The 72,089-nt window shown below is 31.7% G+C and overlaps 6 protein-coding genes, 1 long non-coding RNA gene and 1 other non-coding gene across 9 annotated transcripts in view; 7 read left to right on the top strand and 1 right to left on the bottom strand.

Moving 5' to 3' along the window:
- Positions 1-26,183: 26,183 nt before the first annotated feature.
- Positions 26,184-33,010, top strand: LOC100805560 (beta-amylase 7). The gene is made up of 11 exons (XM_003552344.5): positions 26,184-26,586; positions 27,089-27,685; positions 28,079-28,363; positions 29,019-29,096; positions 29,296-29,499; positions 29,590-29,784; positions 29,964-30,128; positions 30,828-31,088; positions 31,705-31,923; positions 31,996-32,215; positions 32,694-33,010. Exons 2-11 carry the CDS (start codon positions 27,227-27,229, stop codon positions 32,720-32,722), a joined length of 2,115 nt encoding a protein of 704 aa, XP_003552392.1. The 5' UTR covers positions 26,184-26,586; positions 27,089-27,226; the 3' UTR covers positions 32,723-33,010.
- A 741-nt stretch (positions 33,011-33,751) lies between these two features.
- LOC100781122 (acyl-CoA thioesterase 2) lies at positions 33,752-40,948 on the top strand. The gene is made up of 17 exons (XM_003551612.5): positions 33,752-34,356; positions 34,897-34,989; positions 35,202-35,269; positions 35,432-35,513; positions 36,023-36,069; positions 36,173-36,298; positions 36,558-36,635; positions 36,733-36,820; positions 37,046-37,158; positions 37,856-37,918; positions 37,997-38,052; positions 38,174-38,278; positions 38,501-38,557; positions 39,234-39,335; positions 39,481-39,529; positions 39,825-39,893; positions 40,342-40,948. Exons 1-17 carry the CDS (start codon positions 34,341-34,343, stop codon positions 40,417-40,419), a joined length of 1,290 nt encoding a protein of 429 aa, XP_003551660.1. The 5' UTR covers positions 33,752-34,340; the 3' UTR covers positions 40,420-40,948.
- Positions 40,949-43,036: 2,088 nt separating this feature from the next.
- LOC100805018 (acyl-CoA thioesterase 2) lies at positions 43,037-50,492 on the top strand. 2 transcript variants are annotated; one of them, XM_003552343.5, is made up of 17 exons: positions 43,037-43,230; positions 43,485-43,577; positions 44,027-44,094; positions 44,261-44,342; positions 45,572-45,618; positions 46,162-46,287; positions 46,415-46,492; positions 46,593-46,680; positions 47,263-47,375; positions 48,228-48,290; positions 48,361-48,416; positions 48,548-48,652; positions 48,874-48,930; positions 49,341-49,442; positions 49,580-49,628; positions 49,968-50,036; positions 50,228-50,492. In XM_003552343.5, the coding sequence occupies exons 1-17, from the start codon at positions 43,215-43,217 to the stop codon at positions 50,303-50,305; spliced, it is 1,290 nt and encodes a 429-aa protein (XP_003552391.1). In that variant the 5' UTR covers positions 43,037-43,214; the 3' UTR covers positions 50,306-50,492. The 2 variants fall into 2 exon arrangements, with proteins under 2 accessions (XP_003552391.1, XP_006602793.1); XM_006602730.4 differs by having other exon boundaries at positions 43,166-43,290.
- A 1,198-nt stretch (positions 50,493-51,690) lies between these two features.
- TRNAV-CAC (transfer RNA valine (anticodon CAC)) lies at positions 51,691-51,764 on the top strand. Its single transcript has one exon. It is a non-coding gene; the product is annotated as a tRNA-Val (tRNA).
- Positions 51,765-55,200: 3,436 nt separating this feature from the next.
- LOC100306306 (uncharacterized) lies at positions 55,201-58,101 on the bottom strand. Its single transcript, NM_001249847.2, has 3 exons — positions 57,875-58,101; positions 56,104-56,158; positions 55,201-55,771 (listed from the first exon to the last, which is right to left on the bottom strand). Exons 1-3 carry the CDS (start codon positions 58,019-58,021, stop codon positions 55,401-55,403), a joined length of 573 nt encoding a protein of 190 aa, NP_001236776.1. The 5' UTR covers positions 58,022-58,101; the 3' UTR covers positions 55,201-55,400.
- A 907-nt stretch (positions 58,102-59,008) lies between these two features.
- LOC100804482 (uncharacterized) lies at positions 59,009-60,707 on the top strand. The gene is made up of 2 exons (XM_003552342.5): positions 59,009-59,239; positions 60,399-60,707. The coding sequence occupies exons 1-2, from the start codon at positions 59,132-59,134 to the stop codon at positions 60,513-60,515; spliced, it is 225 nt and encodes a 74-aa protein (XP_003552390.1). The 5' UTR covers positions 59,009-59,131; the 3' UTR covers positions 60,516-60,707.
- Positions 60,708-61,314: 607 nt separating this feature from the next.
- Positions 61,315-62,776, top strand: LOC106796821 (uncharacterized). Its single transcript, XR_001386037.2, has 2 exons — positions 61,315-61,469; positions 61,736-62,776. It is a non-coding gene; the product is annotated as an uncharacterized lncRNA (long non-coding RNA).
- Positions 62,777-70,398: 7,622 nt separating this feature from the next.
- LOC106797037 (Bowman-Birk type proteinase inhibitor) overlaps positions 70,399-72,089 on the top strand; it is a 3,218-nt gene continuing 1,527 nt past the window's right edge. The window contains exon 1 of the mRNA XM_014770716.2: positions 70,399-70,576. Coding sequence (XP_014626202.2) covers positions 70,399-70,576 — 178 coding nt within the window. The remainder of the gene's footprint in view (positions 70,577-72,089) is intronic.

The raw sequence follows: 72,089 nt of genomic DNA, 5'->3' as shown, positions 1-72,089 counted from the left end.
GATTCATTATACTGTCCCAATTGCATAATTTTCTTTTCTGCAAATTAAAAGTATGATAGAGACAAAAAAGACTTTTAAATTATAATTTTAATAAAGTAGAGAGCTGATTTCAAAACCATATATAGGTGGGAATGAAAGAGAGATAGATGGTATGTGGTGTGGTGTTTTATATATGGTGTTTTGGAAGGGAAGAAATGAGTGTATTTTAAAAATAAGGTAATGGATGCATGTTTCAGAGGTGGTACAACAAGTGGAATTTCTGGCATGGATGACATGGATGAAAAACAAAAATCAAATCTTTTAATTATTCTTTTTCTTCATGGTCACTAAACCATTCAGTGTGGCTGAAGGATATTTGTGCCTGTGATATGATATTGGGGCAATGTGTGCAGATCAGTAAATGTTTTTCTCCATATAATAGATTTTGGTATGTACTGCGTAAGGGAGACCAAAATGAGCAGCAAGTGGTGATTATATAATATAACATTTTTTAGCAACTACCATATTAAGGTCTTTTTGGCTGTTCAAGACACAAGGATTTTGACCATCAATTTTCAGGGTCTCTTATATATGTACAGTAAAATCATTAACTCGAGAGCTTTTAAAATAAGTATGCATCAACAGATCAACTTCTTCAAAGAATGAAGATTGAGCGTCTTTTGAGTAGAAAAAATTGTCCTTTTTTATTCTTTCTTTAACATGTTATTTATCACATGGCTAGGACCTTTTCCCCCCTCTTCTTTCAAGAGTGTATAAACTCCATTAGAGTGTAACAACATTAATTATATTTTTTAATGCAATCGTTTCTATCGAATTCACCTGAGCTGCTTAACTTTTCTCTGTGGCAAATGATATACTTCAATATGGCATATTTCAAAGATTGACCTATATGATGAAGAAAGGTTGACTATGAACATTTATGGCATATTTCAAACAATGCAAGGCAGAATCTTGACACTGAACTGCAGTGGGATACATTATGGTTGCAATATTTCATCAATTACGTCCAGAAAAGGTTGCTTACAAATTTGTTCTTAGCACTAAAGTGCCTGTTTTGATAAGTCACGTTAGGCACTTGTCAAATCTTGCAATAACCCCATTTTCATTCATGCATAATCAAATGCATTCCGACCGAACCCATTTAGGATAATCTCAAATTATATATATAAAGGGAAAGTAGGAATCTTGCACTGGTGTGGAATATACCATCGAACTATTTTCTGGTTCTATACTATGAGAAAGATAACAAATTACTTCAATTGCAGTGCCCAACAAAGGTTGGGAAGATTGTAGTAAAAAAAAATAAAAAAATGGTTTACATGGCATTTGTTATTTCAAATTTTAGGAAATAGAGTTCATATTTCCATAAAGCTATTTGTTATCGTCACATTTTCAGTCATTTCAGATTGAAGCATCAATTTAATTCCTAAACTTGTGATAAAAATATAAGAATTTATCTATTTTTTTATTAATATAATATTTCTGGCTTTTAAAATGTAACAAGTGTCAATTATACCAGCATCTACCTGTCAACATATCTCTTTCTTTCTTTCTTTTTCATTTTCCCCCTGGAACCGCTCACCCCCATGACCCTGTCTACTAATTAAGCTCAAAAATCACAACCTTTGTATTTCAAGGGCAATTGTTTTCATTTACCGACATTTATTTAGATACAAAAACTATAGATACTTAAACCTTTTAAGTTTTATAAAAATACATATTTGAATCTTTTATTTTTTTACATTAATTTTACTAATAAAATAAATTCAAGAGATGAATTCAGTAATAAATTTAATAGATACTAAAAGTTCAGATAAATTTAGAAAAAAAATAATTTATGAAACCATTTTATTTGTAGTATAAAAAAATACAGCATGTATTTTATATTTTCATTTTTAAAAGAATTATAATAAAGTAATAGAAACTACTTTAATGATGATGTGTCTCCAGTTAGTTTTTTTTATATTTTTAAAATAATTAATTTTGGTTCTTAAATCCCATTAATGTGTCATGGTGTCAGACATAAGTTTCAAGAGATGAAAGATAAATGCACATTTTAAATTTCGGTAATATATTTATGATATTCTTTTCTTTGTATTAATTTTGAATTATCCTCTATGGAAGTAGTTTGTAAGCATGTTTCTGATGCTTTCTTTTGCAAAAATCCAAATCTTTCAGAATTTGGTATCACTTTGTCTGAAAATGTTGTTACATTCCAGATCATTGAAAACTCTACGATGAATTTAGTCCGGAGACAAGCTAATAAAGTCGAGATTTTATGTTATTCATCATATTCATAAGTTTTCCTAACTATGTTGATACTATTATTATGAATGAAATAATATGGGTTTGTTCTTTTCAGGAAAAAAGTTTAGGAATTACAAGAACTGAGAATATTAAATTCATGCATTTAATGGATATAAATTATATTGATATCACTTGTTTATGCAACTACAAAATCAATATGTAAACTTTAGAAAAAAATTAATTAAAGAAATAGCTCTCTGTTATTTTATAATAGTCGTTTAAGGATTTTGCACTCCAATCAACAAAATCAATTACTCCATTAAATTTGTTTTTTATTTTATTTTAAGGTAAACATTGAACAAGTTTTGTTTTCTCATATCACATTGTATTTATATATTTTAATAACTTTGAAGACCCCTCACAAATATATGTATATAGAAGATTCTTCATAAAAAAAAGGGGGGGGGTTTGATACAAGAGGTGCAACAATGTCTTTGTTTGCTAAAAGTGTTTCCATACTGTGGGTGTTTGTGCTTTTTTCGTCGTCATCAAACAATGCTATTGAGGTCACAAATTATTTTGCAGGAAATTTGGACTTAAAACGTTTCTTGTCCCAATATTGATCCAGCCCGGTACTCACCATCCATGGAATTATTCTGGTGATATTCCATCTACAAGGTTTAAATGGCAAGGACGAAGTGCCTTTCATTCTTTTAATATGTACGTTCCAACTCGGGATTCTAACTGCAAAGAGTGGGCAAATCCATCAATAAGGGTGTCATTTTTTTTCTATTAAAATCGTAAAAAAGATTATGATTTTTTTAATAGGATTTTGAAGTTATAAGCATTTGAAAAAAAATATTGTTTTAGAAGTTATAAATTATTTGCGAGTTCAAAATCATAAACACATTTTTTATTATTAATTATTAATAAATTTAGTTTGTTTTTATTTTTAATTTTATTTAATATTTTGACTTGCACAAATGTCTTGACATCCTGTGCCATCATCCATCACGTGATAATGCATTGGCACGCCCCAAAGTGTAAAGGATTTCATATTCATACCCCAAAAGCTTCTCTGGGTCAGCTGCAACGCCAGACTGAGATATGATATGCCCCAAGTATGCTACTGTGTAAATACCAAAGTCACATTTGGCATATTTGAGATAAAAATGGGTGTGCCAATGAAGGCTATATCAGAATATTATCACAGAATACAAGGATTAATTTGCACAAGAATGGCCTCAAAATATCATTCATGGTTGCCTGAAAAGATGTTTTGGTGAACAACTGAGCAAACTGATGAAGGAGTGTCCTCGGTCAATGGAAGTGGGTCAGCATCGGTGGCATCATTCGCAGACAGTAAAGTGACAGAGTGAAAGGATTCAATAGCATTCATAAACATATAGCGACAAAATTGAGAATAAAAAGCATGAGATGAATTGGTAGAAGCCTTACCTACCAGAGTCACTGGTTTGTTGTTGTGAGAAAATTGATTTAATTATCTTAACAAATTTGTCTATTATATTAAAATATGTCATGAGAATATTATGGAGTATTAAGAACATAAATATTTATTGATTTAATTACATATATTGAAGAAACAATTTTGAATTATTTTATAAGATCTTATTAAAAAAGTCAAAATAACAATTAATTTTTCAAAATATATCATGAAATATCTTTGAACGGCATTAATTTTTCTTTATTTTTAAATCTGCTGTAAAGGTAATGAGTTGTTTTTAAAAGAATACATTAACTTTTTTCTATATTGTAACAAATGTAAACGTTGAATAGTTTTTTTTTTGTTTTCTTTCGAATCTCATCATGTATTTTAACTATAAAAACCTCTCACAGACACATTTATCTTAATATCTTCAAGAAAAAGGATTATGTCTTTCTTTACCAGAAGCGTTTCCATACTATCATTACTATGGGTGTTTATCCTTTTTTTGTCACCAACAAGCAATGCTGTGGTGGTGTACCAGATAATTGTTGTAGCTACAAATACTTTGGATAATGGAAGTTTGAATTTAACCATTTCTTGTCCCTATTTTGATCCTACAAAGCCACCGTATATTCATCTTCGCCCTGGTTATCAATATGAATGGATTTATTCTGGTGATATTACACCTACACACAGACCATTGCTTTGCTTCTTTGCATGGGAAGGTGCTGCTCACACCTTTAATATGTACGATCCAACTCGAGATTCTGATTGCGAAGAGTGCAATTGGCATATAGGAGAAAAGGGACCATGTAGATTTCGTTTTCCCAACAGAGAATTTGCTTGCTATAATTGGTTTTAAAATATGTTTTTATCTTAACATATGTTCTTAAATCCTACATGCATGTAGGGTTGAGAACTTAGTTGTAGCCAAATATTTTCCTCTTATGTCTTCTAAATAAAAGAGTGATTGCTGTTTGGCTTAACATTATTCATCATTGCTTTGAAAATTGAGTTCAAGCTTTCTGTATGCTAGAGAATTGCTCTTGATTTCATTATAAAATTGAGTATGTTTCGTGATATTAGGGAAGAATGAAAATTTCATGATAAATAAAGGTTTGCGTAGCTAGCTAGTTGAATGACTTTTTTTTTCTTTTTTTTTCCTATGGATATAGAATTATTATTTTTTAATATGGTTCAACCTTCTAACAGATAAAATTACGCACATTCATAAAAGATTATGAGAACACAATAAAAATCATACCGTAAAAAATAATAATAAATACAAGAAAATGTGATTCAACATCTCTTGACTACGTTTACATAATCGTCTCAAAAAGTTTCACTATCACAAAAATAATTATAAGAATGTAACTCACCCCAAAATAGAACTCGAGTATCCCACTTTATGATTACAAGAAATGATAACATTCTCACGTAAATGCATTTTTCTTTCAACATAATATTTTATTTCCGAATCTTTCTTCTCACACTTTCTTTACATGTGTTGTTTCTTCACTAAATTTCTTTTCTATTTATAGTAAAGATTGTCACCAATTATATTAAATAAATTTTTTTGGAATTTGAAATAAAAATAATTTTCAATGCATTCATTTAACTAAGTTTATCTAGAAAAATTTAATCTTTCACTTTACATTTAAGTCACCTAAACCTTAATGATAAAAATTAATTTCTTATATATATACGCACCTTATCTTTTGATTTAATTAAAACTCTACAATTATTTTAAACATAAATAGCATGTTGTTAGTTAACATTAGTACTTGATAATAAAGACTAAAATTATTTTAACAAGTAAGATTAGTATAATGATGTAAAATTATGTTAAGAATGATTTATTTAAAAGTGCTAGACATGATTAATTTTTGATTTGGTGAATTAAAAGACATTCATGGTTTATGACCTAAAAAATACTAAAATTGCTTTTAACGAGAAGAACAAAGCATCAGAATGCAAAAATGGATTTTGATCTTTATCGTTAAAATATATAAATATGATGTGAGATGAAAAATAAAACTCATTCAACCTTCATTTATTAAAATAAAGAAAAATATTAATTACATTCAACGATATTTTGAAAAACAGCTCATATTCAACCTTTACAACAATTTTTAAAAATAATGAAAAAATTAATGTCATTCAAAGATATTTTTTGGAGGGAAAATGTCATTCAAAGGTATTTATAACTAAATTAATAAGGAAGAATGTTAGTAAATATCTTTGAAAAAACTGATTAAAAAATAAAAATAATATTTTTATAAAAGAATATCTATCATTTTTTTAAATATAATTCGAACATATTTTTAATAAAACTTACTAGCTAGTGATTCATTTCCCATTAATACTTTTAAAACCTTTTAAAAATATTGTAAGATTTGTAGCCTTTTAAAAAAATATTGTAAGATTTGTACTGCTCTAACCGATTTTGAGATTATAATCAACATGATCACCGAAATTATAGTGATATTTGGGATAGGTATTCCTAATTAAGGATATTTTGGAAATGGTGAATGATATGTAAACTTGTAGGAGTTATTTGGAAAATTACTGCGAAGTATATATATATATATATATATATATATATATATATATATATATATATATATATATATAATAACAGTAAATGATCCTTAATTGATATTTTTTTACAATAATTGATTTTTTTTCAAAAAAAACCCTGATAAATTAACTAAGGGATAAAAAAGTAATTCAACCGAAAATTAATATATTTATATATTTTTAATTAAAAACCTCTTTGAATATTATACATTTCTCCTTCAATATTTTTACTCGTAGTGTATATATATATATATAAAGTAATGAAAAGATTCACAGTAAAAGAAAAAGGAAAAGCAATAGCAGATCGAAGATAACAATGTCTTTATTATTTTTTAATGTGGTTCAACCTTCTAACAGACAAAATTACGTACATTCATACAAAATCCTGAGAACACAACAAAGAATACATCGTAAAAAAATAATAATAAATACAATAATTTAACATGATTCAACATCTCTTGAATATGTCTACATAATCGTCTCAAAAAGTTTCACTATCACAAAAATAATTACAAGAATTTAACCCATCCCAAAATAGAATTCGAGTATCCCACTTTATAGTTACAAGAAATGATAATACTCTCACATAAGATCATTTTTCTTTCAACAGAATACTTTATTTCACACTCTTTCTTCTCACATTCTCTTTAAATGTGTTGTTTCTTCAATAAATTTCTTCTCTATTTATAGTGAAGATTGTCACCAATTATATTAAATAAGTTTTTTTAGAAGTTAAAATAAAAATAATTTCCAATACATTCATTTAATTGAGTTCATCTAATAAAATTTAATCTTTCACTTTGCATTTAAGCCACCTAAATCTTAATAATAAAAATTAATTTCTTATATATATGTACCTTATCTTTTGACTTAAAACTCTACAATTATTTTAAACATAAATATCATGTTGTTAGTTAATACTAGTACTTGATAATAAAGACAAAAATTATTTTAACAAGTAAGATTAGTATAGTGATGTAAAATTATGTTAAGAATGATTTATTTAAAAGTGCTAGACATGATTAATTTTTTATTTGGAGAATTAAAAGACATTCATGGTTTATGACCTAAAAAATACTAAAGTTGCTTTTAACGAGAAGAACAAAACATCAGAATGCAAAAATGGATTTTGATCTTTATCGTTAAAATATATAAATATGATGTGAAATGAAAAATAAAACTCATTCAACCTTCATTTGTTGAAAGAAAGAAAAATATTAATTACATTCAACGATATTTTGAAAAACAGCTCATATTCAACCTTTACAACAATTTTAAAAATAATGAAAAAATTAATGTCATTCAAAGATATTTTTTGGAGGGAAAATGTCATTCAAAGGTATTTATAACTAAATTAATAAGGAAGAATGTTAGTAAATATCTTTGAAAAAACTGATTAAAAAATAAAAATAATATTTTTATAAAAGAATATCTATCATTTTTTTAAATATAATTCGAACATATTTTTAATAAAACTTACTAGCTAGTGATTCATTTCCCATTAATACTTTTAAAACCTTTTAAAAATATTGTAAGATTTGTAGCCTTTTAAAAAAATATTGTAAGATTTGTACTGCTCTAACCGATTTTGAGATTATAATCAACATGATCACCGAAATTATAGTGATATTTGGGATAGGTATTCCTAATTAAGGATATTTTGGAAATGGTGAATGATATGTAAACTTGCAGGAGTTATTTGGAAAATTACTGGGAAGTATGTATATATATATATATATATATATATATATATATATATATATATATATATATATATATATATATATATATATATATATATATATATATATATATAATAACAGTAAATGATCCTTAATTGATATTTTTTACAATAATTGATATTTTTTTCAAAAAAAACCCTGATAAATTAATTAAGGGATAAAAAAGTAATTCAACCGAAAATTAATATATTTATATATTTTTAATTAAAAACCTCTTTGAATATTATACATTTCTCCTTCAATATTTTTACTCGTAGTGTATATATATATATAAAGTAATGAAAAGATTCACAGTAAAAGAAAAAGGAAAAGCAATAGCAGATCGAAGATAACAATGTCTTTATTTGCTAGAAGTGTTTCCACACTACGGGTGCTTATATTGTTATTATCAACGTTGAACAATACTATGGCAGTGAAAGCACTTATTAGGGTTACAAATGATCTGGGAGTTCTAGACATAACTGTTTCCTGCAAGGTTGATGATAATCATCCACACGTTCTCAGCCCCGGTACTTACTATGAGTGGAACTTTTCTCCTGATAACGAATTTGGAACGGAACCATTATTCAGTAATTGTTCCTTTCAATGGGAACGTGGCCATTATCACACATTTGATCTGTACGTAGAAGTTCGTGATGGTGATTGCAGCAAGTGCTTATGGCTTATTAAACCAGATTCTCCATGTAGGTATACGGGTAATTCAAGGTTTGCTTGCTATCAATGGAAAACTTAATGTACGATGCTTCAGAACCAAAAATCAAGTTGTAGCTGGATATTTATCCTCTCTTATATCATTTAAATAAAGACTGATTATTGTTTTGATTTTTTTTTTTTTAGAGATATGCTCCATCAATATCATCCATACATGCCTTTGAATGCTATAATTTCTAGCTTTTTTTTTTCTCTCTCTTATGAATGAATTGCTCTTGATATCTATTTTTTTTTTCACCGTAAAGCATTGGTGCGAAATACACTTTATTCATTTTCGTTGAAAAATTTAATCATTTTTAATGAGATTTTTCTTCCAATTACTTTTTTCATCCACAAGAGAATGGAACTAAGGATCATTTGCCCTAACAACTTACTAATTTTTTATTTCTATTTAAAATTAAAGAACTAGGGCCATTAAAAAATTTAATTAATTAAATCACTTGCAAAATTTTATATTTTCCTATAAATCCTTGCTTTTAGTAAATATAGAAGAAATAGAAAAGAATGCTTAATTGTACAAAAAATATGGTACATAAAAAACATGAATAATTTATTTTTGTGAAGGGGACACATGAATAGTTTTCGGTAGTATTAACCGCTTGACTTGTGATAAATACAATTAATTACTAATTGCTATCTTTAAAAAATTACACGTTCATTCATACTATTCGTGCAAAACATTTTTTTTTTGGTAATAATAGCGATTATCATAATATAACAATTATATAAAATCAGAATATATTATCATATCTTTTAACATTGATATAAAAATGTTAAAAATTACAATTATGCATTTAAATGTTGTTAATGTCACTAGTCATCAAAGTAATGTCATGCAACCATAAAGTCAACATGTAAAGGATGGTAATCAAATATTAATTATATTTGAATTATTTTGTAAGGTTTTGTGAATTTGAGTCTCGAAATAATTAATTAAAAACTAAAATTATAGATAAAATGAGTTAATGATATTTTTAAAATAATTTAATTTAACTTATATACATATAAAATATTTTTATACATTCTTCATATGATTTAATAATTTTTCCTTGTCTTCTTATTTATTATTAATATGTAATAACCATAATAAAAATCCTTATAACCCAAAAGACCGGTTTAAAATATTTTATATTAATCATGTATGTAGATTTTTCAATTGATTAAACAGAAAATATTTTTTACTTTTTATTTATAAAATTCCTGCCTTTAACAACGACTATAGATCTCCATTTGTCTTTACTATTGTCTTGATATTATGGAAGAAATTAAAGAAGCGTTACAATGGAAACATTAAATATATTCATTTAATGGGTATAAATGATGCTGATGCTACTTATTTCCAAGAAATTAAAGAAGTGTTATAATGGAAACATTAAAGTTATGCATTTAATGGATATAAATGATATTGATGTCACTTATTGCCCAAATTAAATGACATTATGGAATTATTCTCTCTTTCATTTTGTATGACATTTAATTTAAATTTTTGGTACAAATAAGAAAAAAATTTATTATTTTTAATTTCATAAAATATATTACTTTCACAATAATTATTGTGTAAAAAAAGATAAACTCTAAAATTAATAATTGCTATCTTAGTTTATCAATGTAACATTAGTTATTTTTTTCATTTATATTTTTTATAATATTTTATTTGTTTCATATTATATAACATTTTAATTAAAAAATATTTTAAAATAAATGTCATTTTACAAAATCAATATTTCATTAATATTTTTTTAAGACTATCCTTAATCAATATTTAGTGGGAGTAGTGTATTTGAAGAGTAAATGAGTGATTAATTAGATAAGTAAAGGATATATTAGGAAGTTATTTAATATTTTCTTTAAAATTCAATAAATTAATTACATTACTTAATACTTGTGTCAAAACTTAAAACATTATATAACCTGGAATGAAGAAAGTATTAATTATCAACAACAAAAATTAAAAAACAAATTAATGATGATAAAATTAATATTTTAAAAATGATACTTCCTCCATAATATTTGTCATTTTAGTCTTTTCATGTAAGATTAATTATTTTTTAATTATATCTCTTATAATGATGGAGATATAAGGTTACTTCAGCTGTTGAGGGAAGGGAGGAGGGGAAAAGAGGTCACATATTCAAATCTTCCAACTATCATTTTTAACAAAATTAATAAGTTAAAATTTGTCTAAAAAAAAGTCCTATATAATGATGAATAACAAAAACTAAAATGAATGGATGGTTTTTATCAATTTGTGTAAAATTGATAAGATTAATTTTATAAAATTTGTATTCTCTTTCATTCATTTATTGATTTTTCTAGGTTCAATTCATGTAAAACAACTTTTGACCACATTGTAATGGGACAAAAGGAGTATTTTCTTTTTTTGTTAATTTGAGAAATATTAGCGACACTCTTTTAATATTTTTGTCTACTTAAAATTTATTGAAAATTACTAATTTTTGATGGATCTCATATCTTATTTAACGATTTTTTCTCTCGATTTAAATGTTAAATCCACCAAAATTTATTATTTTTAATAAATTTTAACCAATAATCATAGAGAGAGTATTACTAACATTTTTCAATAACCTAGCTAACATAACAATTATAATGAAACAAAAGGAATATATAACTTCTTTATATATCTTATTAATTATATTTTTTTCTTGTTTGCTACAAAATAACACCTACTTACACCAAGATATTTTATATAAATAATATTTAATATCTCATTTGATTTTATAAAATAATAACTAATTTTATATACTTTGAAGTAAAAGATTTTATACTACCATTCAATAGAAAAATCCTTTGATGCACAAAAAAGTTTATTAACTTATATAACAATTATCTTTAAAGTTATTCATCAATTCATAACTTCTTATTAGTTTATAGTGTGAAAATTTGCACATTTACTATACAGAAATAATTAAACTGATATTTTTTTAGAATGTTATTTTATTTTCTCATAAGTATTTTTACAAATCTTGTTCATATTTTTTTCATCCCTAATTATATAAGATCATTTTTAGATATTTATTTACTCCTTTTTACAAGATCATTTTCAAGTTTTTAGATGTATTAATTATTTTTTTTCTACATATTCTTACTTAATTATTTTCTCTTCAAACATCAATGAGAAACAATTAAGTGGATAGAAAAATGAAAAAAAATATAATTTAGAAATGATAGTATAAGTAATTGACATATGTAATGTGATTAACTGAATTAATTATTTTTTAAGAAAGATTAATTAGTTAAAAGAGTCTTATAAAGGTAAATTCTCTTCTTCTCTTATCTTTAGTTGTTTTAGCTTTTTACTTTTTTTACTCAAAACAATTGTTGTTATAATGTTTAATTAATTATTGTTTTTCTTCTTCTTAAATATACCCTTGTTTACTACCAATTAGCAAAAAATGTTTCCTACAGCGTAGTGGCATTGGACGTAAATGATGACAACTTGAGGACATCGGTTTAGTTAATAACCGATCTTGAAATGTACAACTTATAATGTTCTTTTGAAAAATATGGACAATTCCTAAAACGTTTTTTTAAAACTTTCTCACGCCCTCAATCTTTTCCACTCTCGCACTTCTCTCTCTTGAGAGCCCTTTCTCTGTATCTTCCTCCAAAGTTCCAACGACACTACACACAAGCTCACTCGTGTCGCAGCTTCGCATTGCAGCGCAGTTCCGTTCTCGTCGCACCCTGAATCCGTGACCCAACACTCGCGCATAACACCTTGGTCCTTCATTCTTGCGCGCTGAACCCTAAATCCGTGACTCTGTCAGTGTCGTCCTTGCTTGCACTAAGTCAAATTCATGTGCTACTGACCTTGCACTTCACTTTCGCATCCCTTCCTCTCTCGTGCACCAAGTCTAATTTATGGGTTAGCAAGTCATCAATCATTACATGTTTAGTTTTAATCTAGTTTTTAAATTTGTTTTAGTTAACTTTGTGAGTATGATAGCCAACCCAAAGCTTATAAACTAACAAGTTTCAAAGATATCACAAAGTAAATCATTGTTACTTGGTTACATTCTTTTGAATTTAATTAATTAAAAAAACCTGGTTTATACAGTGATTTCAATAGTGCTTAGTGTTGGTCATCCATTTTGTTATTCAGTATTAGCGAGGAAGATTTCTTTGTTTTTCTTGTCTGAGCATTAATATTAATTAAGAGATAGCTAATTGAAACAAAAAGAAAAAAAGAAAGATTTTGAAAGTTATATTCATTTGCTCTGTTAGTCCCTAAATCTGATCCCACTTGATGCAAGCTCCATTGGAGCTTGTAGGCCTAGGATCTTCTTCATCAATGGATTCCTTTGCTTCTTGGAAGATAAATGGCAGCGGAATGGAGAAGGAAGAGAGAGAGGAGACGCCACTTCAAGGAGAAGATGAGTCTAGAAGAAGCTCACCACCATAGGAGGCCATGGATAAGAGCTTGGAGGAAGAAGGAGATGAATGAAGGGAGAGAGAGAGAAGAGCACGAAATTTTGTGCTCAAAAGGAGCTCTGAAATCTGAAGTTAATATTCAAATGATCAAAGTTCAAAAAAATACACACACATGACCTCTATTTATAGCCTAAGTGTCACACAAAATTGGAGGGAAATTCAAATTTCACTTGAATTTGAAATTGAATTTGTGGAGCCAAACTTTGGAGCCAAAATTTCACTAATTATGATTAGTGAATTTTAGTTATGGTTCAGCCCACTAATCCAAGATCAATTCCAAGATTCTCCACTAAGTGTGCTTAGGTGTCATGAGGCATGAAAAGCATGAAGGACATGCACAAAGTGTGACTATATGATGTGGCAATGGGGTGTAGTAAGCAAATGCTCACCTCCCCCTCTAAAATTTAATTGGATTGGGCTTCTACCAATTCAATTAAATTTATTTCCAGCCACACACATCAAATATCCACTTAGTGCATGTGAAATTACAAAACTACCCCTAATACAAAAACTAGTCTAGGTGCCCAAAAATACAAGGGCTGAAAAATCCTATATTTCTAGGGTACCCTACCTACAATATGGAGCCCTATATACAAGGACCAAATATAATGACATCCTAGTCTAATATGTACAAAGATAATTGGACCCAACCTTGGCCCATGGGCTCAGAAATCTACCCTAAGGTTCATGAGAACCCTAGGGCCTTCTTCAGCAGCTCTAGCCCAATCTTCTTGGAGCCTCTTGCTCATGGTTCTAGTGATTGGTCCCTTCCTAGGGAGGATTGCATCATCCCCTTCCCCTTGAAGAGGATTTGACCTCAAATCTGTTAGTTCCTCCTCCTCAATATCAGCTCCACCTGCAAAAGGAGTTAAATCAGAAATGTTAAAAGTGGTGCTGACTCCATACTCTTCTGGGAGGTCCAACCTATAGGCATTGTTATTGATCCTCTCCAAAACCTGAAAAGGTCCATCCCCTCTAGGGCTAAGCTTGGATTTCCTTTTAGTAGGGAATCTATCCCATGAGGCATCACCCTAGACTTGGCTTGTAAACAAGCCACACACCTAGTGCAATGCTTATGGACATCTTTCTTCATATGGGGCCAATAAAACTTTTCTTTGAGGAAGACAAGGGTCTTGTCTATCCCAAAGTGGCCCATGAGCCCACCCTCATGGCTCTCTTTCACAAGTAATTTCCTAATGGATCCTTGGGGTATGCAAAGCTTTCCCTCTTTGAACAAATACCCTTCAGCCAAATAGAATCCATCTTGGGCCTTTTTCCCACAACTCTCACAAATGGGAGAGAAATGTTCATCTAAAGCATACAAGTCCCTAATATTATCAAATCCTAAAATTTGAGCTCCTAGGGAGCAAAACAATGTGTGTCTCCTAGAGAGGGCATCAGCTACCACATTTGTTTTTCCCTTTTTGTATTTGATAACATATGGAAATTGCTCTAGGTACTCTACCCATTTTGCATGCCTCTTGTTTAACTTGCTTTGCCCTCTAATGTACTTAAGTGATTGATGATCACTATGAATGACAAATTCCTTGGAAACAAGGTAATGTTCCCAAGTTTGGAGGGCTCTTATTAAGGCATAAAGCTCTTTATCATAGGTGGGGTAGTTGAGGGTGGCACTATGAAGTTTTTCACTAAAATAAGCAATAGGGTGCCCACCTTGTAACAATACAGCTCCAACTCCCACTCCAGAGGCATCACATTCTAGCTCAAAAGTTTTAGAAAAGTCAGGAAGAGCTAGAACAGGTGCCTTAGTAAGCTTTTCTTTGAGCAAAGCAAAGGCTTGCTCTTGTTTTTCACCCCAGGTAAATGCCACATTCTTCTTCACCAGCTCATTGAGAGGTGATGCAATTGTAGAGAAATTAGGAACGAACCTTCTATAGAAGCTTGCTAACCCATGGAAGCTCCTAATATCTCCCACACTTTTTGGGGTGGGCCATTCTTGGATGGCCTTGATTTTCTCAGGGTCCACTTGGACCCCATTTCTACCAACTACAAAACCTAAGAAAACTATATTATCTACACAAAAGGTACACTTCTCTATATTTGCATAGAGGGTGTTTTTCCTAAGGACTGAAAGAACTTGTCTGAGATGTCCTAAGTGAAAATCTAGGCTCCTACTATACACTAAAATATCATCAAAATAAACAACTACAAATCTACCTATGAAATCCCTTAAGACATGATGCATAAGCCTCATAAAGGTGCTTGGTGCATTAGTGAGCCCAAAAGGCATCACTAGCCATTCATACAAACCAAACTTGGTCTTGAAAGCAGTTTTCCACTCATCACCCTTTTTCATCCTGATTTGGTGATAACCACTTTTAAGATCAATTTTTGAAAAGATATTGGCACCATGCAACTCATCAAGCAGATCATCAAGTCTAGGAATGGGGTGCCTATACTTTACAGTGATGTTGTTGATGGCCCTGCAATCTGTACACATTCTCCACGTACCATCCTTTTTGGGCACCAACAACACTGGCACAGCACATGGGCTTAGGCTCTCTTGGACCCAGCCCTTCTCCAACAATTCTTTAACCTGAGACTCTATCTCCTTAGTCTCCTGAGGGTTAGTCCTATAGGCTGGCCTATTAGGAAGGCTTGCTCCTGGGACTAAATCTATTTGGTGTTCTATTCCCCTTAAAGGAGGTAGCCCAGGGGGTATCTCTTTGGGAAATATATCACCAAATTCATGTAAGAGTTCTTGGACCTTTGGGGGTAAGGTCTCAAATGTAGGAATTGTGGCAGTGCTAAGGGATGTTTCCCTTGATAGGAGAAGGTAGAAAGATTGTTTAAGAAGGAGTGCTCTTTTAATATCACCTTTTGTTGCAAAATGATTTTCCTTCTTAACAATCTTCTTGGAGGAATCCTTTCCCTCTTTTTCCTTCCCCCTGGCCTTTGAAGACAAGACCTTACTATCCTTCTTTTTCTTTTGTTTTTCTAATTTTTCTTCCTCATCCCTCTTATCTTTCATAGTTAGTTGATCTTTGGCCACCTGTGAAGGTGTTTGAGGATGCAACACAAATTTAGTGCCAAGATGGGTGAGGCTAATCTCATTAGTTAGGCCATTATAAATGATCTTCCTATCAAATTGCCACGGCCTTCCTAAAAGAATATGTCCTGCCTCCATGGGAACTATATCACAATTAACTTCATCCTTATATGTCCCAATGGAGAAAGGTACCTTCACTTGTTGGTTAACTATCATTTCCCCTTGCTCATTGAGCCATTGAAGTTTATAAGGTTTTGGGTGGGGAATGATAGTGAGGTTCAACTTGGAAACTAATCTTGTGCTACAACAATTGCAACAAGATCCACTATCCACAATGAGAGAACAAGTTTTATCTAAAATTTTGCATCTTGTATGAAAGATGTTCTCTCTTTGGGATTGAGATAGATCATAAGATTGACCTCCAAGGAGCCTTCTAACCATTAAGAGGTCACCTTCTTCATGAGGGTAGACTTCCTCACTAGACTCTTCACCCCTTACTTCATCTTCACTTCCACTAGAGGAAGGGCAAGAAGTAGTCTCCTCTTGACTACTATAAATGTCTTGACCCCTCATGATCATGGTTTTCTTTGTGGGGCATTGAGAGGCAATGTGACCTCTCCCAAGACATTTGAAGCATTTAATGTTGCTAGTCCTTTCTTGGGAACTAGTCTTAGGGGTGTATTTCTCTATGGTCTTACCCTTATCTTCCTTGGGTTTTGAAGGTGCAGCCCCTAAAATTCCATGGGCTTGGTCCTTCCTTGGATAAGAGTGAGAGCCATAAGATTTTGAAGAAGACTTTCTTTTAAGTTGTTGCTCCACTCTTATACAAAGTTGGACTAGCTCATCTAGGTCCCTATATGGAAGGAGTTCAACCTTGTCCCTCACTTCCATATTGAGCCCACTAAGGAACCTAGCTATGCTTGTTCTTTCCTCCTCCCTAAGTCCAGCTCTTAAAAGGAGTAGTTCCATTTGTTGTCTATATTCTTCAACACTCATACTCCCTTGTCTAAGCCTTTGGAGCTTGTCCATAAGCTCCCTTTCATAGTAGGAGGGAATGTGCCTCTTCCTAAGGGCACTCTTAAGATCATTCCAATACTCTACTGGAGGATCCTCATGAATCCTTCGTTCTTTAACAAGGGAAGTCCACCAATAGAGGGCATACCCTTGAAAGCTAAGGGTAGCCAATGGAACTTTTCTCTCTTCGCTAATATGATGGCAAGCAAAGAGTTGTTCAACCTTCATTTCCCAATCTAAGTAGGCCTCAACATTATCTTTTCCGTGGAAATATGGGAGGCTAATGTTAACCTCTTGAGGCCTTCTATCCTTTTCTCTTCTTTGGGAGTGATGTTTAGTATGTGAACTATGACGCCCTCTATAATAGTCGCTAAGTTCTTCACTTAAACTCTTGCAAGAGTCATGACTACTATAGGAGGCATGTTTTTCTCTTTTCATTTCTTTCATTATTTTTCTTCTTTCTTCCTCTCTTATTTTCTCTCTTTCATCTTGACTTATTTCTTCCACTCTTTTTTTACCTTTTTCTTTTCTCTCTTGTTTTTCTTTCCACAACTTAAGGGATCTCAACTCATCTAATATCTTATACAAGGGGTCCTTAGGAGTAGAACCCTCACCATTAACACTAGATGAAGAATGAAGACTCATGTTGGTTCCTAAGTTATGGTTCTTTCTTGTTGGGGGTTTGAAAAAAAGGTAAAAGAAACTATGGTTGAAACTAGCCAAAATAAACACTAAAAAAAGGTGTGAAAGATAAGGTAAAAACTAATTGGTAAAAGGAAAGTTATCTAGGCGGTTTGACAATGGAGGGTAAAGGAAATAAGCTATGAAAGTAAGCAAGAAATTAAAGTGCAAGAAATGCAAACTAGGCGGATCCTAAGAGTGTTTGGATGACCTCATTTAAGGTTCCCAACAAAACACTCACTATCCTAAGGGAAAATTGCCTAAAATTATTACACACAAATGGAAGTAGGGTGACCTAGCGGAGGCTCCCAACTTACTTCCAATGAAAGGCCTTTTTGTTACAAAATTTGAAAGCAAAGCAAATTGCCAATTACAAAATTACAAAGAAAAAAGTCCTCAATTGTGGTGGCTATTCTCTCTTTAGTGTTTCACTCAATTTAGAGTGCTTCTTAGTCCAATAGCTCTTAAGGTGGTTGGCCCCTTGCTTCTTGACTCAAATTCTTCAAGATATGGCACCAATCCTCCTTTCCAATTCCCTATATGGCAACTCACAAGCAAGGAAACAAAGAGACAAGCAATAACCAAAGACAAAAAAAATGAAATGAAAGCTAAACCAATAGAGTTTTAACAAGACAAATTTCCAAGGATTATTCAACAATTAATGCAATGGAAAGCACAAAAAAGCAAGCTAGGACTCAAAGAGAAACCTAGAATGGCTCTAGAGTAGAGTAGAAAAACTAAAAAAAAAAAAAGACTCAAGAAACCTCTAGTTTTGGCACTTGTTTTCACAATAATTTTCAATTGAAATTTCAGAACTAGGATTGGTATAAAATGGGCACCAATTATAGAACAAATTTTGAGCCAAAACAACAAGCACACTTTCCTTTCACTTTTTTTTTTCCTGGACACTGATTTTTCTGCCAACTTGTGAGATTTTTCTTTATTTTTCCTTTAATCCAAATCGCTTGGTTCTTTTTTTATAATTTTGGTCCAGATGTCTAAAAAATTCAGTAAAAGTTTCAGCTCAAAAAACGTAGTGACCAATTCCCAGTAATTTATACACTTTTGTATGTTCAAGCTGCCTGCACCAGCGATTTCAACCTAGAAATCAAGAGTAGTGTTTATGTTGCTTAAGGCTTGGATAGTTACAATTTGTGTTTGCTTATGCTCAATTATCTTGAATAACACAATTCAAGAGAGCTTAAGACTTATTTGATTCACAAATCCAGCCACAACTCAACACCACATCTCAACTTCATCATAGGCATCATGTAGGAATCTTAGAAAACAAAAAAGAGTTCAACAACAAGACTACTTCTAGGAATTGATTTAGAACATGTTATGAACTAAATAACATGCATGAATTAGACTCAAAATTCAAAAGATAGGCTAAGAATGAAAAGAATACATGAAAAAATGTATCTAGAATTCAAAAAACAAAATAAAAATTCAACACAAACTTAGAGCATAATGTGACAATTACTATGACTAAACATGACTCTAAGACAACATGGATTAAGTGATTTACACTTAGATTTTTGTGTTTTTTTTTTCTAATCAATATTTTGGAACAAAATTTAGATCTAAAGGTTCAGCACAAGAATATTATGAATGAAAAATGATAGAACCTAAAATCAACACAAAAACAAGATTCAAGAGTAGATCTACAAATTTTGAACCATAGAAATGCAAGAACAAGTGTAGATCTAAGATTTAATCGGTTTAATTTTTTTTGAATCTACTCTAAACAGCACCAAACCACAAGACAATGGAGGATATACATGGAGAATAAGATGAAGAACAAGGAATTAAAGAGAATTCACCGAACAAAAAGATAGAGGAAGCAAAAGAACATCACCTAGATGAAGATGCTCTTGATACCACATGATGCAAGCTCCATTGGAGCTTGTAGGCCTAGGATCTTCTTCATCAATGGATTCCTTTGCTTCTTGGAAGATAAATGGCAGCGGAATGGAGAAGGAAGAGAGAGAGGAGACGCCACTTCAAGGAGAAGATGAGTCTAGAAGAAGCTCACCACCATAGGAGGCCATGGATAAGAGCTTGGAGGAAGAAGGAGATGAATGAAGGGAGAGAGAGAGAAGAGCACGAAATTTTGTGCTCAAAAGGAGCTCTGAAATCTGAAGTTAATATTCAAATGATCAAAGTTCAAAAAAATACACACACATGACCTCTATTTATAGCCTAAGTGTCACACAAAATTGGAGGGAAATTCAAATTTCACTTGAATTTGAAATTGAATTTGTGGAGCCAAACTTTGGAGCCAAAATTTCACTAATTATGATTAGTGAATTTTAGTTATGGTTCAGCCCACTAATCCAAGATCAATTCCAAGATTCTCCACTAAGTGTGCTTAGGTGTCATGAGGCATGAAAAGCATGAAGGACATGCACAAAGTGTGACTATATGATGTGGCAATGGGGTGTAGTAAGCAAATGCTCACCTCCCCCTCTAAAATTTAATTGGATTGGGCTTCTACCAATTCAATTAAATTTATTTCCAGCCACACACATCAAATATCCACTTAGTGCATGTGAAATTACAAAACTACCCCTAATACAAAAACTAGTCTAGGTGCCCAAAAATACAAGGGCTGAAAAATCCTATATTTCTAGGGTACCCTACCTACAATATGGAGCCCTATATACAAGGACCAAATATAATGACATCCTAGTCTAATATGTACAAAGATAATTGGACCCAACCTTGGCCCATGGGCTCAGAAATCTACCCTAAGGTTCATGAGAACCCTAGGGCCTTCTTCAGCAGCTCTAGCCCAATCTTCTTGGAGCCTCTTGCTCATGGTTCTAGTGATTGGTCCCTTCCTAGGGAGGATTGCATCACCACTTAGAACTAAGAAGCCAACCCACAGTTTCGTTTCATTGTTTTTTTTTTCTTTATATATATTTACTTTCACGGTTGTTGTGGTGTGGATTTAATGTGGCTACATCTTCTGCTTGATCGTTTCCTCATGAATCACGAGTAGCAGTAGTAGTAACTATTACCAGTGGTTTTCATCAATTTGCTTTATGTTTTTGAAAGGTTGGTCTTTTGATTCTGAGATTTCTCAGGAAAGTACACAGTTCAACATGCTGGGCGATACTGTTTAAAAGCTTTTTTTTTCCTTTACTTTTTCTAATTGGTAAATTGTGTAACTTTTTATTGACTTTCCTCTAATGGGAACGAATTTGGGATTCCTTGGCACGTAATGTTGTAATTAGTAAAGCATTTTGGTCTCTTGAATTTTTTTTTTGTGTTGAAGGCCCATGGTTTTGATGTGGAGCATTCTAACTTCAATTTTGGTTCTCTCATGGGATATGAGCATTGGGTGTTGGTTCCACATTGTCTTTTTTCTGTTGGTAAAGGAATGCTTCTTATGCTAGCTGTCTTAGATTTCTTGTCTGCAACGAGCATTTCGTCAAACAGAAGAGGGGTACGTGGCCCTTGTGTCAGGCTCGTGGAATGCTCGACCTCAAATTGTAAGTGCTGAGACTTGTTGTCTAGTTGGAGTGATATTTCAATAGACACTCTTTGCGGCAAATGTTGGAGATTCTTGTGTTGTATTGGGCAAGAAAGTTGGCAACACTCGAGGTATAGCTGCAATTCATCTGTTTGCAGAACATAATGCAAATTTTGAGGCTGTTAGATAGGAAGTTAAAGAATTACACCCTCATGATCCCCAAATTGTTGTCCTCAAACATGGAGTGTGGAGAGTAAAAGGCATTATTCAGGTAATTTATATACTTGTGTCCTCTCAGAAGTCAGAACCTCTCATCTTGCACATATGAAAAACAGTTATAGCGTGAACATGGCCAAACATTTATTAATTCATTATATTCTCTATTGTTTTCCATTCTTGAAAGTGCTATGTGGAAGAGACGTAGATATTGATGCTGAAAGGTGTTGGAAGCTATTTAAACTGTGCCCTGAAAGGCCATTTTTCTGTTAGTTAAAATTGAATGCTACATATGGTCTATGATTTCTGAATTCGTATATGTCAACAGGCCCAAGCCATGTAAAGCCAAAGTCATATTATAATTGTAATTTTACTGTTTGTTGTACATTTTCTACTCTCATATGTATTATATTATTCATGATGAATTATCAACCCAGTTATATTTTTCAGAAGCTTCTTATTCCTCAATCTTGTACTATCTTCATCTTTTGCAATATTTTTTGCCAGAGTTCCTTTAAAAACATATTATCAGGCTAACTTTCCATAAGAAGATTGTAATTGTCCCCTATTCCCTTGTGAAGTTATCGGTGCTTAAAATTAGACCCTGCTACTGTTTGTATGTACCAAATCCCATACTCTAGTCTTAATCATTTTAATTTGCTATTTTACTTAGGCATTCTGGCATACAGCCTCTTTGGGTGTGTTGTGTGTGTTCAGTCGGTCCCTGATTCGTGTGGTTAAAAGCAAACCATATAAATGGAAGCAAACTATTTATATTTGGCATAGAATATTCAATTTTTTTACATTTGATTTGTAATGCATTAGTGTGCTAAAAATAAAAGCAATGGTCATATGAAATTTCCAGTTTAATTCTCCTCACTATTTTATTGTTGAAGTCATACATATGTTTTGTTAGTTAATGGTTCACAAGTTCTCCCAAGGTTCTGCCATAATTATTTTGTTGATCTATTTTACTTCCACACTCCAAATTTATTACAAACACTTCATTGATTGTATTTGGTACAGGTTTCTAGATCTATAGGTGACGTACATTTGAAACATGCACAATTTAATTTACGCGTCTAGTCCTGTTTTCACGCATTAGTAATGTGCAGGACCTATAATATTAATTTTGGGGTTTACACGTTGGTTTGGACAAGATTGGAAAATTCCCCCTGGCAAGTGGCAATTTTGATCCATGATTTCATTTTTCGTTTCCACCATGCCTCTATCTGATTCTGACATGAGAGATTTTAGATTACATAAATTGAGATGCTTGAATTGGACACTAAATTAATCATTAAATTCAAAACTGATCATTGGACGAATTTTGAAATTATGTAAAATTATTTTTCATGACTTCCAAATCATCATCTAACAAACCTACACCCTTTTATATCAATTTCAATACATAAACAAAATCAAAACTCTTTATAAATAGGAACTTTTCATCAATATTCTTCAAATAATCAAAATTTTTAATTTGAAAACTCAAAACCTCAAATGTTCAAACTTTCATTTTTAAATAACATCATTCATTCTTAAGTAATATTTAAGCCAAACCAAAGCAACCTAAGCAGAGAAAATGATAAAAAAAATTAAGTCTTTTCCATGGAACCCCTATGGGTGCCTTAGGGAAAAATGAAAATGGAATATAAAAAAGGGAGAAGAGGTGTTTGTTACACAAATGGATAATCAATGAACCCTAAAGAAAGGAAAAAATACTTCTTTTGAAAAAGATAACCAAATTCTTAAATCTTTAAGGAATGAATTTTCTTGAAAAGAAAGAAGAGAGTAAAATGAGAACTTTTGTGTTTGAGATTTTTGAGGGTTGAAGGAGAGTTTATAATTTTTATAATTCCTCCTTTTTACACCTAAACCTTACAATACACATCCACCTCTCCAATCATAAAGTAAATTAAAATTCATTCACTTAAGCCCAAAATACTAAACAATCCACTAACCACATACACATAAAATCAAATCACAAAATTTATTAGTTCATTCATTCAAATACTTAAAATTAAATTAAATTTCTCTTATAATATAATTAAATGACTTGAGCAATTAATTAATAAAACAACATTACAAAAACACAATGATACAAAATGAGGTTTGCAGCTAGACCCTTCCTTTTACAAAACAGAGTTTATATGCATCATTAGATTTACTTTAAATTTTGTGCACTGCATTTTGAACAAACATCCAAACACGCTCTTAGTAATTATCCACCGATTTTGTCGTCGGTAATCCATATTTTTTCTAGTAGTGAAAATCGGTCGCTAAACCACACTTTTCTAGTAGTGACATGCTTAAAATTGGATCTCCACACCCTTTCCCATTTAGCAACCCAGACACAACATACTCCTCCCTAATAAGATTCCTTGCCTTTATGAGTGCAATGGCCACGGTGTCGTCGAACACCATCTAAATGGCAATGGAGGTCACTAATGCAAGGTGGAATGAACATAGCTTTCTCTACAAAGGAAAATGCGCAATCCTATTTTACATCATGATGAGCACGTTGCCTTTAATGGAGGTTAGCGCGTGACGAGGAATGCATCTTTCACTAGGTTTGATCATCATATTTTATGAGCTCACGCTGAAATAATAGATAGGGAACCTTTATGTACAATTACTATAAACATATTTTTTTCTACTCATAAATGTATATAAATACAAAATATTGCGTAAAAAAATTTATTAGCTTTTTTTACCAAAAATATTCATAACCAATTGTCATAGTCTAAGTCTAATTTTTTTAAGGCATAAGTTCATCGGAAGTAAGTTTTATTTCTTCCAACAAAGTAAATTTTATACTGGACAATGCTTAAATAAGTTGAAATTTGAGAATTGAATTGGTTCTATAAAAAAGCCAATAAGATAAAGTTGTTTCTAAAAGACATCACTTTTTTTCACTTTAAATAAAAATGTTTGATTATTTCCCCCTATAACTATAGGTCCTAGGCTGTTGCACCTTAAAACAAACTCCAGTCCCGAGGCTAGAATTGCCCTTCGTCCTTGTGCACAACACCAGGGTGAGAAATTTGATTTTTATGTTGTCGTTTTATGTGCTGTCTTTTAAAATTATATAGTTTTTATGATTTTTAAAATTAAATATCACCAATAAATATTAACACAATTGTTATATATTATTATTTTAATAAGACAGCACATAAATAACATGAAAAAGGATAATAGAGAAGCCGATTCCGAGGGTGAGGAGCTCCTTCTTGGTGGTGTCAAATTTGTTGAACATGATGAAGATCCCAATGTTGCTGTGAAACGTGTTCATTGACAACAAGAACGCAAAGCAAATGCCAAGGAAGATGAGCGCGTGTGACATCTTGTGCGCTATGAAGCAACGACACCGGACACGACACAGGCACGGACACGTGGACACCTGTAATGTTCAAAATATAGAACGTAGTACGGGTGTCGTGTCGGTGTCGGACACTGACACGGACTCGTGTCGAACACCGGACACGACAAAGGACTGAAATGTCCGTATTTCATAGCTTGTGCGCAATGAAGCTGACCTTGCTGATGCTAGTTAATAAAATGGTCTCTTGTACGATAAGGTTAGGGTTTTGGGGAGCTCAATGTGGTAAAAAAAGAAGTTTAAATATCTTTGTTGGGACTTGAATAGTGTTGTGAAGGTGCTTTTGTCAATGTGGTTCCTCTCGATAAGGCAGTGTTTGGATGTCACGGGTTGGGAAGGGCCTGAACCACATTCCTGAAGGAGGAAGTGGTGCCATCACCGAAAATTGTTTTTGATGGCGATTTGCAATGGTTCTTACGATAAGGGGCTGAGAAAAAAAGTTAGGGAGACATATTCCAATGATTCTAATGGTAAAAAATATATGGTGTACCACTATAAAGGTGGCCCACAATAGCATTTGTCCATGAGATATCATATAATTGCTAACTCTTGTAAAAGTTCAATTATTCAATTTAATCTAATTGATATCAATTTAATTTCTAACTTTGATAATCTGATTTAAGTATATATCAAACAATTTGACTGTGTATAAAATAAGACAAGAGTCAATCGAAAGAAGAAAAAAACATACTTAAGCATAATCCGTTCATTAGCAATGTATTATGAATTAACATTACCAAATTGAAAGGTAGGTCCATGACATATATAAAGGATTAGATTCTTAATAGTATTTGTTAGTATTCATTTATTATTTTAATTTAATCTGACCGAAGAGATAACTGACTTAAGCGTTAGAGTGTTTTTAATACAAGTATTTTGTCTAATATATCCGTGTAAATGTAATTTTGAATCAAATTCAATTTATTTATAATTAATTTTAAAAAATGATTTAAAATTAGTTTGGTAAACAATAAAGGACAAAAAGGTTTCAACATAACAGAGAGAAAAAATTACCCTAACATCCTTATGTAAATATAATTTTGAATCAAATTCAATTTATTTATAATTAATTTAAAAAATGATTTGAGATTAGTTTAAAAGGTACTTTTATTTTAAAATTCAAATAATGTATTTAATTATATCCCTTAACTAATTCTATCACAGCAAAAGTGTGGATAACCTAACCTTGTGGTTTAAAAACAAAAAATCCACCCAATAATAATGACAAAACAAAAAACATACATTCCATGTGTTAGCCACTCATAAAGTTTTCTTTTTTAATTTTTTTTCCCACTCGCTTAAAAGTTGGCACGCATGCCTCGTTCGTGCCAAGTTCCCAAACACGCTCGTCTCCGCACACACGACACGAGCGAGAACTCAACCTCGTGAGACGCATCTCGCATGCTTCACTCGCTCGCACGCTCGCACGCCGGACACTTTCCGGTGCCGCAGTTCCGTTTCCTGATCTCGATCTTGCCGGATTCCTCCCCATCGCGGCCGATCTCGCCGGACCTCCGCGCCGGTCGCCGGTAATTGCGGTGCCTGACGGAGCTCTGAAGATTCCGGTGAGGAGAAGACGGATCTGCCGGAGAATTCGTCATTTGCAACGTCATTTCGATCTGGATGGTAACTATGTTCTAAACTCATGAATTAACGCCGTTTCTGTTGTTGTTTTCCTTGTCGTAGGTTTGGATGATAAAATGTCGTGCTTTCCATTATAAATTGGTTCTAGGTTTATTTATGTATTTATTTTAAATTATTGAAATGATGGCTTAGAATATTGGATTTAACATAAGGGGCTAGTTCTTCACAATGTGACGAATTAAGTTTCGAGTCCTCCATAGGAAAGTTGTCATATTTAGCATCTGATAGTGCATTTTCTCAGATGGAAGACACCAGTGAGGAGCAAACAAAAATGATGGTTTAAAATGATTTAGGGGGAGAGGAAACTGTGGTGACTTGAGTTTTAGATTATTACAAATATGCTTTTGTTTTGATTACCAAACATGTTCTAGTTTTAAGTTTTTTGTGTAATTATTGCCTATGAAGGCTTACAATTGTTAAGGGGAAGAGAAAATTGTCAGCTGGTATTGTTGTGTGTGTTGACTATTTCTTTTGTCTTGTGTAGCTTGTGGAGTTCCTGAGGACATGGTTTTTTTGGTTAGAGATGGAGGCTGTTTATAAATTTTGATGGCACTGGCAATCAACGGAATCAGTAGAATATTTTTTAATTGAATTTAAGTATTGAGGGTTCAGACTTGGGATTATGGCAACTGATATGCAGAGGCTTGTTGGAACGAGTGAGGATGATGAAGAAATGGGAATGGATGTGAAAGATGAGGATGATGACGATGATGATTATGAGGAAAATGGAGGTGAGCAGGGAAATGCTTCAGTATCAGGGATGGTAGAGATTGATGGTGGGAATGGGATAGGAACTGCCACTGATGACAACAGGTTTCAGCAGCACCAGCAGTTTCAAGAGCAAGTAGGCACCCCAGGTGGAGGTACTCGAAGATCTAGGCCGCTAGAAGAGAAAGAGAGAACAAAGCTAAGAGAGAGGCGCCGGAGGGCCATCACTGCAAGGATCTTGGCGGGGCTTCGCAGGCATGGCAACTACAATCTAAGAGTTAGGGCTGACATAAATGATGTCATTGCTGCTCTAGCAAGGGAAGCTGGATGGGTGGTTCTTCCAGATGGTACTACTTTTCCCTCAAGATCTCAGGTAATTTATCTGTCAAGACATAAGTTAAAATTTTCTGCTTGTGAAACTAATCTTTAGTTGAATTTTGTGACTTTTGGTCTGCATCTGCAGGCATTATATGTGGTTTCCCCATGATTAGGAGGACTATGGCCTGATCATTTTGTTTTTTTTTTACCCCTGTAGTTACACTTTGAAAATTCCTTATCAACATTTGTTTTGGAAGGCTGTCTTGCTGAAAAAATATATTTTATTTCATCTATAATGTAGACATTAACTCTTGGTACTTGTCATTTAGTTGAGTTCTTGGTTTAGTCATATTTAAATGTCTGGTTATAGTTGTGCATCTGCAAATTTCAGTTCTGACAAATCTCAGTAAAACTCCCACATTGGAACCTTTTCTTCTCAACCTTACAGGTTCAAAAGCCTGCTGGTGGTAATTCTACAATTGTCACTTCATCATCTTCCCATGCGGCTTCACAACAGACTCCATCTGCTTCTCTCAGGGGAGTTGCTTCTGGCTATAGGAGCCCTTTAGAGTATAATGCATGTCAAACAAAAAGTGTTTTTATGCCAACTCCGTCTCCTTATGGTCTATCCTCAAGTTCCCGGTCTCAAACATCTATGGTGGGGGATGGAGAAGCACAAAGAGACAATCGTCCTCTGATTGGTGGTTCAATGGATAATGCTGATGATAAGCAGGTATTTAATGAAAGTATTCGGTCAAAATATTGATTTTTTTTTCTATAATTAAGTTTCTTCCAATTGCCGTGGTGACTAGTGACGCTGATGGCTTGAACTAGTGTCAGTGATTATTAATTACTATATTAGTATCTAGTTCACTATTCCTGCATGTATAGAAGCACAGCAGGTTACAAGGAAAGGGATGGTAAGTAAAAGAATAAACACACAAGCTTGCAACACGGGAGGAATACAGAATAGGAAATAAAGGGATAATTTATTAAGTCTGGAGCATAACTGTTTGCTGAGCTGGCTAGGAATAGTGGAGGGTGGGAATTCATTTGGCAGGAAGCAGAATATAAGAGGGAAGGCTAGATAGTGCATTGTAGGCATGAATTAAGAGGAAGGGGTTTAGGGTAGAGGTTCTGTGCATATGCATAACTCTTGATTTATCTGTTATTTTCTACATTTTCTGTTCTTGAAAGAGCTTACCTCATTGTTTTTTGTCAGTAAAAGTCAGTTCCTATCATTATGAAAACTTGAAAGGATACCCGAAGACAAATAATTATCCAAAAGGGCATATTCATTATTTTTATTTTGCATGTAATTATTTCAGTATGGTGCCTTTGGAAGTTAAATCTCTTGGCCTTGTTTTATACCTTCTTCTCCTTTGCAGATTGCTGACTTACCCCCCAGATTACCAGAGCGTGATTTGGCTGGTACCCCATATGTTCCAGTTTATGTGATGCTACCGGTAAGCTATTATTTTACTCTTAATTTTCATCATTTTATTGAAGTTCTGTTTCTTGGTTTCTTAATATGCTTGTAGTGAGTAGTTCTAATATATGGGTATTCTTAGTATAAGAAAGGAAAAACTCTAATTTTCTTTAGGAAATTATCTGTAAATATGAATCTAACATTATATAGGAACATTCTGTGTATATTTTTGACAGTTAGGGGTGATCAATATTAAATGTGAGCTAGTTGATCCGGATGGTCTACTAAAGCAGCTGAAGGTGTTGAAATCAGTACATGTTGATGGTGTTATGGTAGACTGTTGGTGGGGAATAGTGGAGGCACATGCTCCACAAGAGTATAATTGGAATGGTTACAAGAGACTCTTTCAAATGGTGCGAGAGCTTAAGCTTAAGCTGCAGGTGACTATCATAAGTTTAATCATTGTGAGTTGCTCTCTTGCCGATTCAATCTGCCTTATGTGGTGTCTTGTCCTGTTGACACTTGACCAGGTTGTGATGTCATTTCATGAATGTGGAGGCAATTTTGGTGATGATGTTTGTATTCCATTACCCCATTGGGTTGCTGAGATTGGTAGGAGCAATCCTGACATTTTTTTCACTGATAGAGAGGGAAGGCACAACCCTGAATGTCTTTCTTGGGGAATAGATAAGGAACGGGTTTTAAGAGGCCGTACTGCTTTGGAGGTAATGATGACATGATAATAGCAATGAGAACAATACTGGTGTTAGTTACTTAGTTTTAAATCACTTTTCTTCCAAGCAAATCATTTGAATTATATATCAGATGCTTTTTGGGGACAAGATTGGAGGCAGTATTTCCATTTTATGTATGCTGATAAAATTAAGCATGTTGTACTTTGTAGGTTTACTTTGATTTCATGAGAAGTTTCCGGGTAGAGTTTGATGAATATTTTGAGGATGGGTTAATCTCTATGATTGAAGTTGGACTGGGTCCATGTGGAGAGCTAAGATACCCATCTTGTCCTGTAAAGCATGGTTGGAGATATCCTGGTATTGGTGAATTCCAGGTAATTAAGTGTATCATAGTTATCTATCTCTGTCACTTTTCAGATTCTGTTTTCCATTACAAATGCTTCCTTGGCTCAAATGTATTTATTTCCATATATTCTTTTAAACAACAAATTTTTTATTCTGTTGAGCCAAAAAAGTTGGAAATGAAAATATCCCTTATACATAGACTTGTCATAGCTCAAAAAGAAATTTGTTTTGTTTAGTTGTTTTATTCGCCATTTTTTTTCTTTTGCCACATGTTTTCCTGGACAATTTGTTTTAGGATAAGGGTCTTCATTTAACCTCTATTGATATAAAACTCAAACTTCGTACCCCATTGCCCAGAGGCTCTTCGCTATGCGAAGGTATGGGGGAGGGATGTTGTACGCAGCCTTACCCTTGCATATGCAAAGAGGCTGTTTCCGGATTCGAACCCATGACCAACAAGTCACCAAGGCACAACTTTACCGCTGCACCAGGGCTCGCCCTCTTAACCTCTATTGATATATGTGTACAAATTTTAGTTTGTTTTAGGAGGTGAATGTTAAATGTTTGATTCCACATAGAATTTTGTCTATACACCATTGCCTGTGTATGGTTGTTGCTGTCTTGTCTTCACTTGTTGTTGACAGTTGTTGATACCTTTTTGCCTATGCATATATGCCTTGGAACTCTTTTTAACCATTTTGCTCATCATCCTTGCACTTTGCGTACAGTGCTATGATCAGTATATGTTGAAAAGTCTTAGGAAAGCAGCAGAAGTAAGGGGTCACGCTATTTGGGCTAGAGGGCCAGATAATGCTGGTACCTATAATTCTCAGCCACATGAAACAGGTTTCTTTTGTGATGGGGGTGATTATGATGGCTTCTATGGCAGGTTTTTTCTTAGCTGGTACTCTCAGGTTTTGATTGATCATGGAAACCGGGTACTTTCTCTGGCAAAATTAGCTTTTGAGGGATCTTGCATTGCTGCAAAGGTAAGTTAATAAAAAAAAGGGTAATCTGAAGAAAATTTTGTACTCTTAATCTTGAAGAAAACTTCTTTGATTCTTTTCTGCATCTGAAACTGATGATTTTGTCTTACAATATAAGGAATTCCATAATTGATGCAGTCCTTGTCTTATATATGTGATGTTAATTTCCTATGCTTTCAAGCATCATTTTTGAGAACTTGTTTTCAGCTCAAAATATCTCCAAAAAATATTTCTTTCTTGAAAAAAGTCTTCACAAAAAAAAAACCCTCCAATCCTTATATGATTTTTGATTTGTTCCTGAAAATTACTTCCCTTAATTTAAAAGATTTGACTTGAGTTCTTCAGAATGACTTGTCTACCACTGATCAAGGAAGTATCTTTTATAGACTGATTCATTAGCAATACACTTTCATTCACGACCACCAAAAAACAATAGTATTTTCTGCACCAAGCCCCGATAAATGAGAAAAGAAAACCTTTCCATAAACTTAATACTACTTTAATGCTTATCCTTTTTGATTAGGAGTGTTCCATTTGTTAGTCTATCTTTTAGTTTTTGTGGATGCATGTGTATTTTGGCCATGTACAGTCTGCTTGATATATTTTAATTTCTATACAGTTATCGGGTATTTACTGGTGGTACAAGACTGCAAGTCATGCTGCCGAATTAACCGCTGGGTATTATAACCCATGCAATCGTGATGGTTATGCTGCAATTATGACAATGTTAAAGACAAATGGAATCAACTTAAACATTCCTTGTGTTGACTTGCACACATTGAACCAACATGAGGGCTTTCCAGAGACCTTTGCAGATCCCGAGGGACTAGTCTGGCAAGTAAGTATCTAATCCTTGCCAAAATTTATGTTGTTATCTAGTTGGTGTCTTGATTGGCTGATTGTATTACAGGTGTTGAATGCCGGGTGGGAAGTTGACCTACCAGTTACCAGTCAGAATGGATTTCCTTGCCTAAACAGAGTTGGCTATAACAAGGTTTTGGATAATGCCAAGCCCATGAATGATCCAGATGGAAGGCACTTTTCATCTTTTACTTACCTGAGGCTTAGTTCACTTCTCATGGAACGACAAAACTTCATAGAGTTTGAAAGATTTGTCAAGAGAATGCATGGTAAGTTGATGAAGAAAATTTTAAATGTATCTCTAGCCTCTAATTGATTTATGAAAATATCTATTAAGGAAAGAAAATCATCCCTTTATCTGGCCTTGATTGAATGAATGCTCACGTGTCATCTGAAACCTTCTTACTCCACAGTCCCACACTCAGTAGGGTAATCAGCAAAACCCTGAAGACCCAAATTTCTTTCAGAGGCATGGTTCAGCAACTGTACTAATATCATATTGAACTTTGGATTCCATTATTCGCTCCCACTGATAGTGTTCTTTGATCCACCTAGCACTAGTCTTTTTATCTGATTGGAATCATTTTATAAATAATTGAACACGAAAGGAGTATTAATGTCAGTTTTAAGAGGTGTACTTCTCTTGGAGAGAAAAACACTGAAACTTTAAGTAGCTGCAAAAGTTGTTGCTATCTTGTGGGACATTGATTATATTAGGGTTGATGACTGTGTCATTTCTCATTGCAGGGGAAGCTGTTCTTGATCTTCAGGTATAACCGGTGGGAAACAAAGTCTTGTTGAATTTGTATTTATAAGTCCCCTGACAAAATGGTTGGGGGTATTCTGTTATAGAATAGGAGAAATAGGATTGTTATTTGATGCGGCACATATTTGTTAGTCAAGTAGTTTGACTAGGATAAGCTTTTGTTCTTTACCCCTTTTTTGGGATCAAACAGCTTACATAAGAACCCTTATGTATAATTTATCCACACATGTGCAACTCATTGACCTATTGTATTAGCCAATGTACAGTGATCTGTACAATTATTGCACTTGCAACTTTACATCAGTGTAGCAGACTATGATAAGCTAAGTCGCCGCCGTCGTTGATGATCAATTAAATAGAGCAGATGGCGCCACGATTTTGCAAATCTAATAGCATAATTCATACATATGAGGAGCTGCTAAGTCAGTTTCATCCAGCTCTATTTCAGTTTCACAGTTAGAGAGATTTGTGTAGTTGTCACATGTAAGGAGCTGCATCTTTCAGTCTTTCACAAGGCTACGGTTGCATGCCAGAATTGAGTTTCATCATGTAGATAAGTTAGATGAGATAAAATTATATATGGATGAGAAATAGAATGTGAGAAAAATTGTGCAATTAATCGATTTTAATTGAGTTGAAAAATGACTTTTTTAATATTTAAACAAGTATTTTTAAAATAATTTTCAAAGTAAAAATAGAAGATATAAATTAGTTGTTATTTGCTAAATATTTATTACATTTTTTAATAAAATATATAATATAATCTTGGTATATTAATTTGAAAATTTTTTAATTTATTTTTCTTATAGTTTTATATTTTTTTTTTTAACATATTATGGTATTAAAAACATATATTTACATATTACTTATTTAAGGAACGTATCAAATGAAAACTCATTCTATTGTGAGAAATAAAAATTACAATATAGGTCATTAAATATAATTTAAATAATTAAGATTAAAAGTAAAAAAAAAAAAACATAATTTAAGTGGTTATGAGTTCACTTATTGACTTTTAATCATGGCCGTCTATGTGATTATATGGCTTAAATTTAAAGTTCTCATATATCACTACTAGAAAATTTCAAACTTGACATATACCATACTGATTTAATCTCAATTTAAAGTTTTAAACACAATCTAGTTGCATTGAAACACAGTTAAAATTATTGCGATACGTCAATGCAATCTAACGAATAATAGCAAAATAAAAGTAAAAGTCTTATGCTTTTGCAAAGTATTTCTTACCTCAAAAAGTAATTTTCTTATCTAATTTCCAAAAATGTACCAAGTGTCTTTTTACGTGTTTATCACTTTTCCAATTTTAAAAAGAGAAAGAAAGGAAAAAAAAAAAAAAACAAAGTGCCAAACTGAAACTAACAATTGCCCCGCTAATAATAGTTTATGAACATACTTGTTGAAGCAGTATCCAGCCAACCTTCCAAACCAGAATTTATATTATTCCAACAACCTCGGGTCCTCACTTTGACTCTGTCTGTAATGCTACAATACTACATAGGATCCGTTCCTTTCGTTCTTCATCAGTTAGTACTTAGTTATGGTAATATAACAAGTTAATGACTATACTATAGTCCGATTACAGTGCTTGAAACCGCTCAATCAGTGTAATGGCCAAGGAAGAAGGTGAGTGAGCCTCGCCGAGAAAATTTTCTGTTTGGATGCTGAGAAAGTCTACGGAAAAGAAAATATTAACACGATACAATTTGCATTTTTCTTTTTTAGTTGCATTTTTGTCCTGAGTATTACAATTCTGCGATTTTGTTCCTTCCGTTGATCTTTCTATAAATATTTAACAAATTTTGTTAATGTGATAGTTAATGAAGATGAGTATTGGCATATATGTTGACAAGGCTTAATTGTACACTTTTGATCCCTCGCAATTTACACCAGCAGATGACAAAAATGTAATTAAGTCAAGTAACATGTGATAATGAGTCAACTGACACATTATCATGCAATGATAGGGGACTAAAATTGTATAACTATTGTACCTGAAAGACTCAATTCACGCAATTGGAACTTGCTTGAGGGGTCAAAATCTCACAATTACAACATGGACCAAAGTGCAATTAAGCCTTTTACTTTCATTCATTTTCAGGTCAGTGCGTCTGAAGTTCTGTTTCGATCTTTAGATTTGATTTTCTCTATTTGATGTTGTTGCAGTGTTTGAGTTCCTTGGGAACGTTCCTCTACTTCAGAGGCTTCCTGGCTCGTCTGTGCAGAAGATATCCGAACTTGTGATTCTCAAACACTATGGTAAAAAAATTGGATTTTGAAATTGACAACTTTTGTTATTGAATTGGACTTCGTGCGATGAATTATATAGAAAAATGTCCAACATTTGTTCATATAATACTAGCTTTATTAGTGTTGCTATGTTTAGAGTGTTTTAGAAGTCAATTGGAAGAGATGTTTCATTTATGCATGTATTAATGTTTTCAATTCTTGAATGATGAATTATTGTGTAGAGCCAGGAGAGTATGTTGTTCGTGAGGGAGAACGTGGGGATGGTCTTTACTTCATCTGGGGGGGAGAGGTATGCTCATTTTTCATGTTATATTTCAAAATTGAAAGCTTTCTACAAAAGGGTCATTGGATCAGTTCGTAGTGATGTGGGTGTAGCTCTACAGATTTTGTTTGTGCAACATTATTCTTCAAAATTTCGGTTGTGTTGAATGTTTATTTTCCTGGCTTGCAGGCTGAGGTTGTTGGCTCTGTTAGTGCCGATGAAGATAATCATCCAGAGTTTCACTTGAAAAGATATGACTATTTTGGTTTTGGTAATTAATAAATTTCATTATTCAACATGGCATAGAAAATTTGGTTTACATACAAATTTTGTTAATTTTGGTTTTAGTAATATACTACTAATTCAGACTTCATTCTTATCCTATTTATTATATTTCCAGACTTCATCCTTATTTAGTTACTATGAGGAGTCTAGTACTAGTATAAATAAGTTTCAGTGTTTTGTAATTTAACACAGACACAAAAGAATATTATTTAAAAGTCTCCTTTCTCTCTTCCTCCATCCCTACCTATGACCTAAACCCTATAATTTCAAAAAATATTCTGCACTCAAAATACAACAATTAGTTTTAGATTTTGCAATCACACAAATGAGGATTGACTGCTGTAAAAAAGCATATATAGATCTTATTTGATATTTTTGTGAATAAGCTTTTTGTCTGGTGTTTTCTTGTTACATTAAAGACACGAGAGATATTACCTTAGATTGCTATATAACTATAATTACAGAAGGCTAATAATATGAATTCACAACTTGTAGGTTTACCAAATGATGTTCACCATGCTGATGTTGTAGCTTTGACAAAGGTGCCTTTTTGTTTCTTTTTCTACTACTTTCCAATGTCAACATGTTACGAAAACAAACCTGTTTTATTAGTCCTATAGCAACTGTTTTTGTTTGCTTTGACAGCTATCATGCATGGTGTTGCCCCATGAGCACTCAACATTGCTGCAGCCAAAGTCTATATGGAGTGCAGAAATATCTCCTGATACATGCTCACCTGTGGAGCATATATTGCATTTGGAACCTATAGAGGTACCCATATATATTATATAAATAATAGATAGAAAAGGAAACTAGTCAGATATGGTTGCCTTGGTTTATCTTTGATATTAAGTAAATTGCCTGTGGTTTCATCGCAATCATTGACACTGCCGAAATTGCAATCGTGATGCAGTTGCAGTCAGTTGAAAAACCTTTATGTTGCAGATCACAATTAAAACGATGTTAAGTAGTATCCTGCTATATTTTGTATAGTTCACCCTTATATCATTCTGTTCCTTCTCTTTGGAAGGTAGATATCTTCCGAGGAATCACTCCTCCAGATGCTCCAAAATTTGGGAAGGTATTTGGTGGACAAATAGTTGGACAGGTAAGAAAAATTGCCTTGACTTCATAGTACAGCATGTTCTCATGTCAGTAGCACTTTCTAGGCAATGATTGCTTACATGATAATGCGTAATATACAGGCACTGGCTGCAGCATCAAAATCTGTTGATTGTCTTAAAGTTGTTCATAGCTTGCATGCCTATTTTCTTCTTGTGGGAGATTTTAACAGTAAGTGTGCTTAATCTGAACTTCACTGGCAATACTCTAATTTAACTCCCTCCTCTGTTTCTTTCTACCATTTTTCCTTACTTAGAATATTCATTTTCTATTCTTGGTTCATCTACTGCATTGTTTTGTAGAAGAACCTTTTCTTCTATTTTATTTATAATTCGCATTGTTTGTTAGCTAATAATAGTAAAAGTATTATAACCGGTGTAAACTTTTGTTTTCCAGTACCCATTATATATCAAGTTTATCGTCTCCGTGATGGGAAGAGTTTTGCTACTAGGAAAGTGGATGCGATTCAAAAGGGACATATCATATTCACTTTGCTGGCTTCATTTCAGGTAATCCTCAATTTTTGACTTGGAATAAGATAAAATTTCAGTCATTTTTCAGTTTTTTTTAGCTTTGAATCTGGCTAATTATGCTTTCTCTCGATTTCATTAGTATATCTGGTTATCATTCTTAATTGAATATATAGTCTATAATAAGGAGAATTTTAGGATTAATCACATGCAGTTTTCTTTAGTTTAACATTTCAGAGTAGTACTGTAAGGAATTAAAAAGATGAATTGTTATTTGGACTTTGGAAGACTGAGGACCATCTGGGATTGTGCCAGACATCCCTGTCATTGATACAATAAAACTAGTATCAAATTTATAATAAAATCCAGGTGCAAAAATGGGATACCTTCTATAATTTTGGTATGAAAGACATTTATATTTACTTGGGTTATGGTCAGATAGGTTTTACTACTGTTAGGAGTAGGTACATTGATGCAATATCAACAATTAGTAAATGAGGTGCAATCTAGCATTTGCAGTATAATTGGAAGAATACGAATCTATGATAAGTTTCTCTTTTTCTTTTATTAGTTTTTAATGGTTACAAAATATAACATGTTTGATGTAACATGGTCTTTTAGATGCTTTCATTTTGATTGACATATGTACTTTACCACACATCCCCTAGCTCTTGTTAATGAATTCTGCTCGCAATTCCGGAGCACATCTAACTTTGTTATTATTGTAATTCTATAGAAGGAAGAAGTAGGGTTTCACCACCAGGCAGTGTCCATCCCATTGGTCCCTGCACCAGATGAGGCAAGTAACTACTAACTAGTTTATATTCATAAAAACAGTTATGAATTTTAGACTGTTACATTTTGTTCTCTGTTATAGCTTTTATCGCTGGAAGAACTACGGGAGCAACGTCTAACGGACCCTCGTCTTCCAAGGTAATATTTACTATCTAGCATATCATGCTTGGTTCTCCAGTTTTCTATTTGTTTTAGTTCAGCTCCTGACAATTTTATATGAAGGTTTTCTATGCCATAATGATAAAAATTGTTGCTTCAGAACTTACCGAATCAAGGTTGCTTCAACTGAATTCATTCCTTGGCCTATTGAGATACGGTTCTGTGAACCTAAAACTTCAACAAATCAGACCAAATCTCCCCCTAGGTTAGCTTGATACTCTGCCAATTTATGCTTGTATTTATATTGGTCTTTTATGCCAGGTTTGGTGGTAGAGATTTGGAAAGAGAAGGGAGAAAGGATCGGTGTACCATTCCAGATACATCAAACCTTTGCCTTACTTTCTCTCTAAATAATTTCTACAGAGCCTTGACATCTTGGAATTTGAATGCTACATATTATCTTAACTTATTTAAAATTTAAATGCAGTTTGAGATACTGGTTTAGAGCAAAGGGAAAACTTTCAGATGATCAGGCCTTGCATAGGTACTTATAACTTCTATTTACTGTTGGATATGTTCAGTTTTGAGTAGTTTTCTGAAATTGGCAAATGCATGAGGAGGGTTTTTTTTTTTTTTATGCGTTAATGCCTGCATTCCTTGAAGCCTTTTTCCATAAGTAGTTTCTAGTTATGTTAAAATTTGTGTTGTCTTTGGAAAACTTATAACTCTTCCTATGTTTTTCATAGTCAGTCCCAAGCCTGAGTTAAGGAGGAGGGTTGTGTTAGACCCTTGATAATCAATGTAAAATTCACCAATATACCAAACATAGATTACTCACAACAAATTTCTGCTAATGTTAGACCATTATCCGGAAGTAACACACTGTTTTTTTTTTTATCGGCAAATATTAGTTTGTTAGTATCGCCTCAGTAGAGAGGCAAACGAGTAAAGGTCACTGCATCAGCGCCCATATATATGTAGTGTTAAACGAGCAAGGGTTCTCACATTTTTCTAGATTGATGTGGGTAAAAAAGCTAGCTCAGAAGTGCTTGATCAGGTTCTTGGAGTATTTGATAGAAACGACACTGGCTCATTTGACCTCTCGGTCATAGTGGCTTTAATACCATGTTAAGACCAACTATTCCAATTGCTTAAACAATGGTAAAGGCTTATCAATGTTTTATTTCTAACACAATCAGTTAATCTGTTTTGTGTTGCAGGTGTGTAGTTGCATATGCTTCAGATCTAATCTTTCTTCAAGTGAGTTTGAACCCCAACCGTAAGAAGGGCATGAAGGCACGTGGTGTGAGTCTGGACCACTCGTAAGTATCTGAGTCATGTATGCCTAATTTATATATTAACATAATAACATGTGAGACATAAACATAAACTAACAAGTTTTCAAGCTATGTTTATGAATTTGCTCTCTAATTCCTTTTTGTGTAACGCTTTGTTGGTTTTTTTCAGCATGTGGTTTCATAGGCATTTAAGAGCTGATGACTGGGTGCTATTTGTGGTGAGTGTCGTTAAGTGATTCATTATTTTGGGAAAGTTAACACCAAAATTCTTGGTAAAAATATTTCTTTTGAAGCACAATTAAATTATTCAAATTTGGCTAAAAAAAAATTAAATTATTCACACAGATTTTTTTTGAATCACTCAAACAGCTGATAATTAGTCAATAAATTTGTTACTGGTTAACCACTCTTTGAATATCATTAACTATTTGAGTAGTTAGTTTTCCCCAAAATTCCTTTTTTTTTTTCATTTTATAAAGTTGTTAATACATCCAATTTGTTCTATACATGCAGATCTTTAGTCCTACTTCTTCTAATGCCCGGGGCTATGTCACTGGCCAAATGCTCAATCAGAAGGGAGAGGTAAGGGGTTATATCGATCTGTTCTCATCACTTTATCTAATCTACCATGCTCCTTGATGCATAGTGCAATTTTGAAAAGGCTTACACACACACATGAAGCATATTAGGTAAGTGATGAGAGGAGCAAATCTTAATTGTATAACTAAATTGGACAGTTAATTTTTACTTAAAAAGTTAGATTTATTTAACTTGTACATTACAAATTTAGGCCTATGAAAGTATTTTATGACCTTTCACTATTCTTGCTTGTTTCAATAGGCTTCACAGTAAAACTTATTAAAATAAGTTATTTTTAGTTTATTTTAAGCAAACTTCACAATGAAGTTTATGATATATAGGTTTTTATATGACAAGATAAGGTTATCAAATAAGCGCTTAATTTTAGTTGTATACCCGAAATATCTCTTTTCAGCATTTGTATAAGGTTTTTCCATTTGACAACTTGCAGCTTCTTGTGTCAGTGGTTCAAGAAGGTCTAATGAGGGAAGTTATTTCTGCAAATTCAGCCATCAAATCTAATCTTTGAATAACGTAAAATGCAGAGGACATGTGGCTTTCTTGTTAGTTCTGTCTTGTTTTATTTGTAGTGCATGGCCAGGGCATGCAATATTTTTCTTATGGTGTAACCATGCATGCATGTAATGAGGTAACAGGTAGTACGTGCATGCACAAGCATAAGTACACCAGAATCATCAGATACAGTTATGTATTAATTTTAATCCATGATTCAAATTTGTGAATGACAACTAGTTGATACTTGATGAGTTGAATTTATTTACAATGAATCATTTTAAAATTTACATATTGATCGTTTAATTTGTTGTTTGCTTCATTAATTACTTGCCTACCATCCCTTATCAAGATTCACACGCCTCTGTCAACTCTTATTTCATTGCTCGCTCGATCCAATCTCCTCGACCATGGGTGGTACAATGCCAGGACAACCACCGGATGGTGGCTGTGTTCGTGACGGAGTGAGAGAGAACTGACGCAAAAAGCATGAAGATGGTAAATTGAAGGGGCAAGACAATAATACATCAAGAAATTTTTCCTCCATGTATGTAAGTAATAAAACTTTTATTTTTTTGTCTTAAAAGTCTTATTTAATGAAATTATCTTCATCTAATACGATTAAAGACTTTTTTTTTATCGTTGATATTAAGTTCCAAAGAAAAATAGTTTAGGGGAAAAATTATTTTTTAATTGTAAATTATACAATTTAATAAAATTAATTAATTTTCTTAGTAAATATTAAAGATGCTTTTTGCTTATAATGGAGAACATAAGGAGTATGACTCAACGATTAGAGGCAGTTTGACACTTATACTTGGGGAAATTCTTTATTTAAGAAGTTGAGAAAAGTAGAGCTATAAGATAATTAGGGATGAAGAAAGATCTATTCAGATGTGATGAGTCCTTTTCCCCTACTCACATTTGCAGAAAACAAACACTTGTATGTCATAATTTAAAAACAATGCATGTATTTGAAAAAAAAATATGTTTTAATAACAACAAATATTATTAATCATATTTTAGAAATATTAATTGTTTAGATAGATGACCTCATTCAAAAAAAATCATCAAAGGTGTATTATGAAAAATATGATTAATTGTATTGAGAGTACCTCTAATAATGTTGTTTAGTTGAAAATGTGAAAATAAAATATAAATATTTGAATTAAAATATAATATAAGAAATATGGACTCATATAATTTCTTCTGGATTTCTCTCTTCCTATCCTCAACTAAACACACTGAAATTAATTATTCTTGTCGTTCTCAAGATCATGTATTAACAGATATGAAAATTATTATAAAAAAGATAAAATTTCACATGAGTAATTTTTTTAATATTATTCATAAGAATAAAAAATAAATATCATAAAATTAAACACCAACTCACAAACTCTATTCAATCAGCCGACTTAGATACCTTAATGTGCACATGAGTAGTCTAATTGGAATGATTTCATTCCAACAAGTCATTAAAGGTGTGGAAACTATTATACGAGAAAGACAATTGTATTGGGGGCACTTCCAACGTGGACCACTTGGTCATGTGGTCCACCGCACACCACTTTTTACGGCCGTTAGATAAATCAAGGTAGATAGTGTCATCATGGAACCTCTCACATTGAAGCATTCCATCTTTCCCTCCTTCCTCATTGAGTCTCCGTTGTTGTCATCGAACCAATGCTCCAACAGGCACCACAACCTTAGTGAGTGCTCTGGCAAGTACCACAACCTCGGCGTGCACACCTTGTCCTCTTCCTAGACCCCATTACCTCTTCACCTTCCATGATTAAACATGATTCAGTTTGATTTAGATCTAAGACTACGACAACAAATCCACATAATTAATATATGAAAAATTTAAAATATATTAGAATGATAATAAATTATTATACAATGCATACTCAATATTTATAGTTTTTATTTTATTAAGTGATATTTATTATTTACATCAAATTACTTATATAACAACATATAACATAGGATAATAAAAGTATACTGTAGGAAGATAGAAGATATACATGGCCACTCCTTATCCAGAACGTCATCTCAACATCTCAACTTTTATTTATTTATTTATTTTGGTTGTTCTGAGTTTGTCTGTTTTTATTTTCTTTTGTAGCTATACTATCAGTCAACAATTGTTGGAGTACGAATGATATAAATTCCTATATTAAATAAAAATAGAAAAGTTAAATATAATGTAAATAAAGGAAGATCCATCAACTTGAATTTTAAGGTTTTTAAGTAAAGTGTGAAGTCAAATTTTCTTATGTAGTTATTTATGACTCATTGATCTAAATCTCTTCGGCACAAACTGAGACCAATAAAATAGTGATGATATTCAATAAGAATGAATTAGAAAATTAATTTTTTTCAAGAGTAATAAGTTCATTTAAGACATTAATCTTCATAATAGGTGATTTATAATATGAGACAAATTTACATTTCTGATTTCTCTGATATGTTCCGATTTAATAACATTTTTTTGTCTGTCAAATCATAAAAAGTGTCTTTAGGTGTTTAATCACTTTTTTCCAATTTTAAATAAGGCAAAAAGAAAGGAGGGAAAAAAACGTGTCAAATAGAAACTAATAATTGCACCGCTAATAACAGTGTATGAGCACATCAGTTGAAGCAGTATCCAAATCAACATTCTTAACCGGAGTTTCTATTGGTCTAGCATCCTCGGGTCTACGCTTTGACCCTGCACTGCTACACACGAGATAGAATCCGTTTCTTTCGCTCTTCAAGAATCATCATCAGTTAAATAACTATTACAGTGCTTGAAACCGTTCAATCAGTGTAATGGCGAAGGAAGATGGTGAGTGAGATCAAATTATCTGTTTGGATGCTGAGAAAATTTTAATCTGCGGAAAATAAAGTAACAACACCACACAACACACTTTGCTATGCTATTTTCATTTTCTTTGCAACCAAACAGGAGAGGATCGGGAACTGAGAATATTTTTTTTTTTAATTTTACTTTTATTTATTTACAGTGTAGTGTTTCTGAGTTTCTGTTACGAATTACGATCTTTTGGTTTGGTTTTTGTCTGTTTGATCTTGTTGTTGCAGTGTTTGAGTTCCTCGGGAACGTTCCTCTGCTACAGAGGCTTCCTGGCTCGTCTGTGCGGAAGATATCTGAGCTTGTGATTCTCAAACACTATGGTAACCGAATTTGGATTCTGACAATTTGACCTCAGTTTGTTGTTGAATTGGATTTTGTGCAATGAATTAGGTGGAAAAATGTTTGAAAATATGTTAAAAAATAGTAGCTATATTATTATTTTTATATGAGAAATTCTACTAACACACTCTTCATCACATTCTTTCGAATATGTTCTCTCTAAATTTATTAAAAAAAAAATTGTGAAACTATATCATATTTAATGAATGTCTCTCCTGATATTTTAGTTTCAATAAATTTCAATTAATAGAGTGTTAGGAAGAGTGTGTTCCTAGCTCTCCTTTTATTATTATTGTTATTATGTTTGGGGAATTAGAGTATTTTAGAAGATTTCTAGTATCCAGAATTTCGACAATCAATTGGAAGGATGATTGGTGAACTAGTATATGCATTAATGTTTTTAATTCTTGGATGATGAATTATTGTGTAGAGCCAGGAGAGTATGTTGTTCGTGAGGGAGAACGTGGGGACGGTCTTTACTTCATCTGGGAGGGAGAGGTATGCTTATTTTTCATGTTATATCTCAGAATTGAAAGTTGTCTGCCAAAGGGTCATTGGATCAGTTGTAGTGATGATGTAGATGCCGATCTACAGATTTTGTTTGTGCAATATTGTTCTTTGAAATTTCAGTTTTGTGCTGAATGTTCAGTTTTCTGACTTGCAGGCTGAGGTTGTTGGCTCTGTCAATGCGGATGATGATAATCATCCAGAGTTTCAATTGAAAAGATATGACTATTTTGGTTTTGGTAATAAACTTCATTCTTTATGTGGCTATGCTTCAAGACTTCTGTTTATTGTTCAAGTGTTTTGCTTTCTCCCTAGAAGGTCATAGGGTTTGGGTCATCATGATTTGATTATTCTTAGTTATGTTTGTTTGACTTTCTGGAATATATCTCATAATATTATTTCATCTTAGACTATTTTAGAGTATCTTAGGTAATCTGTATGGAGTGGTTTCCAGATTTTGGTATACTTCCATATTTCTTTCCTTGTTTAATTAGGATTAAGAGTTCAGTAATAGTACAAATAAGGTTTAGTGATTTGTATTTTAACACATTCTTATACACAAGAATATTATCTCTTTTTCTCTTGTCCTCCTTCTCTACCTAAACCATTTAATTTCAACATGATATTAGACCAGTTATGACTGAGTGATCAAGAGTTCTATCCTTGCCACTTCCATTCTTTGGAAAAAAAGACTTTATGGATAAGGTTAGCTGGACCTGCGCATTCTTCATGTTTCAAGCTTAATGATGAGCTTTGGCTTGAGGGGGGCATATTACCAATATAAAACCATTTGTGTGTTCACTTGATCACATGAGCCTTTGGAATATTTGGTTCATGACATAGTATCAAAGTGATACCATATTAAGCGACCTATCCTGTAACTATTCGATGCTGAGTTCCTTACAATTTTGGAACACCATTGTGATGACACTATTATCTCCATGATTCTTTTCTTGCTGGCTGTTACAAATTCCTCCAAAATCATAATTTTCTTTCACCAATGTCACTTTCGTTTATATTTCCTTTTCTTGCCGCCATCTCAGATTTATAATTCTGTGGTCTGACTCTCATTAAATCAACCCACCACTGTTTTCACGAAGCAAATAGTAATCAGATCTCCATTCCACCAAAGTAGGGACATCCTAGTCACCGAGTTTTGCATGTTCTGCCTTATTAGCACGCCCGAGAGTTCGTAGTCTTTAATCACCACCAATTGTATTCTTTTGATGTCTTTGGTCAGATCCATCCCTGTTTTCCCCCATCACCATCTTGTGGTTCTTTGACTCCCTTGGACTAGTATTTTTGCGTTCGGTGATTAGGTTTGACGCGTTTTCCATTTGACATTCTTTTCTCCATCAGGTTTGACATGTATCTTGGCTATTTGTTACATTTAAGACACAAGAGATATTACTTTAAATTTCTATATAACTATAATTATAGAAGACTAATGTGAACTATCAACTTGCAGGTTTGTCAAATGAAGTTCACCATGCTGATGTCATAGCTTTGACAAAGGTGCCTTTTGGTTTGTTTTTCCTATTGCTTTCCAATGTCAACATGTGTTAGAAATAGGAATATTTTAAGAGGATTTAATTACTCATTTGGTTCCTATAGTTACAAAAACTTTTTCTTTTAGTCCCTATACTTAAAAGCATCCCCTTTAGTCCTTACACATACTGTTTTTAATCCTTGCCTCACCATAGGGACCAAAAGGAATTAAAATGATATGTGTAGGGACTAAAAAGGGACGTTTTTAAGTATAGGGACTAACTGGGAAATTTTTTGTAATTATAGAAGCAAACGAGTAATTAAACCTTTTAGAAGATAAGAACTTCAATATTTATTTTTCCAAGTTTCCCTGGGACTTGTTATAGCTAGGTGCCTAGGTTTAATACATCATAGGAAGTAGTGGTATCTTAATTGTTCTCTTGTAAATTGTTCTGGCTTTTATTATCTTTGTAATACTCTTGAATACTTGTTTCTCTCTTCTTACGACATGATACGTAAACAAACTTGTATTGTTCATCCTATAGCAACTGTTTTTGTTTGCTGTGACAGCTATCATGCTTGGTGCTGCCCCATGAGCACTCAGCATTGCTGCAGCCAAAGTCTATCTGGAGTGCAGAAAAATCTCATGATACATGCTCACTTGTGGAGCATATATTGCATTTGGAACCTATAGAGGTACCCATATATATTATATACTAGAATAGTCAGATGTGGTTGTCCTGGTTTATCTTTGATGTTAAGTAGTATCAGGCTATATTTTGTATAGTTCATCCTTATATCATTCTGTTCTTTCTTTTGGAAGGTAGACATCTTCCGAGGAATCACTCCTACAAATGCTCCAACATTTGGGAAGGTATTTGGTGGACAAATAGTTGGACAGGTAGGAAAAAACTACTTTTTCTTCATAGTACAGTATGCTACTCATGTCAGTAGCACTATCTTGGCAATGATTTCTAACGAGATAAAGTGTTAATATGCAGGCACTGGCTGCGGCATCAAAATCTGTTGATTGTCTTAAAGTTGTTCATAGCTTGCATGTCTATTTTCTTCTTGTGGGGGATTTTAACAGTAAGTGTGCTTAATCCAAACTTCATTGACAATACTCTTATGTAACTCCCTTTTCTGTTTCTTTCCACCATATTTCCTTATTTGAAAGGTTCATTTTCTTTTCTTGGTCCACCTGCTATAATTTTGTTTTGTAGAAAAACCTTTTCTTTTATTTTATTTATGATTTACATTTGCAAATGGTTGCAGTCTTTTTAATAGATGGCTCTCTAATGACCTTCTTCTTCTTGACAAATCCTACTTCTTGCTTTTCATCACCAGTTTCTCTTTACTAGTGTGCATGTTATTGTTTTGATTGGATAGCTTCTACTGCATATCTTTTTTCTTAAATGGCAGTAAGTAGTTTGAAGTTCTTTATGGGTTGTTAGCTAAACTCAATTCTGTTAAGTAACTTCAATGTTTTGTTTCTCAACAATTGCAAGCTCTGAATCCTTGACTTTCTATAGAGTCTTCAAATAAAGTTTCTATCTTCTAAGAAGACATATCTGATGCAAAAGAATGAAGAAATTAAGGATTATTTACTGCTAATTCATTTGTTTGTCAGCTAACAATATTTTATAACCATTGTAAACTTTTGGTTTCCAGTACCCATTATATATCAAGTTAAGCGTCTCCGTGATGGGAAGAGTTTTGCTACTAGGAAAGTGGATGCAATTCAAAAGGGAAATGTCATATTCACTTTGCTGGCTTCATTTCACGTAATCCTCAATTCCTCATTCTTCCTGACTTGGAATAAGATAAAATTTCAGTAATTTTTTCTGTGTATTCAACTGTGAATCTGGCTAAGTTATGCTTTTTCTCAATTTCATACGTATATTTGGTTATCACATGCAGTTATCTTTAGTTTAACATTTCAGACCAGTACTGTAAGGAATGAAACGATGAATTGCCATTTGGAGGACTGAGGACCATCCAGCCTCCAGGATTGTGCAACAATATAACATGACATCCCTGTCATTGATATAATAAAACTAGTATCAAATTTATAGTAAAACCCTGGTACAATATAACATGAGGACCTTCTATAATTTTGGTATGAAATGCGTTTATATTTACTTGGCTTTATGGTCAGATAGGTTTTAGGGCCAGTTTCTCTAAACGTAAAAAAAGCGCTGTTTTAATAAGCAATAGAATTTGCTTCTTAAAAAAAGCATAAAACTGTTTTGTTTTAGTAAAAGCAGTTTAGACAAACACATAAAACCATAAAACTTCTTATTTTATTTCTAAAAAAACACTTATTTTAAAATATAAGCTTAAACAAACTAGCCCTCAGTACCGTTAGGAGTAGGTAATTGATGCAAGGTTAACAATTAGTAAATGAGATGTAATCTAGCATCAGCAATAAAATTGGAAGAATAATGAATCTATGATAAGTTTCCTTTTTCTAGTATTAGTTTTTCATAATTACGAAATATAACACGTAAAATAGTCTTTAAGCCGTTTTAATTTCAATCGACATATGTTCTTTCATATATGCCCCAGCTCTTCTCAAGCAATTCTGCTCTAAATTCCGGAGCACATTTAACTTTGTTATTATTGTAATTTTACAGAAGGAAGAAGTAGGGTTTCACCACCAGGAAGTGTCTATCCCATCAGTCCCTGCTCCAGATACGGCAAGTGACTAGCTTATGTCCATAAAAATAGTTATGAATTTAGAATGTTACATTTTGTTCTCTGTTACAGCTTTTATCGTTGGAAGAGCTTCGGGAACAACGTCTTACTGACCCTCGTCTCCCAAGGTATTATTTACTATCTATCGTATCATGCTTGATGCTACAGTTCTATTTCTTTTTATTTAGTTCAGCTCCTCACAAGTCTGTATGAAGATTTTCTATGCCATATATTATAATGAAAAAAATTGCTGCTTCAGAACATACCGGAACAAGGTTGCTACAATTGAATTCATTCCCTGGCCCATAGAGATACGGTTCTGTGAACCTAAAATTTCAACAAATCAGACCAAATCTCCTCCTAGGTTTGCTTGATACTTTTCCAATTTGTGTTTGCATTTTTACTTGTCTTTTATGCCACGTTTGGTGGCAGAGATTTGGAGAGGAAAAGGGAAAGGATTGGTGTACCATTCCCGATATATCAATCCTTTGCCTTACTTTCTCTGTAAATCTTTTCTACAGAGCCTTAATGTATGGGAATTTTAATGGTGTATATTATCTTGACTTAATTAAAATTTGAATGCAGTTTGAGATATTGGTTTAGAGCAAGGGGAAAACTTTCAGATGATGAAGCCTTGCATAGGTACATAACTTGTATTTGTTGTGGGATATGGTCACTTCTTAGTAGCTTTGTGAAATTGACAAATGCATGAGCTAGAAGGGCTTTTATTGATGTGCTAATCCTTGCATTCCATGGAGCCTGTTGCCATAAATAGTTTCTAGTTTTGTTAAAATTTGTGGTCTTTGGAAAACTTATGTCGGAAGAAAGAACTAGCTTGGAAAGTTTATGATACAACGCATTGGGCCATTTTACTATGCTGAAATTCAACTCTTACATAGATCAATGGGAGAGGCAAGGGTCTAATTAATGACCTCTTGGTCATAGTGGTGGCTTTAGTACCATGTTAAGGCCAACTATTCCAAAATCTTAAACAGTAAAGGCTTATCAACGCTTTTATATCTAACAATCAGTGAATCTGGTTTGTGTTGAAGGTGTGTGGTAGCATATACTTCAGATCTAATCTTTCTTCAAGTGAGTTTAAACCCCAACCGTAGGAAGGGCAGGAAGGCACGTGCTGTGAGTCTGGACCACTCGTAAGTATCTGAGTCATGTCATGAGTAATTTATATAGTAACATAATAACATGTGAGACTTCAACTAACAAGTTTTCAAGCTATGATTGTGAATTTATTCTCTATCTTTTTGTTTAATGTTTGTTGGTTTTATTTCAGCATGTGGTTTCACAGACCTTTACGAGCTGATGACTGGATACTATTTGTGGTTAGTGTCATAAAGTTGTTCATGATAGGAAAGTTAAAACAAACAACATTCTTGGCAAAGAATATTTTTTTGGAACAATTAATTAGTCAAACAGCTAATAAGTCAATAAATTGGTTACTTGTTATGCACTCTCTGAATACCATTAGAGAAAATACACTATGCACTCGTAAAGTAAAATAATTTTACACTGTTAGGACATGATCATTAAAATCATATCATTAACTATTTGAGTAGTTAGTTTTTCCTAAATTAAAAACATTTTTCCCCAAAATTTCCTTTCTTATATTTTTGATTTTTTTCATCATGTAAAGTTGTTAATACGTCCAATTTGTTCGACAGATCTTTAGTCCTACTGCCAATAATGCACGTGGCTATGTCACTGGCCAAATGTTCAATCAGAAGGGAGAGGTAAGGGTTAATTTACTGTGAAGCCTATTGAAACAAGTATCTTTATGATATATGTTTTTATGTGATAAAATAGTTTTATCAAATAAGCGCTTATTTTAGCTGTATACCTGAAATATCTCTTTTCAGCATTAGTTTCTCCTATTTTCCTAGTTCAGTTTTGTCTTAAGATTTTCCCATTTGACAACTTGCAGCTACTTGTATCAGTGGTTCAAGAAGGTGTAATGAGGGAAGTTATTTCTGCAAAGTCAGCCATCAAATCTAATTTGTGAAAATCTGAATATGCATAGAACTAGTGGTTTTCTTTTTAGTTCTGTCTTGTTTTATAGTGCATGGTGAGGACATCTCTTTTGTTTTCCTTCTATGGTGAACCATATAATTGGTGGTGCCCAGTTTATCACCATCATATAGTGTATATTTATTTTTAATCAACGGTTCAAAATTGTGATTGACAAGTAATTGATGTGTTGGATTTATTTACATTAACTAGTTTTAAAATTTGCAAAATTGGTCCTTTTGTTGTCTGCATTCTTCCCATCCCCTACCAAGATTCACACCTCTCCGACTCTTCCATCACCCCGAGCTTCGTTCCTCCCATCCCTACCAAGATTCATGCCTCTATCGACTCTTCCATCACCATGAAAAATCATAGCTTCACTTCATCAATCACCATACATCCAAAATTGCAAAATTCAAATGTAAGAAAAATATACATATAACACTACCTACCAGTATAGTATACATTCTTAAGTCTTGGGAGAAGACAAATGATGAATTCTGGGTTTGTTTTGGGATCATTATGCTTTCCAAAACACGTTGAACACGAATTGTTATTTATTTGGAATTTTAGATTCACACTAAACGTGCTCTAACATGTAACGCAAATACAAATATACCCACAGTCATGGAAATATTATACTAGTGGAAAGAGCTTGACTATATCACTCCATATTTGGAGGGAACTAATCTTACTCCCAAAAACGTTCGAGATTACTCTAGGAAGTGAAATAGAAAAATGGATATGAACATAATTTTCCTCCTAAGAATCTTCATTCTTATAAATTAATGATTTATATGCATCATTCTAATCCTTCGTGTGAGGCAAGTGGCATGCCCTCACCATGGAAATTAGCCTTTCCTCCATATTATATTCACCTGGGTTGGTAGGGGTGACATGGAAAAGAACTCGGTTAAAAATACAAAACACCAGTATATGCATCTTCAAATTTGTTCGTCAAGCATTTACATCTAATTACATCGGCATCGGCATGTACAAAAGAACCCAACATCACCCCTTTTCACGAGGACTAGTTTCTTACAAAGTATTTGGTATCATTCTCCAATTAAAATTTGAAATTCTACCTTTGTAACCTATGTTAACTTTTAGTGAAAATCTATATTACACTTTTTTTTTTTTTTTATGAAACCTGGTATGCAAAGATCATGCCCAGGAATTATATAAAAACCAGAAGAACAGCATCAAGTATTTTATATGCATCTAAGTTTCGTCCTGTTCACAATTCTCATTTTTGGAATCAATAAAAAAAATTGAGAGCGCAAGAAAAATATATTATGAATATTATTTTACTTTCAATTTGTATATTCAGTTTACTATGTATTAATTGAATAAAAATTTATAAGTAATTGTCATATCAAAGTCTGGGTGGTGTAGTTGGTTATCACGCTAGTCTCACACACTAGAGGTCCCCGGTTCGAACCCGGGCTCAGACAGCCTTTAAATTAAATGTTTTTTTTAATTCTTTTTCTTTTAAATATTTTATATTTTATTTACATTTTTTTATCTTTTTATCTTTTTTTTTATCTTACTAATACATATATTTTCCATAAAGCAATATACCAGCTAATTGATGTCAAGTCATTGTTCACTTTCTTTGCCCAGTGAAACTCAATGATTGTTCTAGCCTTTTCTTATGTTTGGTCTAGACTCTTAATTTCCAAAACGTATGCGACCATTAGGGTTTTCACTCTCATTGCATGATGCCAATCCCCACTCCTCAAGTTTACATCCTTTCTTGCATGCCAACCCAGATATATAGTGGTCAATTCAAGAATACTATTCTCGTTTAATGCAAGAATACAGCAGTATGCACTTTGTTCTTCCTTGTTCAGTAAAATTAATTATGATACAAAAATGTTCTAGCCCCTCTAGTCATCCCTGAAGTTAGTACTTACTAGTAATGTGATCCATTTAATAGATAGTAGCAGCTTCAGAAATGGCTCAACAAGGAAATGAAATTCTTTCTATGAATCAGATAAAATCTGAATTTGATCTTAGTTCTTAGATTATTGTAATTGTCTTATCCTGGTGGGTTTTACGGGAAATTTCAGCAAGATTGAAGAGCTTATTAAGGAGGGTATTGAGAGGAGGTATTTTAGTTAATTTGTGACAAATTTTGTCAGTTTCGAATAGATGTTGTATGAATAAATTGACACTATATGATGACTTTTAATACTTTGTGACAGTTTTTAGTACAATGTCAGTTTCAAAATGTAAATTCAAGCGGTTAAAAAATTAAAACTAATTTATGAAAATTAAAAACTACCACAAAATATTAATTTATTATACTAGAGACTAAAAAGAAGAACAAGAAAAATAATTTCAAATTTTAGGAGTTAAACAAAGCACACATCTCAAATTCAGAGACTAAAACAGTAATTAAACCGTGTTTTTTTAATCCTAAGTTTTGACAAATTATGTTTTTAGTCTCTAATAAATTGATATTTTATGTCAGCTTTTTACATTTTGTGACGATTTTTTTAGCACTTCATGAGAGTTTTAAAATGCAAACAATTAATATATATATATATATATATATATATATATATATATATATATATATAACCGTAAGTATTAATATAATATATAATATATAAAATAATAGACTTAAAACTTTGAATTGATGTCATATTTAAATAATTTAAAAATTATTTCATTATTGTTTAAAATTTTGTTTATAAAATATAATTTAAAATACACAAGGAAAATACATCTTTGTGTACGTGAATGCATGCATGGTAATATAAGTATATATTTAAATAAGAAAATACTTGGCCAAACATTTGTTCTCTGCGAATTGCTAGTCATAGTGTTTGTTTGTTTTTTTTTTATCTTTCTATGTAATAGGGAGATATTTGGAGTTTTCTTCTTGTAGTCCACTTCACTTAATGATATAAGATTTTGTTTATAGTATACTTTTACCTTTAAAATTAGTTATTTTACTTCGTACTTACATATACATAACTCTTTTAAACTTTGATTATGTTCAGCAAAATATTTTAATTAATTTTTAGTTTTTTTTAGTTGATTTTTTTTTCTTTTTATATAATACTCCTTTTAAATTGTTTTCCACATTATTATTTTTAATAAGAAATGCTCTCAATTACTAGTATTTTATAATTTTTGTAGTCAATAAATAATAGTACTATAATTAATAAAACAAATTCATAATTTTCTAGTGGGGGTTGGATGGTGATTAACACACATTAATTAATTAGGAAAAAAATAATTAAGTGAAGAGTGAGGATAAGATAATAAGTTTCAATAATTTCAAGAATAATTTTAAAAAATAATATAAATTGTTAACAAAATCTAATATTATTAACCAAATTAACTTTTTTAATGAATGTGAATCAGTTTTAAAAAAACTTATATTCAGATAAGTAGTAGTAGTTAATTCTCTAATTTTAAGTACAACTTTTTTGTTAATGACGCACTTTAAAGGGAGCTACGCTTGGCTCGTAGGATCCTTAATATGGTGTTGGTTATTGAAGAAGATGATGAAAAAGGAACAAGATTTGTGAAATGAGAGTTTTGGTTTTGAGTTTAAGTTTGTATGGTGTTGGTTATTGAAGATCATGAAAAAGGAACATGATTTGTGGAATGAGAGTTTTGGTTCTGAGTTTGGAGAGAAAGAGAAGAGGTTGTAGTTTTTAGTGAAGGTGGGATTGGTTTGGGATGAGAGTGAAAGGGAGAAGCAAGAACATGAGTGAGTGAAATAGAAGGATGACATGAGGATAAGTGATACATTAGGTAGTTTAGAAACAATTAATTATTGTAAAGCATGTTTCCACACGTGTTAATCTTTTAGACGTGTGAAAGATATGCACAAAATAAAACAACATAATTCGCCTTCTACAAATAAAGCTTTTGGAAATGGTAATGAACATAGAAAATGTTTACGGGGTTTGCAATAATTATGTACAATTTTTAGGGATTAAATTCAATTTTTTTTTTTCTTTTTTACTTATTGAGAATGCTGTCTTCAATGATGAAACTATACAAATACAGCCTCTTCATATGCACCACATTTCATGTGTCGTAAAATATCAGAAGTTTCGGTCTGACCACATACTAATCTTGGTTATAGGCCTCAGTGTCTTTAAAAATGTTTAAATATGTCTTTTTTTATGAAAAATGATCAAATTTTTATTTTAGTTTTTAATTTGTTAGTTCATAATAAAAAATTTATTTCTGTTTTGGGTTTCCATTTTTTTTAAGAACACTTTAAAAAGTGATTCAGATAGCAATTGCTTGAAGGACAAAAAAAAATTAAGAAAAATAAAAAATTTATTAACAACCAAAAGGTTTAAAAGAATTTATTGAAGACAAAAATAAAAATTCAGTCATTTATTATGTACCAAATATATATTTAAACCTTTTAAAAATATGTACCTTTAAGATAATCTATCAAAAATATATTTAAACCTTTTAAAAATCATGTACCATTAAGATAGTTAACGATACCATATTGTTTTGACAAAGGTGGATGAATTAGAATTATTATGCGTAAAAACAGAGAGCTATTACGATACACGATCATTTTTTTGATTAATCAACATTGTGTAAACCAGCCTCCAATAGATTAATTAACAAAAACCTCTATTTATATACGCGATCACTATACTTTTTTGATAGAAAGAATACTTTTACCTTTTTAGAATGTGTATTTCTTTTATTTTGTTATGTAACAAGAAAGTGATGAAAAAGTTACATAAGAAAATATGTAAATATGATTATTTAATTGAAAATATCATAGTTGGGTGTCAATTCCAGACTGCGGTGAAACACACCCCACATCCAATGGAGTAATAAAGATCATGAAGCAAGGCATGTCAAGGAACAACATAAATTACATAAGATGCATGATTTTCATTTTTGAGTAATTTTTTTAATGATATTCAATGATGAATCCAACCAATTGCAAAACTATTACAGCACATGTATCAGTCTCTTGGGATATCTAAAAGTAAGTTAATCATTAAAAAAAATGTTCATGATAACCACTTATTCACCATACTTCTACCCAACATCAATGATAGGGGTTTCAAGCTCCATACTCCAAAGGATTACTCGGTCACTTTTGCAGATCGAAATTGTTCCTTAGTCCTACCATAATACACAGGCTCCTTGCCTGAAAAAGTGATGAAATTCCAGCCAAAAGCAGATCCTCCAACTACATATGTCCCTTGTGTCTGAGTTTCTTCAACCAGCTGCTTCTGGAAGCCAGGAGCTGGTGGAGTGAGCTTAATTTCAGATGGCCGTGCAAATGATTTCTCTACTTGACTCTGCTTGCCATGTTGAGGTTGCTGCTCTTTCAGTGTTTTCTGATCCATGTTCTGGCCAGCCTTCATCTGGCCATCTTGCACATTCTTAGACTTTGCTAGTGAAGCCGCATCTGCTTTCATATTCTCGTATAACTTGACCACAATCTTCAGCTCTGCAATTACAAGTTGAAGTCAAAAAACATATCTCAAGCTTCCATGTGGTATTTTTCATACCACCAACTCTAAAACTACCAGAAATCATAGACACGGTGGCATCATCAGGAACCAAGGTTCTACTTATATGCCAATCATTAACACATCCATCTCCGTGAAGACAAAACAGAATTATTTATTTTCGGTGGACAAACCCAAATATAAATAGACATAAATTCAATTGATTATCCATTTTCATAGAGTCAGAAGTATAACATATATACCATTTACATTAAGGTTTAATTATTTGATCAATCATGTAATAAATATAATTTTGTCTGGATGAGCTTACGTTCTTGAATTTCATGGGATGCCTTGCAATTTTTGTAGTCTGGAGTTCGGAGAACCTTCAAGATCAAACAGCAATGGTCAGGCACTTCAAACAGTATTTCAAGTGGAAAAGAGCCATTCTACACACCAGATAAAGGGAAAGTGATACATTGAGAAGTACTCAACCCACCTCAGCTATCAGGGACATTAGATACATTGAGAAGTACTCAACCCACCTCAGCTATCAGGGACATGACTCAATAGTTCATATCATACATATACTAATCAGCTTTAAAGAAAATAACTTCATAAAATGGTTCTTAAAAACTCATAATGCCCTCTTGGATCAAATAAAAGAAATTAGTTACTTGTTACTTGGTAGTACAGATGAAAACATAGTCAATACATAATCGTATAATTAACATTATAAGAGTTAACTGATGAAATATTCACATAAGAGGTACATGCAGCTATACGAGGTGTTATTGCCTTCTTGGTTCAATTGTGACTGAAGAAAGTTAAGAAATCAAAGAGTGGGAAGAAACAAATGTGGCATATGATTCACAGCCTGCGCTTGTAATTTAATATATTATAAATAGATCAGCACTAAACCCATTCATATCTTCTTTCATTAAATTGGTGCACAACCAACATCCAACCATTCTTATTTCCACTGTACTCAGTTTTTAGGATTTGTTTCTCAGGAAAGCAGGGCCATGGAGCACCTGTAAAATATGGGTGTGGGCATAGGGATGCTCTGACCAGAAATATGTGTGTGTGTGTGGGTGCATAGGGATTAGCTTAATATACATCAGCATGTGTTTTAGAAGGAGTACGTTTGCAACTTTGATTTTCTTAAAATACATCAAAAGTGTAGCTCACTACAATAGTATACATAATCAAACTCCTCTCCCTGATTAAAAGGAGTATATTATCAAGTTATAATTTTGATTTTATTAAAATATACCCGAATGTAACTTGCTAAAATATTTCTTCTAAAAACAAGTCAGCATAAGATACTCCCCCACCCCCCAAATATTTTATATCAACAAGACCACAGGTATTTCTTCATATCATTAGATTAGCTCACTTCCAGAGAACACACTCCACTCAAAAGTCCTCAACTTTTCAATCATTTGCCTTTAAATCATACTAAAACCTAAAATAATCTGATTCCTAATCAAGTAACAAGTTGACACTCCAAGTACCAAGCTTCAGTGATAGGTCTCTCACCTATAAATTTGTTTAGAGATCACTCCAAACAAATTCTAGATACAAGATACTGAGATTAGAACAACCCTAACTACCTTTCTAGCTCCAGAATTTGTTAGAACTCCACGTAACTATTTTCGATTGGTACTCGTTACACATTTTCCCCAATTTCCAGTTCCTTACGAATAACCTATCTAAATCCCAAACATTTTTTTAATGAATTGAACAAGGGAGTTCTGTGATAATCTAGCACTTCATTCCTTTCATCCTAAAAACCTCCAAAATTAAAGAAAAAAAGAAAAAAGATATTTACTTAAAATAAAAAATTCACCCTCTTTTTTTTTTTCTTTCCCAAAACCATCAGAAACCCTAACTGTAGTAGCAAAACAAACGCGAAACTCCACATGGAAAGATCTTCACGCGAAACTCAAAAGAGCACCAAAATCAACAACGCAAGTAAACTAAAGTAAAGATCTTTACACGAATTAGCCACAAATATAAAAATTGGAAAGCCAAGTAGTTTGAGGAAGACCCATTTCATGAAATAAACAAAAAAGCAAAGGAACGTGGAAGAGTTGAACCTCGAGAAAGTGAGGACGAAGGTCTCGAATAACAGCGCGAATCTTGAAGTAATTGGAGTGGGCATTGGAGTCTTCCAGTGGCCTCTTCTTCGTAGTGGGAGGAGCAGGAGGAGGAGGAGGACCCATCGCTGGTTTCGCTTCTTCCATTGGAACAACTCAAAGCCCTTTGCTTTTCTCTTCTGTTCCTTTCTCGCTTTCTCTTCTTTTCTACTCAATGTTGCCACAACAACTTGGATTTTATAAGAAAATGAGGGGGGAAATGTTGTTTTAGTCCATGTACTATACTTGGTAAAAATCTTGGTTTTAATTTCTATACCTCTATAATCAAACATATTTTTAATTTCTAAACTTTTAAAAATTAATATTTTTAATCACTCAAGACAGATCTTACTTACTTAAGAATCTTATTTAAGAAAAGATGTCAATACTATCGATCTTATGCACTAAAAACACTTAATTTAAAACTTGAGGACCAATATGTTGTGAAATGTAGACACTAAAACCAACAATTTTATAAAATATAGGAATTAAAAATTTTAAGAAATAAAAATAAAAAAGCTAATTTTTGAGGAATTTTTTACATGAATATTTCTTTTCTTTCCCTCGCTTTTTGTAATAATTAATTTACTTTGCCGATCCTCCAATTGTCTAGTTTTTGTCTTTTCATATATGAGTAGAGTATTATTTTTTTATATGTAAAAATTGAAGATAATGTTAGAAATTTTATAATAACTTTAACATAATATTCAACTAATTGAATTAAATTCCGTAAAGTATGTTTAACAAAATTAAATTGAAGAAACAAAATTCATATTAAAATTTGTTAAATTATCGTACTTTTTAGTTATTTGTTTGTATTTAAATTTTTTGCATTAGATTTTTATCTCGAAGAATATTAATAAAAAAATTGTAAGTAATTTATTTTTATCATCTACCTAGGTGAATGGGTGGATTACTTATTAAAAACACTTTAATGCTTAGATCAATGATAATTTTAAAAAAATGTTTTATGAAAAGTTGTTGTGTTAAGTTTATCCGTAATTCCCAAAGCGGCAATTAGAGAAAAGAAATTGAACTGTGATATTTCATATTTATCCTCTTATGACTCCCCAATGAATAAAAAAAAATTAAGATAAATCTTGAGATTCTTCCATAACCTTCGTTTTGCTTCTACTGAAAAACTTTAAAGTTTAAGCCGAACCTTTGCATAAACACTCCCGCATCAGTTGCATGAACATAGGGTGCTAGAAACGTACCATGAATCCTCAAGCGGACAGGGTTGTTAGAAGAGTAACCATGATAGCAACTATAACTGCTTCATATTTTCTCTTAACTGCTGATTATGAACCTACTGTTCTAGACCCTGTAAGTCTCTATCTCTATCTCTTAATGCCCATTCGTCATTTTTCACAAATTTAGAACCTTTGTAGAAATGGCTTTGATTGATTTTTACTCACTCTTTGTTTCTCTGCTACCCATTAGAGATTATAGGACGATGAAAGTGTCTGATTTGAATATCAAAGTGAATATTATATTTTTAGTGGAGAAGTGATACCAACATGTTCTACTAGTTGATTGAGGAAGATATGTGAATTGCTATAAATTTTCAAGTATTTGTCTTTGATTCCTACGCCTCAAAGAAGATATTCTTTACTTTTCTTTTTCTAATGTATGCCCTGTTATGATTAAAAATTTATTGCAGGTTACAAAATTATAAGTGAAACTCATAAATGTTACAAGTTCCAATAAATTTAAGCCAATCTAACAATAGGAAATGCATTTTAAAGAGTGGTGCCAACGTTTCTCAACGGTGGAAATGTCATTTAACTTTTACCATCCCAAGTTGTTTTTATCCTTCCCTCTGTTTTCTATATTATAGCATGTTTTGTTTCGTGACAGAATAGCAAAAACATGGGTAATCAATCTAAAAATTAGAAGCTAACGAAAGAATCTTCTATATTATGGAGAAACGTGATTTTGGAGCCAAACATTTAGACATAATTCGTAACATTTATGCTTCCAGTTTATAATTATTATCCTTTGTGGTTGGAATTTTCTTTAGCTATTAGTATCCTTTACTATTAGGAAGGTTCAATGTAGAACCTCTTTGGTTCAATTTCCTCACATTACTATCCCACCTTCAGTAGCAAAATTGAGTGAACCTTGTTTGAGAGCTTAGAGAGAGAACTGTGATCTCTGCAGCTATTACTAGTGCTTACTGGCAAGAGTGTTACTTTTGTTTAGTTCATGCAAGGACTACTTTAGCTTTGTTTCTGGTGCTGATGGTGTCCTTGATAAATTTTGTAACATTTCTTTTGTGGAGACTTGTACTTGTACTCAAACACAATTTTATCCAACCTTATGATGAATGAAAGGGATAAACGAAAACATGTGATTTCTATCTAATTTGATTCTGATTAAGTTGTTTCTTTTTCTTTTCCGTATGGTGGTTTAATTGAAGGCTATGGGAAATAGCCTAGTCTTTTCTTGTCTTGTTCACTGAGTTCCAATTTCTTAATTGCAGATTAAGAAGGGATTGCTTTCAGCTGAGAGCACTGTGAAAGAGTATGTTTTTGGATCAAAGAAACAGTCTCAAGAAAATCAAATGGAGAAATTGGACAGCAATAAAGAGCATCCATAAATTTTTGGTTGTTTTGTATCAGAACATCAAACTCTGAATCAAGGTTTTCCTTTAGCCATAAGAACGTATAGATATAGAATATCTGTAATTTTTAATGGATTGGTTTGACTTGATGATTAGAGGTTGTCAATGTATAAACTGTATCAGTTATATATCACAACTTAATGCATGTTTAGATTGAAGAGTTTGAAATTTAAGTCTGGTTCAAACATTAGTTTGCAAATTGAATTTGCAAAAGCAATCTTTATCTTGTTTCCATAAAACTGGGGTATCAAGTAAAGAATTTATGTGCAAACGTAGTAATTAAGCATGTCAGCAAAATAGGTTTACTCTGCAAATTGAGTTTGTAGTTTCCCATATGAAAAATCATAGATAGCCTTACTTTCCAAACAATGTCATATGTCATCGTGAGTATTGTTAATGGTTTGAGTAATGATACAAGCAAAACTTACTAAGTAAATTTGTTGTTGGGATGATCATTTTCCAGCAGAAAATAAATAGCAACGTGCAACCGCACGATACGCAAATTAAATTATGGTATAAAATTAAGTTTGAATAGTTAAATTTAATAGGTCAATCTAAATTTTCAATGATATGCTATGAATATGTACAAAAACCGCCCCTCCCATCTTGCTTACTCTTTTCGCCTTCTACCATTGGCCTGACACTGAGACAGCACAAGTACACACCACACATCACACTCTTGTCCCATTGTTCATCTTTTTTTTTTCTTTTGTTGATTGTGATCTCGTTCCCATCTCAACTCTCACCGTTTTTTTTGTTTTCTTTCTTTATCTAGTGCCTTCAATTTCAATACCCTCAAGGAGTGACCTCGTTTGTTATTTCACATGCTCTTGCTCTCACGATTTCATCCTTTCTTTGGTTGGGTTTCATGTTGCATGATGGTTTCTCTTGCACAAAAATTACAACATTAGGACCTCATTTGGCATATAGGTACTATATATCTTGTTTCGATTTTAATTTGTGTGCGCAAGTATAAGAAATATGAGATGGCAATGTCTATCGGTTCCTTTAACATGTTATTTTTTTTTAGTTGTTGTATTATTTTCTTAAACTTGGACCTTGTAGATTTTGTTGCTCTAGATTTTTTACAAAGAAGGTATCTCAGTGTTTGTGTTGTTTTTATAACGCAAAGAGAAACAGTGATTCGAGATAATTGGAATCGATATTTGGATAATTTTCTTTATTTGTTCCTGCAGATTATATTAATGTTGTAACACTAGGGGTTAATTTCTTCTTGTTGATGAGCGCATGAGAGTACTCGTTCCTGCAGATTAATGTTCTAACATTTAAAAAAGTTTTGTAGCGCCAAGCCATAATATACATGTGTGGACGAACTTCATATTTCCTGCAAAAACCTTGATTTTTTGTTCTTTTCTCTCGTATAACAAGTCAACTCAATGTATTCAAGAATTTTTTTTGTTAAACATGAAAAGCCTATTGTGAAAATCCATGTAAAATCAAGTTCTTTTGAATATTATTTTTTAATTCTCCTTTTGAATATTACTAGTATATATCTTGTATGTGATTGTGTAATATTTCATATACTAGGATTGTGTAATTCTAGTTAAAATGGTTATTAGACAACATATTTGTTAAATAGTCAATTATATGCTTTTAATTTTATAGTATTAATATTATTTTTTTTAAAAGAAATAAGTAGAGGCAAGTTGGTAGGGAAACCTGGTTTTTCGTCATCCGTGTCCAATAGGTTGAAGGATCAAGTTTACACAGACTAATTGAATGAATATTCTACACTACTCGTCAATTTATAAAAGATTGATGAGTGGAATAGTTATCCATATCCAACAGATTAAAGGGTCAAGTCTACACAGACTAATTGGTCATCCTATTGGATCATGGGTGAAGTGAGTTGACCTATTATCTATCTCTAACTTTTTCTATAAAAAAATAACTTTGATAATATAAATTAAAAGTATTTAATATTTTTTGTCCATCATTGACAATCTAATAGGTATGTTATCTAATAATCAATCCAACTACAATTTAAACACATGAAAGATCCTAGTATATGAAATAATGCACGATTACAAACAAGGAATAAACTTGGATACATGTGGGTTTTTACAATAGACTTTTCGTGTTTAACAGAAAACATTCTTGCATACATTGAGTTGTTGTATGAATGAAAAGTCCTAAGGCTTGGGGCATAAATGCTCACATTTTTCAGTTGGCAAACTATATAATCAATGAAGCTCGTCCACAAAAGGGGCTTGGAATTGCAATGTTTTTTTTAGTGTTGAAAACATTATATTTATACTTTTTTAAAAGTATTATTATATTTTATATTGTCAAAACAATCTAGAATGATTGGTAAATGAGATGCAATCTAGCATCAGCAATATAATTGGAAGAATAGTGAATCTATGATAAGTTTCCCTTTTTTCTAGTATTAGTTTTTCATGATTACGAAATATAACACGTAACATAGTCTTTAAGCCGGTTTCATTTCAATCGACATATGTTCTTCCATATATGCCCTAGCACTTCTCAAGGAATTCTGCCCTAAATTCCGGAATACATTCAACTTTGTTATTATTGTAATTTTACAGAATTAGGAAAAAGTAGGGTTTCACCACCAGGAAATGTCTACCCAATTTCACAAAGCTATTCAGAAGTGACCATATCCGGGAGGGTGAGACGAAAGATATAATACTACTAGAAAATATGTTTTTTATATCGATTATTAAGCTATTCAGAAGTGACCATATCCGGGAGGGTGAGACGAAAGATATAATACTACTAGAAAATATGTTTTTTATATCGATTATTAAGTAATGTTAAAATTATCAATGTTAAAATATCAAGATTAATATTGGTTGTTTAAGAATAAAGTATATTATGCACCAAGAGTAATTAATATAATTTATTAAATAAATAATGCATAAAATTACTAAAAAAAATTCTAAGGTGTCCTTTTATTAGGTAGGAAAAAACACCATTTACTCATGCGGTAATCATTGTGATTGCTTAAGACAACCTCAACAGAAGGCACCTGCGTGTGGATGCGCAGATCGATAGGGTTTTGTATCACTGCCACCCATGTTGCAAATATTGCATTTGTGAATTAACAATGCCTCGGGCGTGTATTTGTACTGATCAAAAACGAAAGATGCTACACCAAATGTAATGCCGCCCAATCCAAATTAGTACTCCCTTGAAATTAATAAGCAAGTTTTCAATAAATATATAAGATAAGATGTGAGGCATGTTAAAGCCACTTAGGCTGAGATATTTCTAAAAATCTGTTATATTAAATTTATCCGTCATTCACCAAGCGGCAATTACACGAGTTATGGTAATTATCCTCGTATAGCTTATCATCAATGAATGAAAAAGTTAGAGAAAAACCCTGATTCTTCAGTAACTTTCGATTTGCTTCTATACAAGATAACTTAAACTAAACCTCTCGTAAACCCTGTTGCATGAACATAGGGTGCTAGAAATTAACGTACAATAAATTGCAGTCAAAGGGAAGAAACGTACGATGAATTAATCCTAAAGCGTACGATGAATCCTCCTAACTGTTTCATATTTTCTCCTAACTGCTCTAGGTCCTGTAAGCCTCTCTCTATCTCATGGTCCTTTCTCAGTCTTCACAAAATAAAAAACTTTTATTACTTATATTTAAAAATGAAAGAAATAATTAATTAATAAATACATAATTCAAATATTCATTTATGATATCATTGTAACTCATTATCCTCTCCCATACATAATAATAAATTTGCATTTAAAACCAACTCTTTATTAAATAAACGTCTCACAAATTAATATAGTTTATTAAATAACTAAAAATAAAATAAGTAAAAGAATTGCGTAAAATATCCTTTTATTAGATAGAAAAATACGTCAAAACTTCTTTACTTCTAATATTACTAAATGCTTTTACTTGCACATTGGTACTATCAATATAAACCTATGCAAAAGATTATTGTAATACCGTATAACACTAGCTACTTCTTTTTCCTGTCCGTAAAAAAATTATTTTTATTTCAAATATAAGAAAATTTTAGTCACTTTATTTTATTTAATTTAATATTATTATTTTAAAAACATCATTCATTTATTTAAAGTGTTAGTTTTTATGACTACATTTTATTCTTAATATCAAATTTTAATAAAAGATAAATTAAAAGAAAAGTTATCTTTTAATTAAAATTTATATAATTAAATGTAATTAACTATTTTTTTAAAAGTGTGAATCGATTTATTTTGTTATATTTAAAACCAGAAAGATTAGAGGAGGGGCTGGACGCTACTCCCACATATGCAGCTTAGTCTTGCAGGCCACTGTGACATCAAGACTTTGCCAAGCATTTTAGGGACAAGCCATATACCCACCAGAGAACATTATTGTAAAGACCAGAAAAGCATTGTGAAGGGTATTTTAAATTTTTATTAATCAGACAAGTTATCTAATTTTTTAGTTTTAGAAAACTATAAAACTGTTTATGAACAAAGAAACAAACAGGCTCTTAATTTGGCATCCTGTTACTATGCATATTGATAAATTTAATTTTATATATTCTTTCTATATACCATTATCATCTATGTAGTAATCTCTATTTCCAAGTACATATATATGATAAGAACAGAGATAAGGAGAATGACGTTTGAGGAGGGTGAGGTGTGTTAAACAGATGTTATTATTTTATTGGTCCTTGCAGCTTTAGTCAATTAAATTTAATGACATATGATAATATGAATCATTAAGGTTAGACTTGAGAAGTAAACTAATAATAAAATATTTACAAATAACATATTAATTAAATATTTTAATAATATAATAAAGTAAAATAATAAATAATAAATTTCACAAATACTTAAATAATCAAGTCTAATAATGTATCATTAGATAATAACTTGCCTACTATAGTAATGATATATCATTCTCATTAAGAGTTTGATGTTATTAAAGAACAAGAGTGTGATGTTATTAAAGATAAGAATTTTTTTATCTGAGAATACTACATTAGATGAAGATATGTTGAATACTAAAATAGACAAGAAATAACCCAAAATGACTTACATTTTGGTCTAATTTTTTTTAATTTTCTGACTCGGTGATAAACTCGAGAATATACCAAATTACTTAGAATTTATAGAATTTATCCAAAGTCTATAAAAAAAAGAGTTTACACTTGAGTTAACTCGCACAGTAAGTGAACTTGTAAACTCATAAGAGTTAGCGAATTAATTCGAAAATTTGATAATCAATTGAATCATTATTTACTATAAATATTTAATAAATATTCATGATTTTTTTATACTCCATTAACTTATTAGGCCTACTCTCTCATTTTCTCACTAGATCCAAATGTCAAATAGATGAGAGATATGTCATGAATAATTTCTAAAACAAAATTTTAAATATATTTAAAACTTTTATAATTTAGTGATTTTGGTGTTTAGTCTTTATTGACTTTTTTATCTATGTTTTGTGTCCATTATTAATTTTCTCTCAACATAATTAGTCTCCGTCTTTAATTTTTTTTGTCAGCAATATATGTCTCAGGACCTTATATTTTAAAATTTACAATAGTTAAGATTCAAATATGGCAAAAGTGATTTTATATTCTAAAATGTATTCACATAACTCGTGTGTTAATAAAAAAATATAATTTTATTAAATATGTATAAAAAATAATCAAGAACAATTTTTTAAAAAAGAAAATTAAGGAATTAGAGTATGCTTGAATTTCTCGTAGAAGAGTCCAAAGGCATGTAGGAGAGTAAAATCAAATTGGAGTCATATTTTATCATCTCTCAAAAGTATGTTGTGATTTAATATATTTTTGCAAACTCAGTTTGTAAACTTTAAAAATCTTTTTATTTTAAATTCTTTAACCAAAGTGTCCTAACACATAACTTTTAACAACATTTTTTTCATCTAATACTTAGCAAAAATTTTGCTAAAAAACTTTTGGCAACATTCAAATTTTTTTAATCAAATATGAATAAATATTATTAATATATTTTTGTGATATTTTATTAAATATTATATATAACTTATGCTGTTAAAAAAAAATTTGTGATATTTTTAGTTTTTAACAACAATTATATTCAACATTTAATATAATATAACAAAAACATATTATAAATATTTATTTATAATTTGACGACATTTTTTTTAAATGTTATCAAAGATTTTTAACAATATTTTTATTAAATATTAAAAATAAATTATTAAAGGTCACATGTAGTAGTGTAAGGACACTGGTTTATATAATATTTTTTAAAAAGAAATATTATATATATATATATATATATATATATATATATATATGTATATATATAATATTTTCTTCATAAGTTAAATTGAAATATTTCTAAAATATAAGAAATTAAAAACCGATGACTATGAGATGGTTAAGGCGGCTACCAATAGTCGGCAGCTACAGTTAGAGCCACAACTAGCTTATCTAAATAATAAAAAAAACACGTGGAATGTATGAAGTGTGCACATATTTGTATTTGTCGTAGGTTCTGCTACAAATAGAACTACTAAGTGCTTGGTTCTTCACATTACTCACTGAAAGAGAAAGTGAGAGAGAGAGAGAGATGATGGAGTTGAAGAAGGTGGCATTGGTGAAGGTAGCTTTGTTGCTTTTCCTGTTAGGGTTCAGTGCAACCACTGCAGATGCTACTCGCTTCGACCCACGTTCCTTCATTACTCAGGTGCTCCCCAACAATTACTATGTAAAAATCAAATCCACAGCCACTGCATGTTGTGATCTTTGTCTTTGCACAAAATCATACCCTCCCCAGTGCAATTGTGTAGATGAGAGCGAGACAGGCTGCCACTCATGTTGCAAAAATTGCATTTGCAATAAGAAATTTCCTCGGACGTGTTATTGTTCAGATATAACCAACTTCTGCTATGACAAATGTAACTCAACTGAAGCCAATTAAAGCTCACTAGCTAGGAATATGAATGAGCATGTTTCCATAAATAAGTTGTGAGGCAAAGCCCCTTTAGGCTTTGTCTACTTGTCTTCGTGCATGTATGCATGCAAATAAATTACTATTTCAATAAATAAATAAATAAAAACTACTTGGCTAAGAATTTACTTTCTCGGCAAATTGCTGGTAATGTTGTTTGCTTTAGTTAATTTGTTTGATTTTATTTTATTTTATTACTTTTTTCTTAGACCACTTGTATCTCTTACGTACAATGGACAATTATGTTTGTGCAAGATAAAATTATCATCCGACGGCAAAATTCTCTCTCCAGCTATTAAGTTCAATGATTATTTTCATATTAATCATATGTGAGTTCTACAGTAATTAGACAAATAGAAAAACTAAAGAACAAACATTAAGATATTGCTTTGCTGACTCTAGAAATGAATGTTATAAAAAGAAAATAACAAACAAATATTTTTAAATAGGTTATGTTTATCGTTTTTTTCTTAATGATTTTTGCATTTAAGTAGTTATATACTTATATCTACTCTTAATCCTTTATTTCAGCGACGAGTTTATAATTTTATTGAGTACAATTCTTAATTTCTATTTTATCTTTATTTTATCAACCGAAGTTACCATAAATACTGCATGTGCGCTGTGACGTTCTCTGTAAAGAACCTTAGATGCAATAATATACTCATGAGTCTTGAGGATAGTCTTCGCTTGCCTCACAGAGATGACCATTCAGGGAACGTATTGGTAGATATCATCGAGGACAAAAAACTATGTGGATGAAACAACACAGTAACAAGAATTTGCTGTCTTGTCTATCCAATATGTGTCTTGTCTTTAAGGCTTCTTAGTAGTTATCTGTAACTATTATATAAAGTTATATTACATTTTAATTAGTTTTTACTTTTTATTAGATATTTTTATCTTTCAGTTTTATTAAGTGTACTTACCAAAATTTGGAACTCACACATTAAGTTGGACATGATTAAGGTGAATTTCTAAATTTTACACTTTGGATTATGAGTTCACTTTGTTAAGAAAATAACAAAGAATATGTAAAACAAAAGATTTTAATACTTAAGTAAGTGTGTTAGAAAAGTACACGTGAATATATGAAAAGAATATGAGAAAATATGATATTTATAATGTAAAGTGAGAATTACGGATCTTTATTTGTAGGAATTGTTATAATGACGTAACAGTCTTTTCAGATAATTATCAACTTGTAAATAATAGATAATGGTGATCTATATATAATGTTAGAAATAACGTGTAGTTTACACATAATGATTTTTCTATCACATGATAAAGAGATGAAATATATTTAAATATTAAGATGTTAAAGATAATAATAAGACTGACATGAAAAATTGACATATCTAGAAGACTGCATGTATATCTTGTGGACCCTAAAGAGTGGATTGAGTAATTATATATATATATATATATATATATATATATATATATATATATATATATTCTATTTAACTTTTCCTAGCTCTCTAGAGTTAAGTATTACGTACTGCACACAGCACATTGTGTACACAATTTGATGAAGGTGCGTTCATCTCCCATTCTCCCACAGTGTAAGCTTTCTGATTGAGCGAAATCAACTGACCTGCAATTAATGGGAAGGTTCACCTCCCACAGTGTAAGTTTTCCTGTTTTAGCAGCCTAGCAGCTGGTATAAGATTTTTATTAAATTGTTTATATTAGTTGTTGGATATACAAAGTCCCACATTATCAAGTTAAAAACAAGTTAAGAGATATAATAAGGATAACAAGGTGTTAGGAATTAAGCATAAGAGGAGGAGAACTCAATCCAAAAAATTAAGATATTAGGTAAAAGAATATCAAGACTTAAACATTACATCAAATAATTTATTTTACATGAAACTCCCTCCACAGGATCGTGAATTTAAAATTTTCTTTTATTAGTAAAAGTTTAACAGAGTACTAGGAATACTCTAATCTGAATACAAGATTCTTAAAAACATAATAATTGGAAAGATAGAGAAAAGATATAGGATCAATACATCAATCAGAAAAAGAGTATTCACAATACCACTCATTTTGACCTTTAATCAAACAATAATCTGACATTTATCACGTCCAAAAACACCATTTAAAGTAAAAGGAACAGCTGAAAACATATTTTTAACACGCATAATCGAAGTAAATCATAATACGACACACTAGAAAAGATGACAAACGGAACACACACACTACACCATTTTGCACCTTATAAACAGCAACTAAGAATCATTGCTGAAATTTATAAATGAAAAAAAAAAATTATTGCCTAAAAAGTAGACGATGATTTTGTAAGTGTACTGTATAACTGAGAAAGTCCATTCTGAAATTATTTTTATAATTTTTATGTAATTACACATAATAGGACATATTTCACATCCTAAATAAATAAACATGGTTTAAAATCGTGCCTTAATATTGAAAGTAATAAGTGTTTTGAAAGCACATACGTGTTATTAAAACATTACCTAAGAAATCATTTTATAACTTGTAATAAATAAGAGACTAAATTATAACCTAAAATAAAGTTAAAATATCAAGTGAGTAATATAATAGTTAACTTCCATTTGCATAAAATAATAAAAAAAAAACTAAAGCAATAATTCAAGATTCTCTGAGATATGCTTGTTTATTATGACAACCAGACAAACTTCCATTTGTTCCACGTACGAAGATATATTGATGGCACATAATTCTTATAAAGAAAAAATTCTAAGAAAAAAGAAAAAACAAGTTACCATTACACACAATCACACAGATATTTATCCATGCCTGCACTCTCCATTCTTTCTATAAATATATTTACGTAATTAAATGCTTGCGGCCACTTCACACATACAAGAAAAAAGAGAAGATATATTAGAAGCAAGAGAAAAACAGGGAGATGGAGTTGAAGGTATTGGTGAAGTTAGGTTTGTTGCTTTTCCTGTTAGGGTTCACAGCAACTACTGTGGATGCTACTCGCTTCGATCCAAGTTCCTTCAACACTCAGGTGCTCCCCAACCCCAAAAATAACGGTGATGCCAAGTATTACTATGTCAAATCCAGAGCCACTGCATGCTGTGAGGAATGACATTGCACAAGATCCATTCCCCCACAGTGCTATTGTGATGATGTTGGGACATGCATATCCTCAGAAGTGTACTGTGAAGATAGCAACACCTTCTGCTGTGACATATGTAGCTCCTCCCAAGCAAATGCCCACAAGGAATGAACAAGTTTCAGTAACTATGCATGATGTGAAGCAAAGCCACTTATACGCTTGTTTTCGTGTATGCATGCATGGAATAATTAACTTAATTTTTTTTTATAAAAAGCTACTTACTTTGCCAAGCATTTTTCCCGGCAAATTACTGGTCGTAGTGTTTGTTTTGCTTTTCAATTGTCTTTATTTGAAACAATTTTGTAAGTTCTCTAATTTAGAGTACGAATATTACTTATATATATAATCATCCATGACATTTTGATTGGATCCTGAGCTATTTTTATAAGTTTTAAAACTTAATTAAACTTAAAGTTTATCATATCTCCCTAAACATATATAATATGTGAAAATCGAATGCTAGTCCTCTAAAAATTTATTGTGCGTTATCAATTCAGTCAGTTATAATCATAATTGATTCTTGAGTAAAATATATTTTTGGTACTTTTAAAATTTTCAAAGTTGGGGTTTAGTCTCTGAAAAAAAAATTGTTTTTCATCTTTTTAAATTTGAAATGCATCACCTTTGGTCCATCAAAATACTTTAGATAGCATTTTATAAAGGGACGGAAAGTTATTTAAATAGCGCTTTATATGAAAAACGGACACTTCAAAATTGAAGAAAAAAAATGGTCAAATTTTTTTTAGAAAGACTAAAATTAACTTAGGAAATTTTACCGGAGAAAACATAATAATAAGTGTAAATTGATCTACCACTTGCTGGATGGAAAGATTAATAAAGGGAGTGTAATTTAGTGTAATCAATAATCTAAAGGAGTGCTATCAACACTACTTTTTTAACAAATTATTTTATTAGTTAAAATTTGTTAAAAATTACAAAATCAAGGAAAGAGATACATAAAATAAAAATATACTTACCAAAATTTATAAATTTCAATAAAATTCAATCAATAATTAAAAATGTGATAAATATATATATATATATATATATATATATATATATATATATATATATATATATATATATATATATATTAAAAAATGTGTTCCTAACATTTCTCATAAGTGTAAATTAATTTGTACTTTACTTGTTAATGACTTATTTTATCATATCTTAAATTGGTTGCATCATTCATTGGGTTTTTTTTAGATAATGTTGGTTTTTATGCAAATAATGTACTGATTTTATTCACAATTATTCTTTGTTAACAAATATGATTGATTACTTTTAAGCATATAATTTTTTTATATTATTAATATGTTAATGTGAGTAACATGTTTCTTTTAAAAAAATTAAATGTAATTGTCTTATACTAGACTACTCTTTTCATCTCAAAATAAAAATGTGATTTTATGTTGTTTTACACATATAAAAAAAATTCATAATCAGATAAAAAAGAATAGTAATTTTAT

The sequence above is a fragment of the Glycine max genome, chromosome 18, assembly GCF_000004515.6.
Source record: "Glycine max cultivar Williams 82 chromosome 18, Glycine_max_v4.0, whole genome shotgun sequence".
Lineage (NCBI taxonomy): Eukaryota > Viridiplantae > Streptophyta > Magnoliopsida > Fabales > Fabaceae > Glycine > Glycine max.
Note: the sequence above shows the minus strand (reverse complement) of the source record. Positions and strands in the feature narration are given on the sequence as shown.

What these genes read in the sequence shown, in the direction of transcription:
- LOC100805560 (XM_003552344.5), top strand. Translation starts at nt 27,227, where the DNA reads ATGGCAACTGATATGCAGAGGCTTGTTGGAACGAGTGAGGATGATGAA. An exon ending in GATCTTGCATTGCTGCAAAG is followed by an intron (nt 31,089 to 31,704) that starts GTAAGTTAATAA and finishes ATTTCTATACAG; the next exon opens with TTATCGGGTATTTACTGGTG. An exon ending in CCGAGGGACTAGTCTGGCAA is followed by an intron (nt 31,924 to 31,995) that starts GTAAGTATCTAA and finishes ATTGTATTACAG; the next exon opens with GTGTTGAATGCCGGGTGGGA.
- LOC100781122 (XM_003551612.5), top strand. An exon ending in TGCATTTGGAACCTATAGAG is followed by an intron (nt 36,299 to 36,557) that starts GTACCCATATAT and finishes TCTCTTTGGAAG; the next exon opens with GTAGATATCTTCCGAGGAAT. An exon ending in GATGATCAGGCCTTGCATAG is followed by an intron (nt 38,558 to 39,233) that starts GTACTTATAACT and finishes TTTGTGTTGCAG; the next exon opens with GTGTGTAGTTGCATATGCTT.
- LOC100805018 (XM_003552343.5), top strand. An exon ending in ATGTCATAGCTTTGACAAAG is followed by an intron (nt 45,619 to 46,161) that starts GTGCCTTTTGGT and finishes TTGCTGTGACAG; the next exon opens with CTATCATGCTTGGTGCTGCC. An exon ending in GCTGTGAGTCTGGACCACTC is followed by an intron (nt 49,443 to 49,579) that starts GTAAGTATCTGA and finishes GTTTTATTTCAG; the next exon opens with CATGTGGTTTCACAGACCTT.
- LOC100306306 (NM_001249847.2), bottom strand. Translation starts at nt 58,021, where the DNA reads ATGGAAGAAGCGAAACCAGCGATGGGTCCTCCTCCTCCTCCTGCTCCT. An exon ending in TTCGTCCTCACTTTCTCGAG is followed by an intron (nt 56,159 to 57,874) that starts GTTCAACTCTTC and finishes TTGATCTTGAAG; the next exon opens with GTTCTCCGAACTCCAGACTA. An exon ending in ATCCCATGAAATTCAAGAAC is followed by an intron (nt 55,772 to 56,103) that starts GTAAGCTCATCC and finishes TTGTAATTGCAG; the next exon opens with AGCTGAAGATTGTGGTCAAG.
- LOC100804482 (XM_003552342.5), top strand. Translation starts at nt 59,132, where the DNA reads ATGAATCCTCAAGCGGACAGGGTTGTTAGAAGAGTAACCATGATAGCA. An exon ending in AACCTACTGTTCTAGACCCT is followed by an intron (nt 59,240 to 60,398) that starts GTAAGTCTCTAT and finishes TCTTAATTGCAG; the next exon opens with ATTAAGAAGGGATTGCTTTC.